The sequence below is a fragment of the Leptosomus discolor genome, chromosome 1 (assembly GCF_034619465.1).
Source record: "Leptosomus discolor isolate bLepDis1 chromosome 1, bLepDis1.hap2, whole genome shotgun sequence".
NCBI lineage: Eukaryota > Metazoa > Chordata > Aves > Leptosomiformes > Leptosomidae > Leptosomus > Leptosomus discolor.
Window position 1 is genome coordinate 15534511 of NC_141391.1, and position 71168 is coordinate 15605678.

Here is a 71168-nt window from a genome sequence, read left to right on the forward strand (position 1 = left end):
TGGCCGGAGGCCCCGGGGCTGGGGGCCGCGCAGGGGAACGCTCCTCCCGCCGGCGGCCGCCACAGGAAGGCGCTCGCGAGGCCGCGGGCCAACCGGCTGCCCCGGCCCGGCGGGAGCGGCGCAGGGAGCAGCCGGCAGCGGGCAGGAGGCACCGCCCGCCTCCTCAGGCCGCGCATGCGCCCGGCGGCCGCCGGGGCTTTCCCGGCGCGGCGGCCTCACTGGGAGTTCGGCGGGCGGGGCCGTGCTGGCCGGGGGCGCCTCTCCCCCCGCGCCCCCTTGCCGGGCACCGTATATAGGCCGGGGCGCGCAGCACGCCTGTCCGCTGCGGGGGCCCGATAGGCGGCCGTGAGTACGGGGGGTGCGGGCCGGGCTGCGGCCTGGCGGGGCCGTGCCGGGAGGGCGCTTCTGCGTGGGGCGCGGCTGAGGGGCTGGGGGCGCGTCGTGTCGGGTCGGAGGCGGCTGCGCCTGTCACCGGCGGCTGGCCTCTGCCGGCCGCAGAGGAGGCCCGGGACGGGCTGAGGGGCTTGCTCTGCCCCGGGCGGTGGTCTCCGGCGGTGGAGGGGAGCGAGGCAGCCCTCCCTGCTGGGTGGCCGCTCAGGGAGCGGGGCTTGGGCCTTGCGGGGCGCCCGGGACGGCGCTAGCAACCCGCGGGCGAGGCGGCAGCGTGAGGGTGGAGGAGCGGGAGCGAGGCCGGCCGGGCCGGGCCGTGCCGTGCCGGGGAGGGACCGCGGAGGGTGTGGGGCGAGGAGGGGGAACATGGGGCTGTCGCTGAGGGTGTGCGGCTGCACCCAGCCCTCGCTGGCTGGATTTCGGTGCTCGAGATCTGTAAACTTAGCGAAGGGTGCTTAGAAAATAAACTTGTTGTGCCTGCTTTACAGTTCAAGAGCAGAAGAATATTAAATTGAATTTTGAGGTTGCTATACTTTAAATGTCACGGCTTCGGTCTTAAGTAAGTTCTTAGTGTTACTGCAGGATAATGGAAGGAGAAACCCACGAGGTTCAGAGCAGTTGGGTGACTGGAAGTCGAGGATACTCAGGGCTATGGTGGAACATAGTATTGAAGAAGTTGGTAGAAAATGACTGGAGGATCTCAGGGTTAAGTGGTCCTAAATGTTTTAGGATTGTCACGATCTCATTTTTGTCTGATATTTCTAGCATTTGCTCTGAAATATCTGCCTTTCTCCAGTACGGAATCTGGCTTAACTTCTTGGACTAGCATTGTTGATGGCTGTTGACAGCTTAGTCCTACCATCTGTGTTAAAGGAGTGCATTGGTGTAAGGCATTTGTGACTGGTGGCCTCAGTGATTAAGAAGCTAGTAGTAGTAATAGTGTGAACGTCTTAACAGCAGATCTGCTAAGAGCTATTGAGATGAGTAGGTAAAATGCTCTGCTGTTTTCTAGTAGGTAATTTTTCTAGGGCTGTGTCATCATGACAAGTATGTCTCTTCTGAGTCTTTCCTGGAAGATGTTTTTAGGAACTGATACTGTAAAACAGACTGCTATATATGTTTATAGGCTATGCATTTATATAATAAATATAAAGTTACATATTTAAAAACTTTTGAACTTTGTCTTTGCTCTTACTTGAAATTTTTGGTAAAGTTCAGTTTTGTTGATGTCCTGTGCTTCAAGTGTCATTGGATTTACTTAAATAAGAAATTCCAGTACTCTTAATTTAAGTCAGTGTAATAAAACTGCATCTTCATTGTTTGAGAATCTGCAGGCTTAAACCAATTTAAATGGATACAACTTCTTTAGCATGAGCTCTTACCTTTAGTTATATAGCTTGTGATCAAACAGCCCGATTCATCCATCTGCCAGAACAGTTCTGCTCGTGGATTAAACAGTTTTGCATGTGTGTCAGTGACAGGGAAATGAAGTGTGTAAAATCATCTCCATATGACAGCATGTAAAGTTGATGACCTGAAGCTGGTGACCTGAAACCTCCTAGCTAACATTACAAAAAAGCTTACATTGAGATTTTAGTGTTTCAATTTGTGTAGTTTCTGTTTGTATAGACATTATATGTGCCTCATTTTTTTATATTTTGAAACACTCCTGTCTTTCTTCCTTACAGGTTTTGCTCCGTCCGAAAGAATTATATGATTGAAACTATAGATACTTACAGTTTCTTCTTGTAAGCCGTCAGTATCAGTATGGCGGCGTAGGCACCTTAGAAGGGACTTCAGTCTGAACTCTGGGAGGTAGTTCTGTGCACAAATAAAGAAACTAAGGCTTCAAAATTATTTTTTTTAATCCAAGGATTCTGTTTTCTTCTGTATGCCATAAACATGGCATACAGAAAAAACTTAATTCAACAGCATAAAGCATTAGAATGCCCCAACACAAGGCAACTCATTTATGTTAAATTTGGTAACTCTATACTTGTAACTAAGGCACCAGGATAAAACTGAAATGCTCTGCGCTGACTATGTTATAGGCAGAAAAGCCTGGGGCTATTCCAGGCTTGTTAATTAGGACAGCTCATCCTTGTCAGAGACAGTGTATAGGGTTTGTTTATCTCCTAGCAGAATATTCGATATATGTGAAGTTGAGTATAAGCAAACTTCTTTAGTCTTAACAGTGATTACAACAATATGCAGAAGTCGAGAGGTTTTTTTGGATGTCTGGTAGTAGCAAATATACTGGATCAGTTCAGTAATGTCAGTTCAGGGGCTCGTTTTTCCTATGCCTTTTGAGCTTGATAAACCATTATTTTCAGCATCCTAATAAGGTTTACAAGCTAAAGTCTTTACATGTGTATCAGCTGCATATTTTATCAGCTGTCTAGTGAACTAGTTCTTAAATCACTTATATGTTCTGGTTAAAAATGATGTCATTTTAGTTGGCCCCCATTTTAGTTTCTTTATTGAGAAAGGATTTTGGTAAACCCATTTGGGGTTTTTCCCCTCTGGATCTCACCTCCGCTAGCCTGATAAATTGATACTGCTTTCCCAGATAGACAGTACAAGGAAAGCACGTGAGGCCTGTATGATTCAAGGGAGAGTCCTTTTTGACATGCTTCCTTCCATTGTCAAAATGGGATGGGGCAGCTTTTGCACTGAAAGCAGTTGTGTGAAGTACAGGAACTTCCCAAATGTATGAAGGCTGTTAATTGTGAGGCTGATTCTATTCACATATGTGTTCAGAGTTGCACCTTAAAGTATTTCATTTTCAGGTTCGTTCTGCGCAAGCAGGGGTTATTCTGAATTGCCTTTAATGCACACAACTACCTCCCAGAGGAAGACTTGTCCCATTCTTCCAAAAATAGTCCATTATGAACTTAATGGAAAATAGCCCTTTCCTGGCTAGCATCATGAAGCAGAGTGCTTTGTGTCGTGAGCTGAAGTATGACTTATCCTGTGAACTCTACAGAATGTCAACGTTTTCTACTTTCCCCACTAACGTGCCGGTGTCGGAACGCAGTCTTGCCCGAGCTGGGTTTTATTACACTGGTGTGCAAGATAAAGTTAAGTGCTTCAGTTGTGGCTTAACATTGGACAACTGGCAACCAGGAGATAGTGCTATGGAGAAACATAAACAGCTGTATCCTAGCTGCAGTTTTGTTCAAAACATGCTTTCAGTGAACAACCTTGGACTGTCCTCTCGTTCTGCCTTTTCACCTCTGGTTGCAAACAATCTCTCACCTTCTCTACATTCCATGACACTTTCTCCAAGTTTAGAACAAGTCGGATATTTCAGTGGCTCTTTTTCCAGTTTTCCTCAAGACCCAGTAACTACTAGGGCAGTTGAAGACCTTTCATTCTTGAGACCGAAACTTCACAATCCTTCTATGAGTACAGAAGATGCTAGGCTACGCACTTTTCACTCATGGCCACTGACGTTTCTCTCGCCCACTGATCTGGCAAAGGCTGGACTTTATTACTTGGGGACAGCAGACAAAGTTGCTTGTTTCACCTGTGGCGGTCAGCTGAGTAACTGGGAACCAAAAGATAATGCTATGTCGGAGCATCGGAGACACTTTCCTCACTGCCCTTTTGTGGAAAACCTTACCCGAGACCAGCCAAGTTTCAATGTTTCAAATGTCAGCATGCAAACCCATGAAGCACGTGTTAAAACATTCATAAATTGGCCAACGAGAATTCCAGTTCAGCCTGAACAGCTTGCAGATGCTGGCTTTTACTATGTAGGTAAGAAAAACTGAAGTCTGCCGTTTTATTCATATTGCGATGTCAGCATTTGCTTTAAAGTAAATTGTGTAGATGGTTGCTAGATATTTTGCCTTGTTTTTTTTTTTTTTTTTTAAAGGCCGTAACGATGATGTCAAGTGTTTTTGCTGTGACGGTGGGTTAAGGTGCTGGGAATCTGGAGATGATCCATGGATTGAGCATGCAAAGTGGTTTCCAAGGTACCTTGCAAAATCTTCATCATAATTTGTTCACATCCTTAAATACTTCTAATATGTACTGCACTTAATAGTTTTGTTGAACTTCACCATATGATGTACAAATCCACACTTTCATTTGGATGTATTTCACGTACCTCTATTTAAAAGCTCTGAAGTAGCCTTAATTAAAGCATTTTTTCATTAAGCATGATGTGTAATGCTTTCCACTTCATAATAAAAGCTGTGTGCATCCCCAAATCACTATTGGCAAGTGAAGCTGCATTGTTAATGACTGTACTTATCGAAGAGAAGCAGTCAGAAAGCAGACTGAGGAGAGCAAAAGCTGCTGAGAAATGAAGTAGCAGGAACATGTAACCCCTTCGGTCTAGTTCTGTGCCCATGCTGAATGCTCTTGAGGCAGTTTTTCAGCTTGTGCAGTCTAGTTTCTTAGGTGTGGGAAAAATTATGAAGAAGGTTTCAGCAGCTGTTTAATATTGGAAAAATGATAGAAATAACTTTTTAATGTCCCCTATAATTAAATGGCAGTTGCATACCTAATTGATAGCTGGGCCTGTGGGAATCGCCACCTGCATTAATGACAAACAGCTGCACAATTTCAGGAAAGCTAGTAACACTTCTTCGTGCCTCCAACTAGTCAGTCTTTCATGGGCAATTTACCAGCTACTGTTGGACTACAGGATGTATGTAGAGTGAAATGACACCTTTGTTTCCTTTGGTGTTACGCCTGTCAGTAATGTACTTAAGAGTACATTAAGGCACTCTGCGTTAGTGAAGCATATCTGGCTTTGACAGTGGTGTTAAATTTTGTTAACTTTGAATGATTTGAATAGGAGGTAAGAATAGTGAGATGCGAGATAGGAGGAGTTTATCGCTGCACTTTGTAGTGACACCGACATGGTGGTGTTTGTCATGACGTGCCATTTTGAATTAAAGTGGTAGCAGAATGTAAAGCTGCTGCATTTATATATGTAAGCCTGCTGGCTGCTGAACATCGTGGAAAAGCTTTATCGAAGTGTCACCAGACACTAGGCTGCATCAAGCTTCCAATGAAGAGAACTCTTTCTTTCTAGAAGGAAGAGAAACAATATTTAAGTTACTGTAAACTGTTTCATTCTTCTGTATTTTTCTTTGGCAAATAGAAAGTACAATTTACTACGCTTTTGTTAATGTTTCAGATGTGAATATCTGCTTCGTGTAAAAGGAGGAGAGTTTGTAAGTCAAATTCAGGCCAGGTTTCCCCATCTTCTTGAACAGGTAAATTTTACTGTTCTGTAACGTTGATTTTCCCTTCTTGAAGAGTGCTGTGTTCTTTTGGGGACTTCAGGCCATCCTTCTGCCTTGTTTCTCTGTATATTTCTACTAGGTTTCTCATGTGATAAATGCTCTTCATGAGCACAAAAATGAAGCCAGTGCTGAACCATGGCTAATGGGCTTGGACTAGTAGAATTTGACCTGTACAGATTACTTATGGAAATGAGGCCATGAGCTCCTTCGTGCCAGGAGAGAGAGGGCAGTTCTGATTATGTAAGTTTCAGTGAGTAGTGCAGATTGGTAATTGTTATTTCAGAAATCAGTCATGGACACTCTGAATTATTTCTACCCGTAATTCTTCTGGCAAGAGTAAGGCAAACTTCCTTTCAAGGAATTGGTCAGCACTAACTTTATATTGATTATGTAGTCGCACAAATTTACAGACTTGTGTAACTGCATGTAAAATACTTAACAGGTACAATTCAGATAAAAAAGCTTAGCATGGCTGATGAGGGAAGAATGTGTTAGAAAGGAATGTAGGGGGAAAAGCAATACTTTGATATTAATGTAGTTCTGTTGTGTTCACAGCTCTTGTCAACCTCTGATACGCCTGTAGATGAAAGCATTGATCCCCCAAGTACGTATATTAAAGCATGTTTTTAAACTTCTCAACATTTTGCAAACTTAATGATTGACTATCTAAAGCTAACTCGCTTAAGAATTCTTAGATTTTTTGGAAACAACAATATTATAAGGATCGTCTGTTGACAAAAGTTAGATACCTTTGCTATATGGATAAACTTAAAGGAAGCACCTTTAAGAGATCTTGTCTTTTGTTTTCCTTATTTTCATACTAGCAGGTCATATTAAGATTTTTGGTTTTGAATGCTTGGAGTCTGCTGTGTTTGTGGATTTTAGTTTTGTGATTGGGTTTGAACAAGTCAATTTGGCATTTGTTACATTGACCTATGGTGTTGAACTCGAGGGAACAGTTGTTAGAGGGTCTCATAACTATGCAGTTGTGCAACTCTGTTTTTATGCAGGTAGCTAGGTAAATGCTCAGAGTTGAGCAGCAGTGGTCAAGGAGGGGGTAAGACAAGCTGATAAAGTGACATCTTTCTGAGCTAGACTTTGGTTATGGTGGAAATAAACTCCTCCCAGAGGGTGAGTGGGTTATGCTGTCATAGTTGAGGACAGTGAGTCAGAATCCCATGTGTCTGGTGCTTAGTAAGTTGAATGGAAAATTCTGATCAAGAGCTGGAGTAGAGCAATTGTTTGTATTATAAACTGAATTTTGATTCTCACCCCCATCCCCCTCCCCTGGCCGAGGCATTTTTCAAGAGTGAAGTTAGAAGTTACTAAGTATAAAAAAAGCTGCTAAGAGACAATGGAATTTTCTGTGGTTTCCCTGGATTATCCTAGATTTTAGTGATGTTTATCATGGATTCAATCCGAATCTAAGTAACTGGCTTCTATTTTTAAAACTAACTACGTAAAGTCTATTTAACCATTGCAGCTTCTTAATGCTAGGTATTCTTGTGTACATGCATCTGTGTAGGTGATGTCAATGTGTCTGACTTCTGGGTTGCATAGGGATTTTATTCGTTGTATTATACATGGTGATTTTCCTCTCTGATTAGTTATTCATTTTGAACCTGGAGAGAGTCATTCAGAAGATGCAATCATGATGAACACGCCTGTGGTTAAAGCTGCCTTGGAGATGGGATTCAGCAGAAGGCTAGTAAAGCAAACAGTGCAAAGTAAAATCTTGGCCACTGGAGAAAACTACAAGACTGTTAATGATCTTGTGTCTGATCTGCTCACTGCTGAAGATGAGAAGAGAGAAGAAGAGAAAGAGAGACAGTTTGAAGAAGTGGCGTCAGGTACGCATAAGGCATGAATAAAAGTGAAAGCACAAGTGGTTTGTATTATGTGTAGTGTTTATAATTGTTTTTATTCTCTAAGTGACTTCATTTAATTGCTATTGGGATCAGCTTCTGTAAAAGCATTGTCAGGGGATCGGTATGGAACAAGTAGTCTGGGAATTCTTTCATTCCCTTCCAGGAGGATGGTTCATACAGGTGCCAAGGGTTCAGAATCACCTGATTCTCTCTGCAGGAACAAAGCCAGATTTTTTTTTTAATTTGTGTGCTTTTATATATTGCTGTAAATGAAATAAATGGAGCCCGAATACTTGGCACACTCTACTATTTTTTTCCAAATTTGCCTGCTCTTCAGGCTACTTGAGTCGGTGAGCCACCATATCCACCTCCTAGAAGAGGCTATAAACGTGCACAAATTCAGATTCTGTAAGATGGCCAAAGGTCTGCTGTTCTGTGACTCAATCATGCAGGTCAGCTATTTAACAGTGTTTATTTGATATGTCTTTAACATTTCCTGTTGTTTTAATACCATGTAAGTTTTGAAGCCTAAAAGATTATCAATGGAATTAAGACTGCTTCTTTCCTACTTGCATGTTGTATCTAAAAAGCATAGATGGATTCAGCTGTTAAATCTTAATGGAGCTGATTTTTTTGTTGTTGTTTGTGACGGACTACTTAAAAATCTCCTGAGTCTGGTTCTGCTGTACTTCTGGCTTTCTTGCACATAATTCTGTTGGACACCTCTTAGAAAAGCCTGATTCTGTCTACATCTCGGATGTGATTTTGACTGCCACTGACTAAAGTTAGCCTGTCGGTTGTTGGTGAGTTAGCATTGGTGTTATGCAGAGGCGTTGTATTTCCTTTGCAATTCTGCAGAGAACTTTTGTCTTGATGGTGTGAAGCTACACAAGCTCCCCTCTGATAATTTAACTTAGAGATGGGAGCGGGAGGTTTCATTGGTGAAAAGGCTTCAGCTCAGAAGCTGCTTGTATGTGGTTTTAAGTCTGTTCTTCGTGTGAGTACCACTCAAACTTACCAAGGTCTTTGTGTAGTAAGCGAACATTTCAAGTAGAATTTAAAGAATGTATCAATTGTTGTTAAGCAGAAATGCAGCTTGGAGTAGCGTATTCCTAACAAACATCTAATGCTCTTTTCTTTCCAGATGATTTGTACCTAATCCGGAAGAATCGAATGGCTTTATTCCAGCGTTTAACATGTGTGCTTCCAGTCCTCGGGAGTTTACTATCAGCTAAAGTGATAACGGAACTTGAGCACGATGTTATTAAGCAAAAGACTCAAACACCATTGCAAGCAAGGGAACTGATAGATACCATTTTAGTGAAAGGAAATGAAGCAGCCAGCATATTCAGAAACTGTCTACGAGATTGTGACCCTGTACTGTACAAAGATTTATTTGGTATGTGTGTGTTTTTTTAAAGGATGTCAGTTTATAGAAGTCTAACCAGATAAACAAAAAAATGAGATGCTGTTGAATATAGATCAGACAAATGACTAGTATTTTTTTCTTCCTCTTACTTTAGTGGAGAAGAACATGAAGTATGTTCCCACAGAAGATGTTTCAGGTACCTTAAACTCTGCCTTCTTAATTTAAAGGGTATTGTGGGACAAATAGCTAACATCATAAAAAGAAAAATTACTTTGGTTAAGAAATAGGTTTTATGCTTTATCCTCTCCCTAATTCTGCTTCGGTAAGATGGACTTGCCTGAAAAAGTTAAGTGCATGCACAGACTTGCAAGCAAGTCTGCTGTAAGCTGTATCCTCTGCCTTGCACATGCTTTTGCACTGTAGAGCTTTCTGGAGCTTGACAATTAAGCACATGCTGGACTTGATCCTGGTACAAGCTCTCGTTCAGGCACTTCATAAAGACCAGACAGTGAATAAATAGTAGGTTAGCATTTCACAGCAGGTATCATCATCTCTGCTTTTCCAGAGTGGATTATAGGTGTCTTAATATCTAGCTTGTCCAACAGCTGGGTAGATAAAAACTTGTCAGACATGGGATTGAGTTTGCTTTGGTTCTTAGTCCTGTAGTTTAGTACGTTAATAGACTGCAGAAAAGTCTACAAGCCTGAATATAGCTCAGTTCCACCAGTCAGGCTGCGCTCTGTGCTTCTAATAGCCAAGCAAGGAAAGTGCAGCAGTTGCTAAAATGTAAACACTGATTGGGCTTCAGAGCTCCAGTTGGCCCACAGTCCCTGAGCTGTTGTCTCACACAAGTGGAAAATACAGGCTAGATCCTTACCTGCCACTTTCTGAGCTCCCGAAAATGTACTTGCTTCTTACTGCCACCTACACGTAGTGAATAAGGATACCCAGTAATACCGATAGGGAAACAAAGGGCCAAATGGAACATGGCTGTCTTCTAATTAGAATGCACATATATTCAGCCATCTTAAAAAGTTAAATAATTTTTTCCAGGTTTACCCATGGAAGAACAATTAAGAAGACTGCAAGAGGAAAGAACATGTAAAGTTTGCATGGACAAAGAAGTTTCTATTGTTTTTATTCCATGTGGTCACTTAGTGGTATGCAAAGAATGTGCTCCGTCCCTTAGAAAATGCCCCATTTGCAGGGGGACAATAAAGGGCACAGTTCGTACATTTCTTTCGTAAAGAGGGGAATGTGCAAAATGTCTTTGTTCCTGTTGTCCTCCAACTGTTGAAGCTTAAGCCAGCAGTGTCTTAAGAATGGAAAATTGTGGTACAGAAGGTGATTAATCAACTACCTAACACCGTTGTGTAATGGTAAACCATATCATCACTCTGACTATACTAGGTCTTCCTTGCCAAAGACTTATTTCTGTTCATAAAACTAACTCAGTGCTCAGGCAAGGTTTTTGTAGCTTCCCTTTCTGAGTAAGGAAAGTTTCACTAGTATGCCCTTGTGTCACTTTGAATAAAAATCTTTCGGGTTAAGTTCTTAAAATGGAGCTTGGCAAAACTGTTCTCATGAGTTTCCACCATGTGGATGTGTGGAATTAAGATTTCTGTTTATTAATATTAATTAACTTCAGCTAGTGTTCTGATTCTGTTTTGGCTTTCTTGAGGAGAAAAAAGGCTAACTTGCAGGAGCAGCAGGACTTTTAAAAAAGTTTTGTTCATGTCTAGATACTTGTGTAACGTGTATTAATAATAGTTTATATGAAGACTGAATTAAAATATTTCTACTTCAAGTGAGTGCTTGTTTACTCTGTTTCAATTGTTGGCTTTTCGCTGTAGACTGCAGCAACTAGAATGCTGTCCTGACAAAAGTTTGGGGTTGGTTGGTTGGTTGCCTGCAAAAGTGACAAGGCAAACCCAAACATGGATACAGGCTGGGCAACGAGTGGATTGAGAGCAGTCCTGGGGAGAAGGACTTGGGAGTGCTGATGGATGTTAGGACGAACATGAGCCAACAGCGTGCGCTTGCAGCCCGGAAAGCCAACCATGTCCTGGGCTGCATCAGAAGATGTGTGGCCAGGAGGCTGAGTGAGGTAATTCTGCCCCTCTACTCTGCTCTCATGAGATTGCACCTGGAGTACTGCATCCAGCTCTGGAGCCCCCAACACAAGAAAGACGTGGAGCTGTTGGAGCAAGTCCAGAGGAGGGCTACGGAGATGGTCAGAGGGTTGGAACACTTTTCCTACAAGGACGGGCTGAGAGCATTGGGCTTGTTCAGCCTCGAAAAGAGAAGGCTCCAGGGAGACCTTCTAGCGGCTTTCCAGTACTTAAAGGGGGCCTGCAGGAAAGATGGGGAGGGACTTTTTACAAGGGCATGGAGTGACAGGACAAGGGGTAATGGTTGGAAGCTGGGAGAGGGCAGGTTTAGACTAGATACAAGGAAGAAGTTCTTCACCCTGAGGGTGGCGAGACACTGGCACAGGTTGCCCAGAGAAGCTGTGGCTGCCCCCTCCCTGGAAGTGTTCAAGCCTGGGGCTTTGAGCAACCTGGTCTGGTGGGAGGTGTCCCTGCCATGACAGGGGGGTTGGAACCAGATGGTCTTTGAGGTCCCTTCCAACCCATTCTATGAGTCTATGAAAACTTAATTCTGTGTGCCTTTCATTCGTGTTTGAACCAGGGAAGTAAACTTTTGTGCTACTTGATGATTCCCTCTGGTGAAGTAGGGGGTTCACATTTTTATCCTTGTTTAAAAACAACAATCCCCCCCTCCCCTAACCCCTAACAGCATCTGGTACTTCCTTCTGTCTTGGGATTTCAAAGGATAGAAATCCTGGCCAGGTGTGGTCCCCATGCCCTTAGAGATGAGGCAGAGGGTAGCTGTGCAGCAATACAGCCTTTATGCTAGGGATTCAAATGTAAAAGCTACTTTTCTGTGTTTGGAAGTTTATGGTGATTGTGCAAGTAAATAGCAGGTTCTTCCAGCACCCCCTGAAGTCTTGGGTCCTGTTTTGTAAGCTAGTACTCTAGGGACTCTGCTTCCTTCGTGTTTGACTCTCTACCCTTTTCAGGTTTGTATCCCTAGGCTGGCACAGTTGATACCCACAGAGGGAAGGTGTTCATAGGTATTTCACAAGGATTTCACGTCAAACAGTGGAATAATACCGCCAGGATAACTGCATCAGATACTGCAGTGGTGGTGTCCGTTTGTCTGGCTCTAAGTCAATCATCTTCAGTCATATCTTAATGCCCGAGTGTGGACCTCTCTGCCTTCAGACCTGCCAGCAGTAAGATGTTTTCAACAGCTCTGTAGTGTGAAGTAAAAATACCATTTCTTGAAGTTTTAGGATGCCAGTGTTTGCAAGTTGTGTGCATCTCACTGGCTTTCATCACTTCATATGTGGCTTTAGCTATACACTTATCTCTTCTAAAAAGAGAGCACCTCATATCTGTGAAAGTAGTAAAGTGTACATGTTAGAACTTGTGCAGGCCATGTAGCTTGTGACTCATGACAGTGACTTGCCCAGTGTAATGGCTGCCTAGCATTGAGAGCAAGGCTTGTGTTAAGTGGGGAAATGTTTGGAAATTCATTTGCTAGTGACAGTCATACTGGCGGATGCTGTATGTTTGGCATTTGTGTGCGTCTTTCCTGTTGCACATCTGAGTAGTAATTTAATGAAAGTCCCCCTCTAAGTCTGTGATGGAAAGAAACCTCTGGGTCTCCTGCTGTAACTACCTGCTATCTTGGGAAATCTGTCCAATGAGTTTGGAATTTAGACTGTGTGTGGGGCTAACAGTATGTTTTAATTCTGGTGTGATTGCAGCCACAGCGTTGAATCAAAGTTTTGGCTGGCTGAAAAGGGCCAAACCACACACTTCTTTTTGTTATTTTTGTAATGGAGGCTGATCTGTTAGCAGATTCAGGATGTTTCCAGCAGTAGCACTGATCACTAAATTTAGAGAGAACAATTGTGCAAAGACAGATACAAATACATCCTAGTTATCACCTCTTTGTCTTTGCCCTCTGTCTCCACGTGGTACCTCCTGGGCTGGAGTCCCTTTCAAAATAATACTGGAGATACTAAATTTGAAGACGTCTTGCCTTTGAGGGCTTAGGCGAGGGGTGTAAGAGTCTGGACTAGTTTGTCTTTAAACATTTTTAGTGTGAATTCAGCAACACTGATATTTGGTTTCATCCATTCTTCCATGATTTCTGTGATCCTCGTTTAATGCTGTGCAGTAGCTGACACCATAATTGTTTTAATGCTTTGGCATAGATTCCTTGCAGTACCTAGGATTCTTTAAGTGTAGATTGGCTTGCTTTAATTCTTTTAAATGCAGACTTTTGTCCAACTTTGAGATGTACATACCTTCCCTTTAATTTTGATGTTAAAAATGTAAATGTTTCAAACCTGCCATGTCATTTTAAACAGCTTTGATTAACATACTTTTGCTTTTCTGGTTTTTAAAGGCTCTTTGGTCTTGTGTAGCAACTTAAAAACTTGACAAAGATTATGAAAGCTCGTTAAGGAATAAAGCATATGACTTGAAATTTGATGTTCAGACCTAGAAATTAGTAATATTGGAACCATGTAGACTTTCTACAGATTGAGTCTGCAGGGGGAGCTGGAGAGTTCAGGCTCACCTGAAGAGCGTGGAATTGTTCGTGTGTGAGGGAAGAGGATGAGGAAAAATGTAGTAGCAGGCAGACTTTTTAAGCAGTGCATTTTTCTTTAGAACCTTTTGGGGTTAGTTAGTGTTCTACGTATAGATTAGATGACAGGACTTCAAAAACAGAGCAATTCAGATGTTCAACAGCATTTGTGATGCCTGCGGGTATCTCAGGACCTGCAACATACCCGTCAGCCCTGGTTGGTGAGTGCTTTGAATGTCCTGGGCAACTTCAGACGGTGCTGGCTGCCTGCACCTAGGCACCCGAACTGCTTTCTGAGAAGTGGAAGAACTTGATCTAGAAACTGCTGGATAATAGTTAACCTAGTTTTGGCAGGAAGGCTGATCTAGGTTATGGCTTTCCACTGCTCCCCACTGTAATGATTGTGGCTGCCCTGATGGGTAACACTGTGCGTGTGAGCAGTTGTGTTCTTCTCAGTCCTGTTCCAAGGAAGCTATAATAAAACTAATTGTCTGTAGCACATTGCAAACGGAACCCTAGCAAAGTGTTAAACCACGGAGGAGACTCTTTGCATAGTCTTATGATTGGAGAGGAGGATCAAGTGACTTCTGTTACTTGTGAACCAGACGACCACGTTCACACTTTGTTCTGTGTCCACTTCCTCCTCTGAAAGCATTTTCCAGAGCTTTGGCTGAGTTGAGCAGCAATAAACAGCCCCCCTGCCCCCAGCTTCCCGTGCAGCTCCGCTGACGCAGCGGCTCTGGTTCTCAGATGTCAGCGTTCCGGGTCCAGAGCTCGGCCTGCGCTGGCGGAGGGTGTTTGCACGGCTTAGGGCATGTAGCGGGTGGGAACTCTGGTATCACTGGAGGTCAGTGGTCAGACTTGCTGTAAGATATTCCCAGCTTCTGTAAGTGGGCAATTTCTTCGCTTGAATGAAGCTTGTCATACCTGCAAAGGATCTAGCCTGGAGCAGCTGCAGTTTCTGATACTGATTTGGGATACTGCAAGATACAGTGGCTTCCCAAGTAGCAGCTGTGTGGTTTGTGAAGCAAGTGTCATGAAGGTTTATTGTAATTATTTAGCAGTTTCCTGCACGTTTTTTTTTTTTGTGTAGTGTGTGTTTTTTTTGTTTTGTGTTTTTTTTTTTTTTTTTTTTTTTTTAACTGAACGCATATCTTTCTCTTCTGTTTGCATTTGAGCATTGACCAGGAAGCCCAACGCTCTTCAAACTGAAGACAGCACGCAGTCCTAGTATCCACAAGTGATCTGGCTGCTACCAGTCATTATAACAGAGCACTGCTCTTAGATGCTGAAATGAATGGCTGTATAGGAAATAGCTAAGAACTCCATTAGCACAATATAAAAGAAAAATCTTTATATTGCTGCTTTTTGTGACCGAGTTAGTGGTTGTTTAGTAACTCCATAGTGCCACACTCTCAGAACTTGGTTCTTTCTTTGCTATATTCCTTGCAAGACACCAGAAGGAAGAGAGAGAAGCAAGTGAAATTGTAAACAGTTATTCACCTGCCTTTAGTTTTGCATTGTGGCAATTGTAGCGTAGGGAGGCTGGGCTGTGCAGTATCATGTTTACTGTTGCAGGCGAACTGAACTTGCAAATTCAGTTTTCTTTTGCCCTTAGTTGTTCCTAAAGCGACCCAGCTCAGGCATGTGAATTCAGGCATGTATTTTGGACATGAAAAGGTGTCCTCTGCTTTGTTGAACTACCTGACGTGCAGTTGTTGTCCCTCTTGCTCCGGAGGTTACTAGCACAGGGAGTAAACTTCCTGAGACAACACCAAATCACCAGTCCTCTGTTTCTGTTTTTATTTGAGTGTGTGATCACAATGGTTACTGATGCTGCAGCCCAGCTCCCTGACTGATGGCTGCTGGCACAGGACGCTTCAAGCCTCAGTCTGGGGTGCTGCGTACATGCTGCGTGAGGATGAGTAGAACTCCGAATGGCAGCTCCTGCTGTGCTGTTTTCAAAAAAAAACAGGTAAGTTGTTGGGGTTTTTTGGGTGGGTTTTTGTTTTGTTTTGTTTTCTCTTTGAAGAGATCAAAACATGCTGGAACATAGCAGAAAATAATAAATTTGCACAATAAGCAATGTCCTAGCAGTGGCCTTCACATTTAGTTTTGGCCTGATCACATTTTTTTGGGGGGAAAAGCTGGAGAACTTGCCAAAGGCTTCTAAGCTGACGTGTCAGAGGGTGTAGATGTGGTCAGAACAAAGATCTCTTTCTTTTGGCTCCATATAGCTTCACTTACTGATGCTCTAAACTTTTGGCAGATAGAGAAGTGGAACACTTGGTACTTACGGAGTGTAGGATTTTAGTTAGGGTTGTGATTTGCCCAGCGGCAGATAGCTTCAGTTCTGAGGGAAGAATAGTCTTTAGAAAAGAGTAAGTCATATATGCAAGAATCAAAAGAGGAAAGCACCCTGTTTGTACACATGCTGGTGGCTTTTCTCTATGAACCCTGTCAAGGAAACTTGCATGGTTTTTCTTCTAACACTTCAGAAGCACCCATCACCTCTGCGGCCAGGTGCAACACCTTGGTTTCCAAAGTGCTTTAAACTTGATGTGGAGAAGGTCAGAGCAAGCAATAGACAAACTCAAAACTTTGAGTATCGAAGTGAGAATGTGTTTCCTCTTGGTATTCTAAAAGGACACCTGGATTCCCTTTTATTTGTTCAATATTCATTATTCAAATATCTATCCTGAATTGGATGTTTTGAAGTATAGGGATGACCTGATACTGAGCGATAAAATTAATCATTGATCCAGTCTTCAAAATAATGTTTTTATAGTGAAGCAAACACTAAATGATAATGCAAGCTAAAGCTTAGACACTGCAGGATCAACACCAGGAATTGGCAGTCCCTGTGTCTGTGCTGTTTGTGAGAACTGACAAACGCAAATTCCTAAATTCACTTAACTTTCCTGGTTTTCAGTCATACACCAACCAGGACTCCTTCGGTGTTGTCTAGAGAACGTGTTTACCATTCTGCTCAGGTCCATTCTTACTCTATTTGCTTCTGTATCACAACTCGATTCTTAACCTCTTGAGCTATGTAGGCAAACTTCAGTCTCTGATGCTGTTCCACTTTGCTTTTGGCAATGTTGTCATTTTGTTGCTTATATCTTTTTCAATAAAGCATGTTAAGAATGCTAGCTATGTCTTCAGGGCAAAAGGAGAGTGGCATGAGTATATTAAAGCTTTAACAGTTTCCGAACAAAAGGGAAAAGTATGAAAGTAGATTTACAAAGGGATAAGATTCAAGTTACTGAATATTGTCAAAGTAACATGATCTTCCCTTAATAGGTTCCTTTTTTTTTTTTTTTTTAATTAACAAACCAAATCCAGCACTGCAGCATTTCTGGACTGTTTTGAAGCCTTTGCTGCAGGGCCCCATCAGAACAATTAATCTGGAAGGGCTGTGATTTGGTGCTAGAATACAGGCTAAAGGAGGGTTGCACAAAAAGAAAAGACCTGTGGGAGGAAGGCAGAATCCTGCAGTCCTGAGATGTGGTCATATGTTTGATCTTGATGTGTTCGAAGGGCAAAAGTAACATCCCTGATACCTGACCTAGGGTGGCTATGTTCTGTAGCCATTGGATGACTTCAAGCCTGTAGTAGTAAGTGCAATAAATTTTAATATGAAGCACAAACCCATGAATTTTAAGGATTAAAAATGAGTATAGGGGTGTGAAAGAAAGAGCTGTAATAATCAATTGAATGTTAGTGATGGACTTTAAACGTGATTCTGTAAATGCAGTTCTGTGATGTGTCACCAGAGGGGTTCCTAACCCAGACAGACCTATGAACCGCACTGCTCAGCCATCAGTACTAGTAAGAAAACAGATGGGCAGCCCTGTTGAGAGGATGAACTACGAACAGTTGGATCATCTTTACAATATTAATTGTCAGCTGAAAACCTGACTGTAGCATGAGTATACCTAGAGAAGGGGAGGAGCTATTTATGCAAAAAAAATGTTGCATAAAATGAATATAAACAGATCATAAACTTAGGAATTTAGAATAACTAATCACCAGAGAAGTGAGTGGGAAGAGACTTCCATGAGGAGAGGTGATTATATTTAGGATATTTTCTTTACTGAGAGGGTGGTCAAACACTAGAACTGGCTTCCTACAGAGGTGGTCAATGCCCCAAACCTGTCAGTGTTGAAGAGGCATTTGGACAATGTCCTTCCTAACATGCTTTAACTTAGTCAGCCCTGAAGTGGTCAGGCAGTTGGACTAGATGATCGTTGTAGGTCCCTTCCAACTAGTCTATATTCTATTCCCCAGTTTCCTGGGCTAGTGCTAGATTTCAGTCTATGAGACAAAAGACCTTCTGTCTTTTGCTCCTACTTCAGCTTTAGACCTCATACTGGTCTAAAATTCACTAGACTCCTGTGGCAAACCCTTTCAAATACTCTTTCCTTACAGAAACTAAGTGCCCATCTTTAGTTAACATCATCAGGATTTGTGAATGCTAAATTACTATTTCAGTTATTTAATAGTCAGCCCTCTACATGTATAGAGCAGAGCTCAATTCAGCTCCACTGCTTGTTCCAATGCTGCAGAGCGACCTGCAGGACCGAGGCCTAAATAGGTACTTTGTGGTGGTGTGATACACTGTTCATCCCACTTTATACGTATGTAACTAAAGCTGGGGGTTTCACTTACTGTTGGAAAGCAAATGCAAAGTTAAAGGTCAGATCAACTGCACCTCACTTTGTCTACTATCCAACACCTGAAAGGAGGTCAGGTTTTAAATTTGCACGGACACCTCTGAAATCTTAAGCACATAATTTTGCTTTATTGTAGTAACGAGATTACAAAATACATTACAAATGACTGAGTGGGCAAAAATGCACTGGTCTGGTATTCTAGCATTTAAAAGTATATATAGGGAATGCTTCTTACTCAATCGTTATGACTGTGGAGAGAGTTGAGGGAATTAGTCTATTAGTCTAATAAAACAAAAATCCAACTGAAATTGATATAGTAACTCCAAAGATTTCATTTTATTTATTCATCTGTACAACAGAGGTGAGACAATCCCAGTAAATGAGTTGAACTTAATTTCTACAAACTAAGGAACTGCAGTTCTAAGAAGAATTGTTCCCAAACTCTTCAAGTCAAAACTAGAAGTTTTTCACCAAACAATGCAATTAAGAAAAAAAAAAAAAAAATAATCACAAAAGTTGCTTCAAATCACTCTTCCCCTGTACCTCAATCTCAGTAAAAACCAAACCAGCCTTGCTACCCTCATTTCAGGCATATGGCTGGTGCTATTAAGACTACTCATTTGCCATGGTTGGCTGGAGTCGGCTGGGCCTCTGACACAAGGTTTTACTACTCCATGTGAAAAAGGAAAAAAAAGCATCGATACAGCCACTTTAACACTGCATGTCAGGATGAACCATTGCTCAACCAAAAATTTAACCTGTGCCAGAGCTGTAGCCTTACCTCCCCCGATGTGTTGTACCCCAGCCCTGACAGACCTACGCGCGGTTCCCCTTGCAACCTTCCTCAGCTGTTGCCACCTCCCGCCTGTGCCTGACATGACGGACTAGCGCCAGCAGTAACCAGCATGGTCAAGTCCCACCACGCCAACCCTCTTCACCAGGGAGAGGTCTACAAGCGGAGCCTGAGCAGGACTGAACGATCATTCAGCGACACAAGGAGGTGCAGACCTGTGTTTCTTGATCCTTGCTCTAGTTTTCTGTACACCAGTGTAAACCAGGAGCCCATCTACTGAAGTCAGCAGGCTTACCTCATGGTAAATGCAGAAGGGATATGGAAGTAGCATCAGCCATCTTGCACACGAACCCCAGTGTATTTGGGGCTTAATCTAAAGGCCTTCTGAGAGATGCCCCCTTGCCTTCAGTGGGCTTTTGACCAGACCTCTGTACACATGTGCAGCAGTAACAAGTTCCGAAAATAGTTGTAAAAATGCAGATTATAGTCTTCTAACACACTATCTTACAGATTTTCTCTGTGTAACTTTCAATGCTTATCAAATGCTGCTAAAACATTGCATACAGCTTCATAATAATAAAAAACAAGAGCAAAGCAATTGCTACATTCAACTTAAAAGCCAATTTTTAGATGCAATTTTTGTATTTTATGATGGCACAACTACTTTTTTCCATTTTATCTTCAATTGCACATGCTTCATTAGGACATGCTAGAAAAAAGAAGCCATGACTTGCACAGTCTGTTTTCTTATAAGGACCCATTTACAGAAAAGGGTTGTGGGCTATGTCCAGTCTGTCCACGCCTCCTGCAGCTAGTCTCACTGTATCGCCTGTTAAGGACACTCCCTGCAGGTCACTGGTGAGCTTATGACTGATGTTTGCAGTACTCATTATCACCTTCTGTACAGTTAACAAACCCTGTCCCTTTATAGCCTGAATTGTTCAAAATCCAAAATTTCTAAACTAAAGTTCGCATCAAACTTCAAAATAAATACAGTGTAATACAAAATATTAGGAAAAACCCCATTTTACTTGCAAAAGCTTATGCTCTGTCTCAAAGGTATCTTGTTTAACCTACTATATCCATTATGGAACACACTGGATTTACGCAATACGTGAGAAATAATTGAACTTGGAATTGCAATGATGCAATCTACTGTGCTAGTAATTAGCTATTACAGAGACTTGTATGTGCACCTTAAAATGACTCAGTACGTGTGTTTCTTTAAATTTGGTTACAAATACTAGAAAAAGAAAATACTGTCTCTACAAAGTGCTGAGTTCCTCTTCTTATGAAAGCCAATGCAAAAAAATCAAGATGTTTAAAGAGCTTCTCAACATTTTGCAGGATCACACCCAAGACAGGATGATGACAAGCCTGTGATCATCTTTATGAAAGGAACTCTTTCAGAAGTTACAACAGCTGTGATAGGATGGGTTCCCAACACTGTCTCCCCTGAAGTCTCTTTAAATGATGGCATCGTGTTCATCGCTGTAACAGAAACACAGTAATTAATGTTCTGCACTACAACAACAGTCAACATGAGAAACAGCCACCCAGCTGCTGCTAAAAAGGTTATTTTGTGAACAGAGGCCATCTTGCTGGGAAGGGCTAAGAGTAGATTGATCTGGGAGTTACAGTCCTCTCTGAGCCAAGGCTGAAGTTAACAGAACAATTCCATTTTGTCAACACTCCTCCAGGTCCAGCAGAAGAGTAGCTCCACAAAGAAGCAGCACACCCAAGACAAGACTGGACCTACTACCTCCTGTCCCCCAGTCTGATATCATAACGGAGAGAAACCAGTTGCCTGGAAGAAGTTGGTGGCAGAGAATCTGTTCAAATCAGTGTTTTTCAACCTGTAGTCTACAGGCTGTCTGAATCCCACAGACAACTTTAAAGGGTCTTGAAAAGATAACTAAGCAAAGCAGCTTACGCTTTCTCAATAGGCTTGTATTTGCTGTACAGGGAAAACAGCAGCAGCCTGCAGCTCCAAGAGGGTGGAAGTCACTGGTGTACACAGTGAACAAGTGACTTGAGGTGGGATCCAGCCTATATCTTTCAATATCCACAGCACAGACTTCCTTATCTAAGACTCCTAGCTGCCCTCACAGTACGTGAATACAAAACCGCAAGGATAAGCTGATTCATCTGACAGATTTACCCTACTTTAGGGTAATATGGATGATATGAAATAACTAGTTCAGATGCAGATGCCTGTATTCAGTTAAATGAGTTCTACTTCTGATTTCATGGGCTTCTGAAAAGTACTTAAAGAAAGTTCAGCACATACAATTTTATGGACAAGTTTCTGGAGTTGAGAACAAGATAACACAGAAAACTAAGTATTAGAAATTAACTAGTCGGCCTGCTTGTATTGCAAGGTAGGGCAAAAGTTTGAGTTTGTGTATCGACAACATTCAAATACTGTGCTTTTAAAAATGTGAATAATGGCCACATAGCCTGTTAATGTTTTCTGTGGCAATAAATAAATGAATCAACTCAATGGTGGTGGCTTAAGAATGGGGAATATTACATGTCTGGCTTTAAAACTAGCTGCTCAAACTAGACCTGAAGGTACATGAAAGGTGATACAAAAGAGATGGTAACAGAGTTCCAACAAAACGTCATACAAGTAATAGAAAATAGAGCTACTACAAAAAACATTAATGGCAAGGGGGAGGAAAACACCAAAGAGTGAATAGATATAGAGAATCTAGGACAAAGCATCAGGAAGAACCAGAAGTCTTGCAAATTGCAGCAAACATTTCAAGGAAACATTAATTATTCATGGAATAGCTAAAGGACAGAGATGCTTTAAAAAAACAAAATGATTTTATGTAATAGATCAGAGAAAAAACCCACACAGAAGAGAGGCATAATAATAATGAGGAATAGCTGAAGTGGTGAAAGACAAAATATCACAGTCAAATCTCTTAATGATATTAATATAATGTAAATTAAACAAATGTATGTGTTGAAGTTCATTCTTCTTGTTTTGTTTGTCCTTGTTCCCCTCAAGGAAGTAATAAATTGACAAGGGACAATCCCTTGGGAACTTACATGGTTCTGTACTGAATGCCTCTTCTAGAGTGATAGGCTTTGCATCCGATGTAGAGAATAACTAGGACTCCAAGTGTGAGCACAATGCCACCTACAAAACTGCCCACATCAAATCTGGAGGTTTTGGCTATGACAGCCTCAGATTTTGACGTGGCTAAAAAGAAGAAAAAGACACTTTTTACAGAGCTTGCAAAATAGTGTTTTGAGGGACTCCTCCATATCCTGCCCTCCCCACTGACACATCATCTACACACAATTAGACAAATTTAACACAGATCAACTGACAAGATACTGGCCAAGCACACTGAAACCTAGAGCTCTGATTTTAAGTGCCAGATTCTGGTGATACTGGAGCAGCTGATCCAACTACTTGCTGTGTCTAAAGACTGACTGCCCCTTCTCCTCGCCACCTCCCTCTTCGCCCTGCCTTTTTACCCCCTGCTCTCCCCTCCTTCCACACATGCGGCTCCCGCCCTTCTTAGGCCAGTTCTAGTGTTTCTCGTACCCTCCATGAGCCAGTTTAACTCACTAAGTTGGCCTGAAATTAACCCAAGCAGAAAAGAAGTTGCTTTTGGTCAGTGAGTCAGCCCATAGAGGGGTCTAATAACCACAAAGTAAGTCAGCACAGTTACATGGTGGGAGTAACACACTATTGGATTGCTTTACTTGTCTCATGTACCCTTACTCTCCAAGTGAGATCACTCGGCAGCCCAACACAAATATGGACACAGATAACATGACCTCAGATAAGCCATAGCAGTTTCCATATGAAAACTGGTTTTACCCGCTACAAACTCCCACCAAAAGACCCAGTCTGTGCCCATCTCTATTTATACTTGCCACAGGGAGCATTCCATGGCTAACTAAAAGTTCTGCTGATGACAGCTACCCAGTAACACTGCACTGACATGTGAGCAACCCCAATCTGTTAGAAGTGTAAGCATGAAGTGGTGTGAACAAGCAGCTAACCACAAAGAAATACCGAATACTACACCTACTGTTTTTGTATTAAAGGCTACTGTATTTGACAACTTATACATGAAGTGTGACTCATTCATAGTCATACTCTACCCTCCACTGGGGATAAAAGCCATTACATAGCTACAAATGTCGCTAACAGAACTCAGTCTTTCCACAAAGCCCACAGACATATTTTGAGCCACAGGTCAGCTGTGAAAAAATAAGTATTAGAGATGAGTTCAAGTAAGCTGTGGAAGGGAGAGCTGAACAAATACAGAAGTTATATTCAAAAGCCAGGCTCTCTCCTAACATTGCTAATCTCCTTGCTGGAGGCTGCTGGTCAGAGCACTTGCATTTCCCCCCTTCCCCAAAATATGCCATGTCTCTCAGGTTAAGTGAAGCCTTATTTAAATAAGTGGAATGCTCAGAGCAACATTATTGTAGCTAACTTAGTAATAAAACCACACTTACTCTCATTTTTCAGTGTGCAAATACCTTCTTTGCAGTTATACTACTGCAAAACTAACAATTCTACAGTTGTCCAACACATACCAACATACATGCAAGCCTTTATGAGCTTCTTGAAACATGAACTCACCTGTTACAGAAGTGAAAGACATCTTGGAAGTGGTCACCACTGTAATATTGAGTTGTGATGATGTGACTGATGAAGCTGTGGTGGATCTTCTTGTCTGGCTGGTTTTGGTAGGCTGAGTTGTCAAGGTGACAGACATAGCGGTGGTGGTGGTTTTGGTGGGCTGACTGGTACTGGTCAGATGAGTAGTATTGGTGGACATACCTGGGAAATTTTTATTTGTGATATCACACAGAAAAATACATAAAAATAATAAACTGTACACGTATTGGATAAGATAGCACTTATCATTCCCAAATAGAATGACAGAGTAACAACGAATGCCACTGCATGGATATCCAGGCTTGCATACAGACTCTCCCCCTATTCATTTCCTTTGGAAAGACTTCTGATTTCTGGGGCTCAAGGTCAGGACAGGCTGTAAAGAAAACCTGGAAAATATGTGATAACTTTTAGAAGGGTCTTTTTTTTTTTTTTTTTTTTTTTTAATAACACTATCCAATTCCATAGAATCATGCCTAACTTAGAGTATTTTAAAATGTGGTAACATTCTGGATCAAGAGTAACTTTCCATTTGAACCACCCAACTTTTCAGATAACTAATCTTTTCTGGTAAGATTGGATTTTGCATGAAAACACACACCACACACACACCCCACTCCCCCAGTTTTAGTAATGATTTAGTCTTTCATTTGCTTTTGAATGAAACACTGGCTTTACTAAGACTGCATGTTTGTTAAACGTACCAGAGAGAATTCTGTATGTATGTTAAACTTAAGGTTCAAAAGGTTTTCCACACATGACACCAGTTTGACTAAAGTAAATCTGCTGGCTTGTATCATTTAGTAGGCAGCTGTCTTGCCACGGTTAAAACAAAGACTGGAATGCTGTTTCACAAGTTTAACTGACACCTAAGTCTTTAACTTTTACTCTGCTTTTACCTAACACTTCCCCTTCCCTCCTCAGAAAGCAGTAATGAACTCTTCAGAATAAAAATACCATGAAGCAAAATTCAAGAATATAGATATTTATATTAAAATCCTTAGAACCCTAGTAGAAGGCAGCCAGCTAGAATGATCTTAAGAGTGATTAGTTATTTTTCTAAGGAACTAACAAGAAACATGAGCCTGTTATGCAACTAACATTTCTCTAAGCAGACAATATGAGGCAAATAGCTTTTATGTAAGAGGGAATTTTAAGGAGAAAAAGCTCCCTTTGCAGCTGTCTACTTCTGTATTATTTCTATAACCTCACACAAACTGGGTTCATTTTAAACACCACAAAAACTTTTCATTGTGGACATTCAAACGTCTAATTACACCAATGTTTTCTTGAAATTGTCTAAAACTAGAACAACTGAAGAATAGTTAGTTTTATCTCAATTCTACAGTAAACTTGATATTCAATTTCTGCTGCTTTTATACAGCATCTAAAATGTTTTTATAGACTAATCCTCCCGTAAGTGTGGTTGAAAATGTGAGTAGCTACACACAGAATGCTAGGACTTAAGTATCAGTGCTTCCAGTACGGACGTGAACATCAAAAACTTAAAAAAACCCCAACCCCAAACAATACAACAACGTAAGCATTCAGAAAGGAACTGGCCTACACAACACTTTTCTGAGACATTTAACATTAAAACTACTGAAACAGGCCAATACAGTCCCCAGTAAATCTTATTTATTTTACTATTCTTTGATGTTATAATTGTATTGTGCCATAACCCTAGGAAACACTTTGAAATGAGCATTCATTGAGATGGAACAGTTGGAGTACTATATTCATGTGCTTACCTTGATACAATTAGGAAATTCAGTTCCTCTATGAAGCATGTGTAAAATACATCAGATAAAATTCAGGGCACATTTTAATACTGACAGGTAAACTCCCCAAAGGCACAATGATCTATAAATATCAAATGGTTCCTCATTGTACAAAACAGGCAAGGAAATGTCTATATGGAAACCACCTACAGCTGTATGACATGAAATCACACCTGGTAACTGCATTCCTAATATAAAAGATACCAAAAGCAAGACAAATCTGAATGCAAGTGTCCACCAGTCAGTATTCTGTGGTTTGGTGTTTGGCTTTTTTGAGCCACGATTTCTGAGTGTCAAACTGGCTTCTGTTTCTGAGCAATACAATGGCTAATTGTTCCATGGGTAACATTATTAAATGATGTTACACAAAGGTGGTAGTTATTCCATGGGCTATTACCCTACAGAAAACCTGAGTCAGCACAAAAAACATCCAAGCAGCTATCACGAGGAATTTCAGCAAATTCGCATGTTACTTCCCCTCCCCCCCCCTTTCCTACTAGCAATCCTTTTTTATTACTTTATCAAGATTACAGCACTTGGTGATGTAACATTAAGAGTAAAATCTGGTTAATCTCCTACAGACTTATCTTTCATGATCCATTTAGCATCAGCCATTTCAAAACATCAGTAGGAGGCTAAGGCAGCTGGGGAATTTGGGAAGCTGACATGAATTGGGCACCAATCTGTTCTTCTGTTTCTTTGAAAAATCTTACCCATACTATTTTACCCAGAGAGTTAAGATGAAAGAACGTTTGCTAGCAACATCTGTCCTTTTACCTTTACTTCCCTAATTACTTTTCCCCTAAAAGACCAGCTGGGCTCCACTGAACATCACGCTAAACAAACCCAGACTGCCTGAGCTAATTTTTATTATTTAAAAAGGATGCATGCCAGTAACACAGTTTACATTTGTGACACTTTTTTAAGAGGCAAGTATTTTACTTGGTATGCTACCTGTGTTTAAACATTAAATAGCCATGCTATATCCATCAACCCAACTATCTATGTAGGGTAAAGATAAGAATTCTTAGCAGCACTACACCCTTAATGTTCTAACTCAACAAGAATGAACACAACAACTCAAATTGCATAAGCACCATGCTAACATACAAAATAATTATTACTGAATGTTCTTCCTAAAACAAATAAATACCCTCCTCTGCATGGAAAATGACTGAACGAAATAGACTTTTGCTTCTGCCATGAAAAGCTCCCCACCAAAAAGCAGAGCCTTTAAGCCAAATTAAGAACATATATTCAGCAGTCTTTATTCTGAAGAGGCTGAGACAGATAAGCAAAATGGATGAACATTGTCTTAAAATCTCTGAAGTTTCTAACAAAAAAAAAAAAAAAAAAAAAAAAAAAGAGAAGGATGTGAATCATAAGCCATGTGAAGCAAGGCACAGCTGTCTGTTAGGTTTGTACTGTGCCCAACAGTAAAGGGCTCAGGCGTCGCTCTGCTGTTACTACCCAGACACAGTAAAGCTCAGACCTCTGCAAGGAACCCATACTCAGGGCTGGAGCAGCGGGCGGAAGGGCTGGAGCAGAACGTGGGTGAACACCTGCGGTTTAACAATGGATCTACACACAGGGAAGGCCCTAAGGCAACAAGGGGATTACAAAAATCTCTCCAACTTTCCAAGTTGGACATGCATAAACTGGTGCACTGCAGGCAGTGGAATGAGGCACGGCACCACTTCCTTGCGATCAAAAGGAAGGTCTTCGCGGAGATACTTTTTTTCCTGGCAAGTATTTTATTCTTAAATGAGTAACAAGCAACTTTCGAGCATGGTAGCTCAGGGGTTATCTAGAGACTAGAGAGATACAGAGTGAGAGTTGTACTGGAGATGGAATGACATAGCTAAGACCTTACAATCAGCATAAAACTCCACAATACACAAAGTAACTTATGGTAGGGACAATATTTCTGCCCTGCTTTCACATGGCTCTTAGCACAAAGGGGACCCAGTTCATGCACGTGACTAGCTTCGCTTCTCTCAGATACCACCTTTCATCTGCGCATTACAAACTGAACTACTACATGACATTAATTCTTATCCAGTCTTTACCGATGAAGGTGGTGAAATATGCCTGTACAAGTTCTTCCAGAAGATAATTTTTTAATTTCCTTTTTTAATAATCTCACATTGACATAGCCAACAGGTGGAATATTGCAAATACAAGTGAATGAACTGTTTGTTTGTATCCCAGGTTAGATATCTGCTTTCAGACTCTACTAGTTGATCTAACACAGCTGTTTCTTTTTTCTACAAAGATGTGTCTTGTCAAACACATTACTTATGTTGGGAGCATCAGGACTGCAACACTGCTGCCTTGGGAAATCATTCCTACCCACAGTTCTTTTACCAAGTTGTGAAGGAAAGACAGTAGCGCTAGAACAATCCAAAAGTACCCGTGACAGATTGTCCCAGATCTGCTTCTCATGTCTTGCCTGAACTCCACTGTTTCGTGCTATGAGCTCTATAAGGACTATTTTCTATGCTTTAAGGTGCCATGAGTCTTACCTAAAATGAAATGGAGTCTTACTCTTGAAACTCAAGCCCCCAGGACTTCGTTATACCCTATATCTATTTACTGTGAAATAACACTAGACAGATATGCACTGTTTGCACAATAACCTATTCATCTTTACTCCATGAAAATGGAAGATGTTTGCTTAGAGATAAAGAATGAACATTAAAAAGACCAACTTCTTTGAAGTCTTCCTGTTTTTCAATGGCACCACAAATGTCATTGCTTCTACTGATGAAGCATGCTACCTAAATGTGACAACCAGTATTGGTCCATTTCAGAGTTGTTTTACATGTTGCCTCCCAGCCCTAAAATGATAATGACTCTCTCAAATACCCACTTTTGAGGAATATTTCTTTAGAATCTGGTATGCTCTGGGGTAGGTTTAGAGCTAGCTTCTAGGTTCACAGTAATGGACAGATGAACAGATACGTACCTACTGTAGACGTTGCTGTAGATTGTGTGGATGATGTAACAGTGAGATTGGATGAACTGCTATTGTCTTCAAGGAAAAAAGAAAACCAGAAAAGAAATGTTATTCATTTTCATTTTAACATACTATAATTAAAGTACCCACAACACATGCTTTCTTCAGGGTACCTGTGTTTGCAGGCTACAAGTGGGAATAGAGCAGCGAGTATTCCAACCCAAAGCAGATGGTTTCATCCCCCTGCAAAATGCTTCCACACCTCAGTGCAGCAAGAATATAGTTACACTGTATTCACAGCAGCGCCCTAACGTTTTGCATCTGAATTCTTTACATCTCTTTTCACTCTCTTCCACTTGTGTGTCATGCCCTATTCCAGTTGTTGCTACCAGCCATACTGTTATTGACTTTCTTGACCTACTTAAGCACGGCGGGTTTTATTTTTTCAGTTCCATTTCCTGTCCCTCAGTCTTTTCTTTCATATTGTTGCATCTCTGTTACAAACTGGGCTCATGCTAGGAACATACTGTAGTTGTCTCAAGTAGGGACAGACCAAAACATCTTTCTGTGGGCTTATGCTCTCTTGACAGAAAAAGGGTCCTAAGTACCTGTTTCCAAAGACTTGAAATATAAACCATGTTTCAATCTTAACGGTTTTGTCCTTCCCTCCTTTCTTTCACTTCTACTTTTCCAGTTCTCTTTTTATTCCCCTTCCTACTCATGTTACTTCTAGGTTCTCAGGCACCCTCCCACTCTCATTTCTGTCCTCATTGCTGCATCCCTCTTCAATGTTTCTTACAGGTTAACAATCTCTTCCTCCTGGCAAAGATCTACTGGGCTGTTTGGTAACTCTGATTCTTGCAAGTGTCACTGCCCGTACTTCCCTCCCTTCATTCTGCACTGTTGTTTACGCCCATTCTCTGATTACTCTTTTCACTGAAGTAACTGATCTTTCACAGCATCTTCCCACACTGCTAGCGCAGCAGCTCTATCGCTTTTCAGCATGGCTGGAAAATAAAGTGCATAACCTCAGAGATCACAAGAACAGCAACACAGCTATCAGAATCAAGAAGCAGGCCTATTTCCTTTGAACAGATATGCTGTTCTTACCGCTGAAAACTCTAGTCTGAAACAGTTTTGTCAACCCTCTTTGCAATTGCATACATGTTATGAGCAAGCTCAGGTTTAGGAACAAGTGCAACAAATTTACACTTTCATACAAGCTACCAAAAAGCAGAAAAAAAAAAAATTACAGAGGGAATTACTTTGCTTTTTCTTTGATATAATCACAGCCATTTAGCCCCACCATTGCGTACTGCATGCACGACCCTTACACTGACATACCTGGGATATTAAGTTGCAGATTTAATTGCCTTTGAGAAACAGTCCATGATTGTACAATTACAACACATCATTTCTTGGATATGTTGACGTTTATACCAGTCTAAGCCATGGATATGCCTGAGGCTAAACCTTTCCCAACACTGTCCCAAAACTGAAACCAGAATACAGCTTTGGGTTTCCCCAAAGTTCTGAGTGCTTGCTTCTGCAACCCTGGGAACACATCTGGATGTGGGCTGCATGCTCATACAGGTGAAAAGAAGCCACGTACACTGCCTGGAATTTGGGTGTGAGTCAGTAATGTAATTAACACAAAATAGAGTGAGTCAACGAGCAGAGTATTGGCTATCCATCCCACTTGTTGGCCAACAGCAAATGAGATGAGAGAAGCAGTACAGGGCAAAAATGACTCAAGGAATATGCCTTTTACATGGCACATGCTTAAAGGTGTACAGCCTAACGCAGTCAGAATGAGATTACACTATGAAATAAACATATACTTCAGCAATGAGTTCAAGAACAGTGGACTTAGAATCCATTTTGACGTTAAAAATCCAATGAAAAAGTGCCTTGTCTCTTTCTCAAGATCATTGAATTCTAGCCCAGCAGACTTCTTGAGCTGGTGGTTCTCTTTTTAACTGTAAATTGATGTCGGCACGCATTTCTAGTTCTATACATAAAATTTTCCCATTTTACTTCTCCTCTCTCTGTTGTTCTGGCACACCTAAGTATATGAGGATGGAGTTGTGTTCTACTGTTCCTCTTAAATATTTCTGGTTGTCCCAGAACAGATGCGACAATTGGAGTACCTCCCTCCTGCCCTACAGGTCTTCATAATTCCATAAAATAAAAGGCAAACTATTACAGGACAGTTTAAGGCACACAGTAATACATACTGCTTTTCTCGATGCTAAGGAACAGCAATAGAAATGCCAAGAGTATTACCTTGCAACTTATGGCCTGGAATCGTAGTAAAGGGTGTGGTACTGCTGGAGTTGTGAGTCTCTTCATTTCCTAAATAAAACCCAGGAAGAGTAAGATAGTTTTAGATGCTTTATTACTACGAAGTGAAAAAAAAAAAAAAAAAAAAAAAAAAAAAAGTACAACATCTGTCACTTGCTTTGGGCATATAAATGACTAAACTACCAAGGATAGGAGTTAGGTATAATGATGATATAAAAGCACGGTAGCACAACGGCGTGCTTTTAGCACATTAAAAACTACAACATTTGCAAAACCCAACCATCAAATGCACTGGAACTCCTTCCCATCCTCAGTTTTATCTTCCCCATCATCACCATCCCAAGTTCTCTTCTTCCTTGAGATAAAAGGAGACTGAAAGAAGCAGAAAGGAGAGAAAAGTAGAGAAGAAGAAAAGTAGGAGAAGTAGAAAAGCAGACTGAAAGAGGTAGAAAATCAGGCACCTTGCTTCAGTAATAACATATGATCTGCATCACCTACAGCGGAAGGAAACGAACTTCTCATGTAAATCTTTTCTTCTAAAGTCTGAAAGGCCTTTGCAGGCAGATGGGCACTTGCTCTGCCCCTACATGGACAGCATGGTAAGACAATAAGCTCCACTAAGAAGTTGCATTGCTTAGTTTGTGACTAACAGCATGTTAATGCCTGCACTGAGCATCTGGCAGGCTGGGAGTGGGATAGAGAAGGATCACATCTCTGGTTCAATATCATCATACCCTAAAGACTGATTGAGGCCTGATTACTCTGTCCTCAGGCCTGGTCTACAAACAAGTGGTAAAATTTAAAGATAAACCACACAGAATGAAAAGTCTGGCATTCACATGCATGCAAGAGGATCAGTTGTGGATTCTGCCTTTGTCAAGTAGAGTTTAGTTTTGATCACTTATAACAATACTCTGCTAAAGGTAAGCAAATAACCAGAAATAGGCCATTTTCTTAGTTACAAAACCTTAGCGAAGATTTCAGAATGGTAAAGTTTGCAAATACCAATGGCAAACCACTCATAGTAGTTTACCCCTGCAATATCAAGGTTGAGGGCAGCACTGCAAGATATGTTAGACTGTTTAATTAGGGAGCTTAGGTAAAACAAACAAACAAGAAAAGGAGGATGGGCCACAGCTAAACTAAGCTTCCCCAGGAAGGACCCAATCCTGCAGAAAGTGGTCTACCTCAGAGCTAGCTCCCCGGCCTTTAACAGTGCTCTGACTGAGGAAGCTAAGCCAACAGAAAACTGACATTACCCGCTCCTCTACCGCGCACAATGTTTTTTGCTGCCTCGATCAGTTGAATGGGCTCCCTGTAGGATTAGATGAAAGAGAGGGGCCGGAACCAGAGGTGGAAGGGAAGACAGGCCTGTATTAGTCCTAGTTCAGATCAGCTTGGACTGCACACCTTGAAAGAAGTCAAGGAACTTATCCAGCTTAAAAGATACAATTTTTTTTTCTTCCTCAAAAAAACCCCAAACATTGGTAAGTTTCTAAATTTGGATCACAAGGAGCTGCTCCAGAATACAAATACATCTTAATATGGGGTACTGCATAAGTATATGCCGCATGGGAACACGTGGCAGAGAATGGGACAGGTGAGAAAAAGAAAATCTTGAAATGACATTGTTCCCAAACGGTTCTCCATCCTCAGACTGTGGTTTTGGATTTGAAGCCGTGTCTATCACTGCATGGACAGCAGGAGACTTCAACCAGGGAGGCAGGAAGGACTCCTCGGTTAAGGCAAAGGGAAAAGCAGCACATGCTTTTAGGCAGCGACGGCTCTGATAACAACTGGAGACTCTCGTTCGAGCCCACAGCCTGCACAGCGCACCTGGCCCAAAGTGAAACAGAGTGGGTTTCTGGCCTTCTCCAGGGAGCAGAAGTGCGAGGGTTGGAAGTCTGCACTGATCCCGGTGTACACGTGCAGGCGTGGGCATGGGCAAGAAGGGGTAGAAAGCCAGCAGCCAGCTGCAGCGTGGAAGGTCCTGCACACGAGCAGAGGTAAAGCTCTTTGGGCCACAGGATTAGATGCAATATTGGGCCTACAAATCTTGAGAAGAGGAACTCTGGGCTGATGCTTGCTCCCACTGTGATCCAGAGGCAAGAGGGCGGGAAAGGATCTCTGTGTTCATTTTTCACAACGAAACAGAACCGAACCAAGGAAATACTCAACCTAAAACAATGCACCAAAGCACCACATACTGGAAAAGGACAGGGAAAGGGGATCACCAAAGTTTTTGTCAGACAACTCTTGTTTTCCTCTATTTAAGGTCAGGTGCAGATGCAGCTGAAAACATAACTGCTTGTGGCTGGCCAGGGTGTATCTGAAGGCAAGCGTGCTTCCTGTGAAATGCTACAGCACATTTAAGATAAATATATCACTAAGGACTCGCAGGCTTTATGTCTAGTCTAACTAAACCTCCTGCTGCAGAAAGATGTTGGTATATAAACTCACATTTTTACTCAGCAAAACTTTGCACATTCATTTTGGGGACATTTCAAAAGTCAAAAATAAAATTCTGTCTGGGCGTCTTCTCTTTTCAAGTTTGATGCACAGCAACTAAGGAGAGCTTTATGTCCAAGCCATTCTGCTTTTGTTGGTTTAAAAACCAAAAAGTAGAGAGGCACTGACAAAGCACAGTCCATCAGAAAGAACTCTGACTTGCACAGTAACCTCTAAGCAATCCAAATGAGTAACAGTTGAGGTGCTGGAATGGTTAAAGCAGAGACAGTAGAGTAGCAACATGAATATAACCATCCCCTAGAGAGTCTCCACCATCAGGATACTCGTTCTTTCAGTTGAAATGGATGAAACACAAATTCTGGAGATTAAACCAAAAACAAGCCCCTGACTCCAAATCTGCTGTAACATCTGCCAGGGCAATTTTGACAAATTGTAAATTCAATTCCCTGCTATCTGGAAACTGTATATTCCTCTTCCATTTGTCTCAACAAGGTCTTTTGGTACCTATTTTTGAAGTGGCATTCTTGATGTACCAAAAAGGTAGGTCACTCCAAGACAGAGGCCAGGCAGGATTAGTTTAGCAACTTTTTGGACAGGTCCTCATGCCTTAACATTGTGAAATTACCCCACCGTCTTGCAAAGGAAAGCGTAAACACCGTTGAGTAGATGCTTAAGGAAACAACACGGACCCAAGTAAGCGATTCTCAACCCTGATCAATTTGAGACTGAAAAACTACACCTTTTTGCTGTCACTCAAGAATCTAAGGGAAGTCAGGAGATGCCAAAATGCCAAGGATTTTTCCTAAACTGTAACATTTTGGTGATGTTTCTTCCACTGACTTGACTGACAGAAGTAAACTCTCCACCTGAGTAAAAGAAAAGCATTATATTGAAGTAACGAGCCTGGCCAAAAACCTTAACTGGAGTGAGAACAAATCTACTGCCGCTTTCACTTTTTGAAAATCATAGTATTTGATGGGTTTTACACTTTCTCCTGTAGTGTTCATGAGTGAATCACAAACTTTTGCTGAAACCAACACAAATCCCAGCATTAGTTTCTGGAAGTTTCTGAGTAAGTAGGCAGAAAAAAACCCCCAAACTTCAATAGGTATGTTAGATTGAGCCTTAAAGGGAACAACTTTTCTCAATGTATTAGAAATTGGGTCTAGACAACAAATTCATATATAAAGGAAGGACTACATTTGACTGTGAAAAGTTAGATGAGATCATCCCTGACCCAGGAGACAGCACTGGCCGCACGCTGAGCTAAACCAGCATATGCACTCAGGAAGCAGCGTGATAAAAGACAGATCAGGCCAATCTTACAGCTAATGAAACGACAGTCTATTGTTGTAAAATGGAGGCCACAAGATCTCAGCAAAACAGTAAACTTCTTCAAAAAAAGCTTGGTTTTGGAAGGGCAATTATAAAGCTGTTCATGTTCCTCATTTTACTTTTTTTGTATCAATTTGTATTAGAGCTTCACCAGATTAAACAACAGTGCGTTAATGCAGCTGGACTGCTTGATATTCCTCAACATTATTTATGGCAACTTATTTTTGGTACCTATCTTTCAACTTCTTTACTTTGGAAAATTGGGGGCCATCGTATTGGGGTATTTCAGTCTTCTGAAAAGGCAACTCTGGCAGCTCTGACTTCTGTATCTCTCACCGACATGCACACGAATAAAATGATTTTCCAGAATCTGGTCTTCTGCCACCTGAGCTAAGGCACAGGAGGCTGTGTACTGACTACCATCGGCCATCACAAAGAGGCACTGCTGCAAACGCCACAAAACACACCACCTGTCCCGTCAGCAAAGCCACGGTGACCCCCGAGCTGTTAAACGCCACTCGCCACGGCTACAGCACGCCTCGGGCAACAGCACCGAGCAGGGCGAGGAAAGCGTTCCCGTCGGTCTGGCCCTGCCGGGGCACCGCGGCTTCCCCGCCTTCTCCGCGACCCGCTGGCCCGGACGCGGGGAGGTCCCCGTCCCCCGCCCCTGGGACACCCGCAGGGGGCGGGATCGCCGCCCAGCCCCGGCCGCCCCCCGCGCAGCAGGTGGAAGCGCCGAGCCGGGGTGCGCGGGGTGCGCTTGGGCACCGCGGGGGGGGGGGCGGCCCCCCCCGCACACCCCGAAACGCTCCTTGGTGGTTGTTTTTTTTTAAAAAAATTACTGAATATTAAGCCTCTCCCCGCCCCCCGTGCCTGCTACCGCCGCGCTCCAGCGACCCTGGCCATGTGCAGGCGCCACCTCAGCTCCCGTTTGAGAGGGGGGGAAAAGAACGGACCCCCAGACCGCCGGAGACCCAAGCGAAGGGGCACTCGGCGGGGCACCCCCGGCCCCGCTCCCGGCCACTAGCGACACGCCGAGGCCTGTGTCCGCCCGGCGGAAGCATCGCATCAGCCACCGAGCGGAGCGGCTGCCGCCTCCGTGCCGGCGGAGAGGAGCAGCACCACGCCGCCGCCCGCCCGGCCCGCCCGGCCGTCTGTCCCCCCGCGGCCGCTACTCACCGGAGGCAGGTCCGAGGAGCAGCAGCAGCGCTGCCGCCTGCAGCGCGCCGGTGAGGAGCCGCATGGCCGCGAAGGGAGCCCCTGTCGCGGGGCCGCCGCAGCACGCCGGGCGCTGCCTGCCGGGGCCGGCGCGGCGCGGCGGGGCGGGGCCGCCGGGGGGTGGAGGGCCGGGCCGCGCCGGGGGTGGGTCCTGCTTGTGGGGTGGTCGCCGCTCGTCCCGCCCGCGGGCGGCTGGCGGTGCAGCCGTGCACGGTCTCCGCCCGGCGGGGCCGCCTCGGTGCAGGCCGGGCCCGGCGGCGCGGCCCGGTGTGGGCGCAGACGCCCGCGGCGTGGGCTCAGCCCGCTCGTCCGCGGGGGATTTCTTCTCCCGCCGGGGTGCCCTCTCTGTCTCTCCCGCCGGTTTTGCAGCGGGCCGGGCGGCAGTATTGTGGTATCCGTGAGGAGAGACTCGCGAGGGGAGAGGAGCCCCGTACTCAGCGTGGACAAGGAGGTGGTGCCCGAGTAGCGCCCTGGTGGGTCCGTGAGCACCCGTGGACACGGGGGTGGAGCACCAGGCGTGCTGCCGGCAGGCACCGCTCGCGATTGTTAGTGTCAGCCAGTCCGTTTTCTGAATGCTGTCTTGGCGTCTCCAGCAGAGCCACAACAGGCTTTATCCTCCTTGTTAGTAACGTTGATCTCAATAGAATCACAGAATGGTTTGGGTTGGAAGGGACTTGAAGACCACCTAGTTCCAACCCCCTGCCATGGGCAGGGACACCTTCCACCAGACCAGGTTGCTCAAAGCCCCAGGCTTGAACACTTCCAGGGAGGGGGCAGCCACAGCTTCTCTGGGCAACCTGTGCCAGTGTCTCACCACCCTCATGGTGAAGAACTTCTTCCTTGTATCTAGTCTAAACCTGCCCTCTCCCACCTTCCAACCATTACCCCTCATCCTATCACTACACTCCGTGATAAAAAGTCCCTCCCCACCTTTCCTGCAGGCCCCCTTTGAGTGCTGGAAATTATTTATCAAAGAAAGAAAAACTGCTACAAATTGCTTTCTAATAAGTGAAAGAAAAATACTTTTACTGTGGATAATTGCAGGATCGTCATCAAAGCTGCGGTATCACAGAATGTTAGGGGTTGAAAGGGACCTCAAAAGATCATCTATTCCAACCCCCTTGCCAGAGCAGGACCACCTAGAGCAGGTCACACAGGAACGCGTCCAGGCGGGTTTTGAATGTCTCCAGAGAAGGAGACTCCACAACCTCTCTGGGCAGCCTGTTCCAGTGCTCTGTCACCCTCACAGGGAAAAAGTTTTTCCTTATGTTAATGTGGAACCTCCTATGCTCCAGCTTGCACCCGTTGCCCCTTGTCCTGTCATTGGCCATCATCGAGAAGAGCCTGCCTAAGTTAAATATTCAGTAGAATATTTAACGTGTATACTACATTTATGTTTGCTGCAGCACAGTGATGTTTCCATGTCAAGTGACGCAGCTGAGACAGAGAGGGAAAGTGGCTGGCCTGAGGGCACACGGGCAGGCTGTGAAACTGTACTGAGGTACTGTGTGAAAACCACTTCCCTTCCCTAGCGACAGAATTACCCTTTTACATGCATTTGCTCTGTAAGTCTCAGCAAGTGAGTGGTAAACTAAAATGCTGAATAAAGATTTTATTATTTTTTTTTATTCTAGCCTAATTAGGCCCCATAGTTTGCATTCAGTGAAAACAGGTACGTGTGTTATACTTCTGGCATTTTCTTACGCCTTTGTTCTGCCTTGCTTCCTGTGTGGTTCTGATGACTAAGGTGCCTGAAGGCCAACGTGTGTCTTTTTCCTGTGAATTTTCTGAGATGATTCTCCAAAGCCTTTCTTTATGATGGCAGTAGGAGTAATATCTGCAGCTAGCCTAATGCCAGTAAAGCTTAGAAATACTAGTAATCCGTATGTTGCTAGGTATAAGAGCCTCTGTTTGGTTATAGAGGCAAAGCTTGTAATGAGAAAGAATATTTTTTTAGTAAACTAAAATATATCTAGAGGGTAAAGATATTAATTACGTAAGCCCTTCAGGTCTTGCACAACTCCAGTGAACATCAGGCTTAGAACAGACTGGAAGCAATTTATTTTGGAACAGTCTAATTAACATTGCTCAACTTGTGTATCTGCAGGAAAAGAGTAGTTAAGATACAGGGAACAAAGAGAAGTCATAGGCTGGTGGGAGATAGCTACGTAACTCCTGTAGAAGTGATGAGTTAGCAGGAACTGCGACTTGTTATAGTACAGGCTCTTTACTGGAAGGTCTTGTGTTGATTGCTTTGGTGTTAGCTTGTTTCATTTGGTGTTTGTTGTTCCGCGGGAGGCAAATTTCTGACAAGGTATCTGGAGGCGGCTGGGAGTTGTTCCTATGCTGAGAAGGAAACATTCTGGAAAAATTTAGTGGAAGTTATCATCTCCTTTTGGTATGTGGTGTAATTAACGATTTCCCATATAGATTCCCACATAAAAACAGGAGTGGTGAGAGTTTTTTTTCTTCTTTCCTAATTTTGTATGTGGTACTCCTGTCAGGGAGTGGCAAGAATGGGACTACCCCCCAGTGCAAGTGAGCTGGGTGCTGAAGGTGACCACAGGAGCTCACCAACGAGGGCGCAGTCCCACAGGACCTGAGCAGGGCGGGGTGGTGATAGCGGCAGAGTCCGCCAGCAGTCTCTGACAAGTCAAGGTGATGAGCCTGATCCAGGGAGTCCAGCTGGGAGGTAAGAGCAGGAGAGGGCTCAGAAACAAGGCTATGGCATAGGTCCAAAGTCAATCCAGGGGACAGGATATAAGGCTACCACCTTTGTCAGTCTGGAGTCCCTCCAGGAAAACAAGTCACGAAATCAGGGTAGCTGGGGACAGGCACAGCTCTGATGCAGCTCAGGCAGGGACTGAAGGCTCAGGCCAGAATTGAAACAGATCTCCTGGGTGAATGAGCAGAGGGCATGTGGATGGAGGTCCCAGGTGATGTTGGTCAGGGCTTATTATTACCAGTGAAGTAGTGTGCTCATGGCCCTGGCATTCAGGCAGTTCATTCAAAGGTACAATCTGACATCTTAGAGGAATGTCCTTGATTGGTGAAAGTTGTTCTTATGTTAGTGAGGTAGATGTATAACTGCTAGGACATTCACACAGGTATTACAAATGAAAGTCCCTATGGTGGGTTGACCCTGGCCAAAATGCCAGGTGCCCACCAAAGCCACTCTATCACTCCCCCTCCTTAACTAGACAGGAGAGAAGAGAGAAAAAAAAAATAACAACAGGCTTGTGGGGTTGAGATAAGGACAGGGAGATCACTCAGCATTTACCGTCACGGGCAAAACAGACTCCATTAAAGGAAAAATGTAATTTATTGCCAATTAACTCAGAGAGGAGTAATGAGAAATAAAACCAAATCTTAAAACACCTTCCCCCCACCCCTCCCTCCTTTCCCAGGCATAACTTTGATCCCAATTTTCCTCCCTCCTCCCCCCCAGCGGCACAGGGGGAAAACAGGGAATGGGGGTTGGGGTCAGTTCATCACACTGTTGTTTTCTGCCACTTCTTCCTCCTCAGGGGGAGGACTCCTCACACGCTTCCCCTGCTCCAATGTAGGGTCCCCCTCACAGGAGAAAGTCCTCCATGACTTCTCCAGCGTGAGTCTTCCCACGGGTTCAGTCCTTCATGAACTGCTCCAGCGTGGGTCTCCTTCATGGGGTGCAGTCCTTCAGGAACCGACTGCTCCAGCATGGGCCCCCCCCTCACAGGGTCACTAGCAGCAAACCTGCTCCAGCGTGGGCTTCTCTCTCTCCACGGGCCACAGGTCCTGCCAGGAGCCTGCTCCGGTGCAGGCTTCCCACGGGGTCACGGCTTCCTTCAGGTATCCACCTACTCCGGCGTGGGGGCCCTCCACGGGGTGTAGGCAGATATCTGCTCCACCGCCCATGGGCTGCAGGGGGACAGCCTGCCTCACCATGGTCTTCACCACAGGTTGCAGGGGAATCTCTGCCTGGAGCACCTCCTCCCCCTCCTTCTTCACTGACCTTGGTGTCTGCAGGATGTTTCTCTCACATATTCTCACTCCTCTCACTCGCAGCAATTTCTGCTGCGCAACAACTTTTTCCCTCTCTTAAATACGTTATCACAGAGGTGAAAAACGCTGTCGCTGATTGGCTTGGCCTTGGCCAGCGGCGGGTCCGTCTTAAAGCCGGCTGGCATTGGCTGTATCTGACATAAGGGAAACTTCTAGCAGCTTCGTACAGAAGCCACCCCTGTAACCCCCCCGCTACCAAAACCTTGCCATGCAGACCCATTACATTCCCAGAACAGAACCATCAAAATCCATGGATCCTAAACATAAGCATGTCAGATCTGTTTTGTCCATGAGATGTTAAAATGGCTTTGTGGAGCTGGTGCAGGTCAAACCAAACAACAGCTCCAGAGTAAATTCATGAAGATAATCAGTAAAAACCAGAAACACTCAGTTGAAACAAGGAAAACCCTTTTTATTCACACCTGAAACCAAATCCTCAGGAAAAACCTACAAAGCCAAACCTGGGGACCAGAAGTACCAGTTCCACTCAGTGTTGAAAACTCTGGACTCAGTATTTGCTCAGTAAAAGTTTTATTACCACTACAGTTTTCCATACATCTCATCAACTATTAACCTGTTGTTGCATCACAGATGTTCATTTCTACAGTCTGTCTTCTCTCCTAGTTGACATACTTGATCAGCTGTCTTCTTCTCTTAAGGTGTTTGAGGAATATTAATTTAGGTTACACCCACAACAACCATTCCCAGCCTGTACTTAGCTTGATGTCTGCTGTGTATGGATCCAAATTGTAAATGAGTTTGTATTCCTCACCCCAAAATGTCTTATTCCAAACATAACAGATGACCCCTCGCTTTAGAATCGATGTCGGTTTTTTATTCTTAGACATCAGAGTTAGAGCAACAGTGCTAGCTACCAGCAAAGTATTTCTAATCAGGAAAAGGCAGAAACATGCAACATGTTTTGCTGAAATACTGGCAAGGGTAGCTTTAATTCACGCTTCTTGGCAATGCAAAGTTAACACTTGAGCTCTGTAGAAGGAGAGATAAGAACCAAGGTTGACCAAACCTGACAAACTCCTTGATTTGGGTCGTTAGCAAATCTGCATTTGTTTGAGTTTCTTCATGCATACTTTTTAAAGAGTAAGGCATTAAGTTCTAAATTATATTTGCGCTACCAGGATTAGCTGTATTTTGTTAAGCATCAGTGTCCACATGAAGCACCAGCACCCTCTGAATATGGGCATTTCCTTGAGCTCGCTGTTGTCACTGAAGTGAACAATTATTAATGAAAATCAACCATAATTTAAATATTTCAGTCAGAAAGATCTGATTACATGGTTGTTCGAAAAGTGTTTAACTCTGAAGTTTCTATTCCTGGACAGTTTTAAATTTTCCCATCCATACACCCAATTTTTTATCACTGTATTGTACTCGGTGTAAGTGTGAACCTCCTGGTGGCTTTTCTGTTCTGCAAACTCTACGATGCTGCTCCTATAGGGAATTCTGTGCTAAAACTGCATAGTGTTGTATTTCTGTGGACGCTGTGCCAAGCGCATAGTTTTGCATGCAAGTCCCAAGACATGCAGCCTTTCAACCAGGGATGTGGTAAAGCATGGGGCCTGCTGCTGAGGGTGCTTGGGAACCTGGAGTATGTACGGTCAGGAATGTGGGAACCATACCTGCTGAGTCCTTAGCTGATTTTTCCTGTTGTCTTGTACTCTGCTGAGTAAGAAAGTGACTGCAACAACTAGCTGCTTCTCATAGAGGGTAGTGGTTTTCAGAAGGAAAAAGCTTCCAGTCGTGGTTGACCTGATTTGAATCGGTAATTTAAATGGTAAAAATAGTGGTTTCCTCTTGCACAGCAGTTTTTCCACGTGGATCAAAACGCTTTATGAAAATTAAGTGTAGGAGACTTTTTGACTGTGCAGTTTCCAGCAAAAGTGCACATATACTTTAGTGATGAGTGGGAGTTTAAGATGCTGAGCAAGATAGCTAACTTCTCTCTCATGCTGTGACAGAAGGAGGAGGTTGTTGGCTGAGTGCAATGTGGCCACTTTACAGAGGTGACACCACAAATGTTCATAATGGTGTAAACCAGGAAATAGTACAAAAACCCCAACAAACCAAACCACAAAAAAACCCCTAATTGGAACTTCAGGTGAATTTCAGTGATCCAGAAGTGAGTGGTTGATTTTGGAGCCTGGATGATTTGATGGTGTGAAGAAACAACTGTTCCTTCAAAATCCATTACAGGACCTTAATGGTGCAGCCTTGGTGCAGCCAGCTATTGGTTTCACACCATCCTGGGCAGGGAGGTTTGTGTATTTGGCATGGACAATGTTCCTTCCTTCAGCATTTGGCAAGTACCACTTGGGCATGTGATTCTATGCCTGTCCTAGTGCTGATTAAGGCTCACCCCAGCTGGCTTCTGCCATCTGATTCAGACTTGGGTATAGATGTATGTCTAAGCAGAGAGAAAGAGAGGGAGCTCGTAGCAATAGATGTGAACATGGCTGCAGACTGCTATGTTAAATCGGATCTTGATTTTCAGAAGTACTTCTCAGTGCTGGAGAAAGCTCTCCCTATTACAGAACATTCTCTGAGATGAACCTGGAAATACACTTTTTTTTAAAGGTGAAAATGCATATTTTCATGCAAATATAATTGCATCAAAGGAATTAGTTTCCCACTTACTCAAACACATCAGCCAGGCTATTTGGCTCTAGTGGTTGCTTGAGATGATATTCTGTACTGCATGGCATTACTTAATATTAAAATCTAAAAGTGTTGTCTTTTATGAAATCTTGCGTTTATGAACTCTTCTGTTAATCAAAACAGAGACTGTTAATAGTGACCTTATTTTTAAAGAAGAATAAACTGAAAAAATAAACATAGTTCTAGAAAGTCAGATACATCTTTATGCCTAATTAGCCAGAAGCAATGCAGTTTCTGAAAAACCAACCCCCTGCAGTAAGCAGGGACATCTTTAGCTAGATCAGGTTGCTCAGAGCCCCATCCAGCCTGACCTTGAACATTTCCAGGGATGGGTCATCTACCACCTCTCTGGGCAGCCTGTTCTGGTGTTTCACCACCCTTCTTGTAAAGAAGTCTTCTTTGTATCTAGTCTAAATCTACCCTGTTTTAGTTTAAAACCACTACTGCTTGTCCTATCACAACAGGCCCTGATAAAAAGATTGCCCCCATCTTTCATATAGGCCCCCTTTATTCATCTTCTCTCTGCTGCCTTGAATCAGTATCTTGTCATTTCCAAAGGGGATTCCATGCTTGTGCTAGGACATTAAATGTATAGTCTCCTCTAGTTCTTCAATAGTCGAAATGGAGTTCCAAGAAAATTGTCTGATGAAGAAGCTAAGGCTACAGGTAGATATTTTGCTGCAGTGCTACTTAGGCTGTGTTAGTCTAAACTCCTTCCTCCTTGCACCCCAAGTTCCTCCATACAGCTTCTCCTTGAAGTAGCTGATCCATAGCAAATAAATCACCCTTGTTCAGTGCATCTACCTGATGACAAAGGCATGCACATTCTGCCTAGTCACCCAGACATAAAGTGAGACTTAGTCACAGCCCGGGAGCTTACCTTTATTTGCTGTTGTGTCATATACGCTCCTAAACATGCGACAAACAAGCCTTGGATCTAAGTCCGTAACCTGCGTACATATATGGCCCTGGGAAAAATTGCATAAGAGGGGGAGTAAAAGAGACTAGAAAAAGAAGAGACACTGGGAAAGCTATCCAGAGCCAAAACCTCCAACTGATTTAAATGAACTTTCTATCAGACGTGAAAAGAAACATGCTTTACAAAGACCTTGTAAAAAAGACAGTAAACTCACATATAAAGTTATGGCAAAATTATTTGGGAGTAAAGACAATTGAGTATTTTAAAGTGGTATAGATTCAAGGCACGTATAAAAGTTGTTCAGATATGGAGCGAAAGGGGTAAAATTCAAATGTTTACTTTTATAGCATCGCAGTTGCCTTATCTGATTTAAATGAAGTGTTTGCTGAAATAAATTGAAATAAAAACTGCATCAGTTGAGGTAATAAGAATGATGAAAATTGCTGATTTTAAAGTTGTAATACAATCAAATCATTAATTTTCAAAGCAGTCTTAAATCTTTATCTATAGACATCTAAAAAGATCTGGAAATTACAGAATCACAGAATCATAGAATGGCAAGGGTTGGAAGGGACCTCTGGAGATCATCTACTCCAACCCCCCTGCTAAAGCAGGTTCACCTACAGCAGGTTACACAGGACTGCATCCAGGTGGGTTTTGAATATCTCCAGGGAAGGAGACTCCACAACCTCCCTGGGCAGCCTGTTCCAGTGCTCTGCCACCCTCAGAGTAAAGAAGTTTTACTTCATGTTCAGGTGGAACTTCCTGTGCTCCAGTTTGTGCCTGTTGCTCCTTGTCCTGTTGCTGGACACCACTGAAAAGAGCCTGGCCCTGTCCTCTTGACACCCACGCTTTAGATATTTATAAGTGTTGATAAGATCCCCTCTCAGTCTTCTCTTCTCCAGGCTAAAGAGACCCAAGTCTCTCCGCCTTTCCTCGTAGGAGAGATGCTCCAGTCCCCTCATCATCTTCATAGCCCTCCACTGGACTCTCTCCAGTAGTTCCCTGTCCCTCTTGAACTGAGGGGCCCAGAACTGGATACAGGACTCCAGATGTGGCCTCACCAGGGCAGAGTACAGGGGAAGGAGAACCTCCCTCGACCTGCTGGCCATACTCTTCTTAATGCACCCCAGGATACCATTGGCCTTCTTGGCCACAAGGGCACATTGCTGGCTCATGGTCAACTTGCTGTCCACCAGAACTCCCAAGACCTTCTCTGCAGAGCTGCTCTCCAGCAGGTTGACCCCCAGCCTGTACTGGTGCATGGGGTTATTCCTCCCCAGGTGCAGGACCCTACACTTGCTCTTACTGAACCTCATTAGGTTCCTCTCTGTCCAGCTCTCCAGCCTGTCCAGGTCTCACTGAATGGCAGCACAGCCTTCTGGTATGTTAGCCACTCCTCCCAGTTTAGTATCACCAGCAAACTTGCTGAGGGTGCAGTCTGTCCCTTCATCCAGGTTGTTGGTGAATATGTTGAATAGCCCTGGGGAACACTAGTCACAGGCCTCCAACTAGACTCAGCACCACTGATCACAACTCTCTGAGCTCTGTCCTTCAGCCAGTTCTCAATCCACCTCACTGCCTACTCAGCTATCCCACACTTCCTAAGCTCACCTATGAGGATGTGGTGGGAGACAGTGTCAAAAGCCTCACTGAAGTCAAGCTAGACAACATCCACTGTTCTCCCCTTGTCCACCCGGACAGTCATGCCATCATAGAAGGCTATCAGATTGGTTAGACATGATTTCCCCTTGGTGAATCCATGCTGACTACTCCCGATAATCTTTTCCTCCACCTGTTTAGAGATGGCAGCCAGAATGAGCTGTTCCATTGCCTTTCCAGGGTTGGAGGTAAGGCTGACTGGTCTGTAGTTCCCTGGTTCCTCCTTCTTGCCCTTTTTGAAGACTGGAGTGACATTGGCTTTCCTCCAGTCCTCAGGTACCTCTCCTGTCCTACATGACCTGTCAAAGATGATGGAGAGTGGCCTAGCAATAACATCTGCCAGCTCCCTCAGCACTCACGGGTGCATCCCATCGGGGCCCATGGATTTTCGAGTGTCCAGTCAGGCTAAGAGATCCCTAACCCAGCCCTCCTCAACCAAGGGGCAGTCTTCCTTCCTCCAGACTTCAGACTACAAATTCAATGTAACAAAGGAAAAAAAGGAAAAGGCTGAGGAGGTTTTCCCCAAAAGACCACAAAAAGCAGAAGAACCACCCAGTGGCTCATGAATCAGAAAATTTTATTTCAAGGTGAGTTTCAGACAGAGAGGGCGGGTGGTGCGGAGCTCCTCTTGTTCACGGCTGCGGGGAGCCTCCAGGTGCCTGTGGGACCATGGCGTGATGCAGACTGGGCCTGTGTGTATGTCCTTGTCCTTGGGTCAGTGGCTTTGTTGAAAGCTACAGAAATGTCTAGCTGAGTGGCTGCAGAGGGAGGGGACGGGAGTGCGCCATGGTCTGGTCCTGTCCCTGTCTGGGCCTGCAGCTGCAAAAGGCAGGGTAACAAACAAAGGGAGCAGCCATCTTGTCTCGCCACTGGCAACTGCTGCCCAGGGCTCTGCCGCAGTCTTGATTCCTTAACTTTGTGTCAGTGCCCTTGCAGAAGGTCACAAATCTGTCTGGCTGTGTGGCCAAGGCCAGGAGTGCTCCTGTTCCTGTCCTTGTGTGAGCCTCCGGCTCTGGAAGAAAAAGGAGGAGCAGGCACCGTCTGTCGTGCTACAGGCGACCCCTGCCTCCCTGCCTGGGCCCAGCAGCCCTGCCCTCCTCTCCCTGCCCTCCTCTCCCTGCCCGCTCACCTCAGCCCTCACCCACCCAGCTGCTCACCTCTTGTCTGGGCCAGCTCACCGTGCAGCCCTTTTTATACCTGCCCTGGGCGGCCGTGTCACCAACCTCATGTGACATGGCCACCATATCACTGGGAAGAGCAGGGCTGATGGAAGGCCCAGCAACTTATAACATTTCTTTTAAAAAACAGCTACATTAAAAAAAACAACACTGACAGCAGTAAAAAATTTCAATAATGGAAGTTTCCTCTGCCAAACCTGGCTTATTCCACCTTATCTCCATGGCCATCCCTTTCTCTACTGTTCAGGCTTCTCATTTCCCTCCAAACACCTCCCAAGCTTGGTATTCCTTCTGCCAACTCCTCGACTGGTCTGATCTTCCATTTCCCTGGTAGCTGCCAGGCATTACCCTCGATCAGCTGCCAGCTGATTCCAGGCTCCCCTGGACCAGTCTTCTCTGAATTTGTGTTTCCTGGCCCAGCTGCTATTATTTTGCCTTTGTCCATTGCCAGCATTCTGTATTTCATAATAGCCTACATACATCAAGCTACCTCGCAGCTCTTCACAGGCATTGCTCTTCTACCTTCTGTATTTAAATCAGGTGTCTCCATTTCTTGTGCCATGAAGAAAAAATGCTGAAAGAATGGAAAAGAAGGGTTCCTTGCTCTCATGCAGTGCAGACTCAACTCCATGAACTCTCTAAGCGCATCTGGGCCTAAGGCTTTAATGATAAAACTTGAATTGAAATTTTGATTGTCATAAGCACGGTTGATAGTTTTGCAAAAAAAAGGGGTCACGGATTGAATTCAGCATAGGTAAAATGATGAATATGCTTTCTCCTCAGGTGCCAACAATCTGTTTTGAGTTGCTCTTTTCAGCAAAGCTTAGCTTTTGTCAGGCACACCTTGTGGAACATCTCTATCCAAAGCTTTGCCCAAGTAATGGGTTTCTGCACAGGGTGTCCTTGGATAGCTGTCCTCCTCAATAAGAGCCAGGGCTGTCAGGTTCTGTATACTAAGCTTGGTGCCTTCCTTTGGCCATAAAAGGCTCAAGGAATTTCTTTCTTTTTTCCTAAGAAGTCTTTGAAATGGAACACAAATAGACTTGGGAAGAGATTATCGCTACAGTTTCATGGGAGGAGATGTGATCATCAGCCACCCCAGTGAAATGAAGGATTCTGGACCCCATCAGTGTTTAACCATTGACGTGTTTGACGATATGTTAAGCAGAGAGGCTGTTCTTGCATGTTGTTGTTCTTGCATATGCATAACAACCTTTTTTTTAATACAGATAAATGAGATCATTCCATTGCTTGATAAGGTTGTAAGTTGTAATTTGAATACGTTACACAAAAGTGACACTGTCCATTGACTTTATTGGGTTAGGATCTCAAGATGAGAAATAAAATGCTTAGTGGGAAAGAGTAGTTTTCTGTGGACTTTTGACTTTGAAAAGAATTAGAATCAGCTAATAGGGAAAGTGACTCTAGCACATGATCCCAAATGCTGTCCTTTAATGATGGGCTTGAATACTCCCCCGTCATATATTTGCTCATTACTGGTTTCCTGAAACGTATATCATTTTGCCACGCTATTTGAGCAGGAGAGCAAGAACTGCAGACTTGGGCACAGAGTGGGATAAACTGCATCTTTATCTGCAGGATGCTCTGCATCTATGAGGTGTGTGTGAGCAGAGTTTTGTGTTGTTATATATGTTTTATGCCCATGTTCATGCATATCTATCCTGCCCATGTTCATAGATGATGAGACAGATTTTTTTGGGTAGCTCTTAATGGGCAGAATAGAAACTGCAATTATCACAGCTTTTGAAATCCTTTACTACAATGTACTTTCCAGAAGCTATCAGCAGTTCATGATCCCAAGGAAACACATGCGGTCTATTGATAGCATGCTCTTTTCCAGAGATACTAAGAGGAGAGAGAGGCTCAGCATTTCAGGTATTCTACCTCCAACCCTGACATACATCCCTTCAGCACTGTGCAGGAAGGCAACCACCACCATTTTAGTGCTTTACCTAAGTAAATCCTACCATGAGGGTTTTTTAAGAGGCACAGATGCAAGAAGAACTCCACCCTAATTTCTCAGATCCTGCTGAAAATAGGACATTACCATGAAACATGAGGTAGAGAGGCAGAGCTTCCTATAAACACAATGGGAAAACAGAGGGGTCATGGACATGTTGCCTACCTTCATGTCTGCTAACACATCTGGTGGCATGGAGAACTCAGCAGAGCTGGTGTGGGGTCTGAGCTCCTCATTTATTCTACCCCTCCCTGATGAAGCCAGACCTCTCAAATCTATTGTTTTAGCCTTATCTGCTGCAGATCCTGTCAAGTTATTAGCAAGGTCATGGCACTATCCACCTACTTCTAAGCAGGGAGCAATATTGAGGTTTACCAAAATTTCCTCATCTCAGGGCAGTATGTTTAACTCTAAACATCACAACAGTGTTCTTATCGCTGAATGTTCTTGGTGGTCTGAGAAAACTATTTAGCTCTGAGAAAAAGATTTAGCTCTGAGAAAATTCTGCTACATTGTATCTTTTAGACAAGAAAAATGTAGTGAAAGAAATCACTTGGATTGAGAACCTGACAACTGATATAATGACTGAGCTGTGGCTCTGAACCTCAGACTTCTGTTCCCATTTTGGGAGCGTGGCTAACAGGTGGCCATTGGACCTCCAGCTGAAAAAAATGACAAGGGAAGTGAAAGCCTAGGGCATATCATTGGCTTTAGAGCATAATTTTCTAATAAAAACCAGTTTGTAAATGGTTCATTTAATTACAACCCTCCATACAGGAGAAAGCCCTTGTTTTCTCATGTTAGTTCCAGAAAACACAATGTAACAAAATGCTCGGTCGCATAGCCACAATATCCACATTTCTTTCTAAACCATACAAAGCTAAATGGTTTTAAATACTCTAAAAGAAAGATGAGAACAAGCTGAAGTAGGAAAAGAAATCAGAATGCAAGTAGTCATCCTTTCAGTTTTAAAAATGTCCTTGATCATTCTGTAATACAGCCTAAATTGGCCATTCCTTTGCTCGGAAAGCATCACAGGTGTTGCTGCGTTGGTCAAGAATAGCTACAGCTACAATAGTGGTTTGCACTGTAAAACTTTTGAATTGTTTTCTGCATAATTCTAAGTTACTGGAGGGCGAGTGGGAAATGCATGCTTAAGATACACCAGCAATCCAGATATGCATGCCAGGAAAAGTTAATTGTCTATATGACAGGTTGCATTTTATTTATAAATAGTTTCTGAATTGAGGAGTATCACTCAGTGAATCTGAGTTGAATATGAATTTGTGTCACATGTCACGAGTAGTTTCAGGTAAATGAAGGCTGGGGAAGGGATCTGACTTGTAGTTTGGATGTGGAGACTCTGCTTCCCATCTCGTCAGCTATGTATTTGTGCAAGGTGGGACAATTTTGCATGGAAAGCTGGTGAGATCTTTCTCAGAAAATGGGACTCAAGGTTAAGGTCCTGTCTTTAGTGAACATAAGACTTGGATCAAAGCCCCAGGCCACATAAAGTTTTCAACCACTTTACCTACTTTGCCAGTCTGCAAATCTAGCCCTTTCTTATGTTAAGCAAATCAGAAGGATTTTTAAGTGGAAAAATATGTATTTTTTTAAGTTGAAAATGGTGAAAAAGTGAAGCTTTGCATCAGATTGTAACTTCTTATTTAATTTCAGCTTTGGAGAAAGCCAAGTTCTTTGAATTTTAGCCGTAGTGGTAATTATTTTGTTGTTTATAGAAACATTCAGCAGTGATATAAGATGCTAAGAACTTTGGCCCTAGTCTAACAAAATATTTAATCTTAAAATATTTGCATGATCTTTTTAAAGTTTTGTGGGGATGATGTATGTGCTTAAAATTAAGCACATGCTTAAACTCTTTGTTGTTGTTGAACATGAGGATTTCTAAAGCAAGAATTGAAACAGTCCATGTGGATTTCTTACCATAGTGTCATCATGACAGACACATCATAGGTTTAGTTAAGCCTTCTGCCATTCATTTCTTGATCCTTCCTTTCTTAAAGTGAATAACTAGCATAGAATAATAAACTTCATGCCTAAAAAGAGCAGAACTCATTACAACTTCTTTTATCCAGCAGTTCTCAAAGAAGCTTTCCTGTTGGAAAAGATAGATCTGGTTTCACCATTGTGGCTATGATGAATCTTTGATGAAAAACTGCCTTTGACCTTGCTTTACGTAGGGTATAAGGGCTGACATAATACAATCATACCATTAATTTTCAAGGGAGTCTTATATGAGCTTCTGCTGTAACATTTATAGTTTGTCTACAGAAATTACATAGTATACAGAGAAAAATGGAGAGAGCCCTAACAGACAGATTGTTTGTTGGAGAGTACATGTGTTTTTCTATGTAATATGTTTAGAATGAGTGCCTAAAATTTCTCGTCTCATCTTTTTAGGAGATATTCTATTGGAAAAGAATAACAAATCCTCATATCAGTTTTTTGGTAAATCCGATAAATTGTTCCAGCCCTATCTAATAAACTTGCTTTGCAGTCCTTTTGCTTCCTTTAAAATGTTTGTGGATTAGTGAAATATGTAGTTGTTTCTATTTTTAAATAGCCAAGCTTTCCAGATCAGTTACTCGGTTTTCTAGTATGTTGCATATATGTTCTTGTTTATTCATATCTTCATTCATGAAAAACAGTCAAGGGAAGTGAATAAGTCACTGATGTAAAAAAAGCAAACCCAACCTTTTCTAAAAGCAAGAAGTACTGTTTGTGATTTAGCAGCTAAAAAATCTGTAAATGATGTCTGTTGTATAGCTCCATGGTTTCACTATTAATAGTCTTAAAATGCTTTCACCCACTTTAGCAGGTGCTGTTTCCAGATCATAATTATCACTGGTATTTTTTGAACACAGACGAATAATATTTCTGTAGTTGTTATGTAAAGGCATGCGAACTAGCTCAGTGCTGCAATATGCAGGAAGGTAAGTCTTCATTTTGTAAATGTTTTAGATTCCAGAGGATTCTGCTTCTGTTTCTGCTAAAATCTACCTTAATAGTAAAATGAAATATTTATATTTGAGTTAGTTCAGTCAGACAGTCATTTTGTTTGGCATATTTGGTCACCTTTTGGGGAATTAACAGTTTGTGAGCTGCAAACTCATGTGAGGTTTTCATACACTGCTCATTGAGAGCACCACGATATTGGCGCACACAGGCCAATGCTATACTAATGTCGTAACGTAACTGGAAAGCATGAGAACTTTGATTAAGACATCTAAGGTCTGTAGTGTTTGTAACCGAGATATAAGCAGAAATCTGATTACCGCTTACATAAGTGTTCCCAAATTCTAGCATGTAGTTAATTTGGGGGAGAGGATAGAATATTATTTTATGCTGCTACCTCTTCTGTAATAACAAAGAGGCTAAACAAACAGATCATTTGAGATACTGTATAAACATGATGAAGACATGTTTAACAACTGAAAGATTTACAACACAAAGCTAAGAGATAACAGGGCAATAAAAATCTCAGGAGGACTGCATGCAAAGGTTAGGATTAGTGCTTAAAGTGATAGGTATGCTGGATCTCTAAGCAAAAAGACTGTAGAGTCTTTTTGTCAAAACCCAGCATTAAGCCAAAATGTGAAGATAGACACTGTAATGGGGGCTGGAGTTTGCGTGGGCTTTTCTAATGCTTAAAGGTTGTGTGAAAGAACATGGAAAAATGGTGGAACTGACCTGGCAAGCAGCAAAGATCCTCACAGTTTGCAGAGGCTTCTAAATAGGTGGTCCCATTCCTCAGCTTACGTACACAAAGTATGTGCAAAGTGTCCCACATCCAGAGTGTTTCTGTACTGTGGAAGCAAATAGCTCAGTGGAAAGTACTGACCAGTATTTATTCATCATCATGAACATGATTTGCAATGTGTGTGAACTCTGAGCTGTTTGAACTAGCCTGATAGTGACATGATATCAGCATTTTGCTTTGTACCCATAGCAAACACAAGCAAGAGAAGTGATTTCTTCCTTGATTATTCTGGCTTCTTATACAAATGGATATATTCCTTATTATCATAAGATATTCTACTCACTGTGAAATAAAAATTGGATCTTTTTACATCAGGACTGAACAATCATCTAATGGTTTGGAGAATTATCTCAAGGAGAACTCTAAGTGGTCAAGTTTTATTTTCAAGGCTAAAGGACTTTTAAAAGAGTATGGTGCTGATATTAGTGCTGTCACAGCATTTTGACTTCTGCTCAAATTATTACCTAATTTCTCACTCTGGGGAGGTAAAAGCTTAAATCTTTTTATGCAAAGAGTCAGCCCTCATTCCTATTTCTGGCACTGAAGGTAGGAATGAAGAATGTAATATGATTAGAGAGAAAAAGTTACATCATTTCTTCACCTCATTATGATTCTTTCCTACCCCTTCTACCACTCTTTTCATTCATGTTCAGAACTACTGGAAAATATTAAAGGAAGCTTGAGGCAAAAGTGTTTGTGATAAGCCAAATTATCAACAAAAGCACAATTCTCATATATTTTTCTACTGTTATTTTTTTTAAGCAATGTCAGTTCATGCTGTATTTTCCCCCAAGTATTAAAAAAAAAGAACAGCATAGGGAGCATTAAAATAACACTAGGCAGTCTCTTAATGTATTTTGCAGTAATTTTCTCGTTCGTCCTTAACTACTATGTGTTGTTTTGTAACCCTCATGAGAAAGAAAGGTTCTGCTAGTCATAAAGACTGTGATTATAGTGAGAAAACTCTGAATGTATGTTTTCAGCAGCAGCTTATTTTCTTGTTTCTGTCTACCTGTAGGATTTCCCATCTGACACTTAGCAGGGTCAGGATTTCTGAGCTTCCTTGTCTAATACAATGAAAGAGATCTTGTATCACCAGCACTTATGAGCTTTAGGATGTGGTACAAGATTTCCTGGGGTGATGTTCTTTGTTGCTCCTTCGTGGTTCACATTACCCTGTGGGTCAGCCCCTGGTGGCAGTCTGTCTTTCCTTGGCCATGGCACTTTTCATCTAAGGGAATGACTATTTTGAATTATCCTAGGCTCCATCAATCTAGGTTCTTCTTTCCATACTGGCAGTATGAAGATTCCTGGTCTTCCTCTCTACTGTGTCACTTCTCATCCTTGCTAGATTCCAATAGTTTCTATCTTCATTTTTTTTGTCCATTAGTAGTTCTGTGGAAGTTCTGGGGAGACTGCAGTGTTCCTGCTATCGCTTCAAAAGAGAAAGATGGAAATGTTACCATTTTACCATGTCCTTATGTTACCATGCACTGATAGATCCCAGCTTGATCCAGTTGTGAATTATTTCCAGTTTACTCTATAAATGCTGGTTATTGCAAATTTTGTAAAGAATGCGAGACTGCACTTGGAGTAAGACTAAGAGTCAGCCAAGCAGACAAAGAAGAGAGCAGGGCCTCAGCAGAACAAGTCAGTGTGAGAGACACTTAGGAACAACCTAACCCCAGTATTTTTTAAGTAGAAGAAAGAGATTTTAGTGATGATCTGAAGATGACTGTGCAGAGTGTGTTCAACCCAAGAATCCACTTAAAATTCTGGGACTGTGTCGTGATTTAACCCCAGCTGGCAACTAAGCACCAAGCAGCCACTTGCTTGCTCCCCCCTGGTGGGATGGGGGAGAGGATCAGAAGAGTGAAAATGAGAAAACTTGTAGGTTGAGATAAAGACAGTTTAAAAGGTAAAGCAAAAACTGCTCATGCAAGCAAGGCAAAACAAGGAATTCATTCAGCACTTCCCATCGGCAAGCAGGTGTGCAGCCATCTCCAGGAAAGCAGGGCTCCATCACGCGCAACGGTTACTGGGAAGACATATGCCATCGCTCCAAAAGTCCCCAACATCCTTCTTCTTCCCCAGGTTTGTATGCTGAGCATGATGTCATATGGTGTGGAATATCCCTTTGGTCAGTTGGGGTCAGCTGTCCCAGCTGTGTCCCCTCCCAATTCGTTTGTGCACCCTCAGCCTACTCGCTGGTGGGGTGGTGTGAGAAGAAGACCTTGACTCTGTGTGAGCACTGCTCAGCAGTAACTAAAACATCACTGTGTTATCAACATTATTCTCATCCTAAATCCAAAACACAGCACTACACCAGCTACAATGAAGAAAGTTAACTCTATCCCAGCTGAAACCAAGACAGACTCAAAGGGTGGAATTAGTTTCAGCTATTTCTAGACATCGGTAAGAAGTGAGTATATCTACATCTAAGCTCAAGTCGAAGAGAGTTATCTTCCTAGCCAATGGAGAGAAATGGACATTTTTAGGATATTGTTTTCTGATTTCTGCTGGACCTCCGGATTAGGATGAGATTAACTGCTCCTGAAAGTACCAAACAGAGAAAGAACACATCTTTGGTTACATTTTTTAATTGCAGCCTTTATTTATTCTAATTTATTATTTTTGTGTTAAAGCCTACGTCTAGTGATTTCAAGTTTTTGTGTCATTTGGCTGATTCCCTTCAAGGGAAAACAGGACAGTCCTGTTTCATGCTCTTCCTGATCTCACATCCAATCACAAATGATAAGAAAATTGTGTTTGATTTTTTGCAAAGCTCATTTTTGTAAAGGATAAATTGGTGTTTTATCAGGGACTCATTGATTTCAGAGTAAAGGTTGAACTCTGAGTGAATTATTTGTGAGAATTAGTATGTAACCAGGAGTGCGACCATGGCACTGTCCTGTAACTGAAAATAAAAGATATTTAACATTAGACACTCCAAGTTATCTTCGGAATTTTTGCACAAACAGCAATTTGTGGAATGGACAAATGTTTTTGCTGATATACTGCGTTCTGTAATTCATACCCAAACTGGATAGACTGGTGTTGAATGCAAACTGGTTTTTTTGGCACCACCTTACTTTGCTCCTAGATATCTCTGCTTTGAGTGCAAAGCTCCACCTAGAGAAAGCCTGTAGCAGTACTACAGATCCCTATCATGCTGACATGGCCTTTAGGGCAGGATGGGGCCCCTAGATGATGGAACAGTGATTCTGAAAGGGATTTAGAAGTCATGGCAGACAACTAGTTGCACATGATCTTCCAGTGTGGGGCAGTAACTAAAATGTTTAATGCAATCCTTATGTAAATATATAAGGAAGTCTGAGAAAAGAGCAGGAGGGGTTGATGGGGGTTTTCTGGGGTTTTTTTCACCCTTTTATTTGACATCATAAATGACTACTGGAATATATCCACTTCTGGGGCCTACAGGTTAAAAAGAATGTTGATGAATGGGAGAGGACTCAGCAGACTGAGTAGAAAACTGGAATGTTTATTAAAAATGGAATTTGTTTTGTGTAGCCCCACAAAAGGTGGGCTCTAGAGTGAAGGAAGAGAAACCATCAACAACATCATTGACTCCTGGGAAGGACTCGGAATACTGGTGACTCAGCATAATACTCCCCTCAGACTGACGCCGATGGGATGCAGAGGGGCTGGGGAAGGGTGAGCGCGAAAGCAAAGGAGTAAATGGTAGGCAGTACTAATCATTATCAGTATTGAGACTTTTTCTGTATTAGTGTTCTTTTCTTTCTCTCCTCCTCCCCCTTTTTCCTATAATAATTACATCTGGAATAATAGTAATTATTTGATTAAACTTCTGAGTTAATAATTCCTGGCCTTGCAGACAAGGTGTTTCCTTTTGCCTGTAGCAAGATTTGCAGTGTTAGCAAAACTGGGTAAATTCAGATCGATCCTTCCTTTGGTATTCAGATAGTGAGCCACTGTTTGCCACCATGCCTTCGTGTTTAATAGCTGTTAGGCTACATAAGTATGTCTGAACCTTCCAGACTCCATTTATGAATTTGGGTCTCCACTGTCAGAGAATATCCTATGTTGGTGAATTTCACAGCTGAGTTGTTTGCTGTGTCAAAAAAGTACATCCTTTTAAATTTAAAATCTCCTGTAACAGTTCTTTGGGAGAAAGAACCTTTACTTTTTGAGTTACAAGAAATGATGAATGTCTCACTACACTCAGTAGTATCAGCTCTGTCAGATCCCTTCATGTGGCCAAGCTGAAGACCTCTAGTGTTTTCTGTTTTTCTGATGGGCTTCCACATTTTCCTATATCCCTGAGCAGCCTGCTGCTTTTCTCTATGCTTCTTGTTTTATTGCCTGTTAACTTTTTTAGGGCTGACAGAAAACAGTAACGATTTCCACCCCCAAATAATTTTTTTCAGTCTTTTCCAACAAACAGTGATTATCTGTAGTTCTCTGGCTTGTGGTGGTTCCTGCTGTACCAATAATCAAACCAGATAATATTTTCTCTAGTCCTTTGCTAACGTTTTTGCTCTCACAGATAAATCCAAAATAATTCCATTGATGTTAGTCGAGCTACTTCAGGTTGGCATTGCTGCAACTGAAAACATAGTTATGATACTGTTAAGAGCATCCTGTTTGAGGCATGTTTTGTTGAAGATACCATTTTATAAAAAGAGGGAAAAAAAAGTATCTTTGAATTGGATGACATTTCGAATTAACACTATCAAGGAAAAGTCAAGAGGGTGGTACTGTGACAGGCTGTACTTTTATACTTTTGCAGCTCATCATCTCTTTCCCATCACAGATCTGTGAGTTTTTACCTATGGCAGCTTTGATATATGTATTGCTGAGGCTGGAATTACTGCTGGTGTCATTAAAATTATTCTTCAGAGATCTTACTACTCTGTTAATACCAGGTATTGCTGGCCCCCATGTAGAGTATGTAGCAATTAAGCCCCATTATAGAATTAAAAGCTGAAACAACAGGAGACTTTGTGCGAAGCAAAGTTCCTGCACAGAGCTGGGGTGGGAACTCAGCTGCCTGATGGCAGGGTTTTCCCTGTATCTGAATGCATCACAGGTGACAGAGTGCCAAGGGCAGCACCCTTGTTTCTCTTAGGAACAGCAGCCAGTAAAGGCCAATATATTTTTTTATTATTCATCTGAGAAGGAAAAAGGGCCCTGGATGGAACTGTATATAATTGAGAAAGAAATTAAGAAAGAAAATGAAGAAATATTTGGAAAGCAGTGAGACAGACAGTTATTAAATAGCCAGATGAAGATGGGGTTGGCAAGATAGCCTTGTAAAAGAACCGTAAAGAGAGAGCACTTGGGCAGATTGCAGAGAGTGGAAAAGTAGGTTGGATTTAAGGATATATCCTGTAGAAAGGAAAAAAAAAAGCCAAACATAAGGAAGGGTATACTGGATCAAAACAAAGTCTGTGTAGCTCAGTGATTGATCTCCCATAAGGACCACCTAGACAAGAATATAATAATAGGACAAGCGCACAGTAGTAATTCCTGAGGAAAGCATACTAGCTTTTAGTAATTTGTAGTCAGGAAGTCCATGAGGAATCACTTAATGGATATTTTTTTTTTTCTCCTTGAATTTCTCCAGACAGTATTTGAACCATATAAACTTTAAGTACTCAGATCATAAAATAAAAGGAATTTCCTCAAGAACGATGGACCTATTGGAAGGGAAGGTTAGGCATATTACAGACCAGGAGAGGATTCTCATGTGGTGAAATCGGACAAGCCCCACTGAATGTCACTGTGTGCGGGAACACTTCACTACAAAACAAAGCAAAACAAAGCGCTGGGAGCATGTACTGTTCATGGCATGTTCTCTATTTTTTTATTTCTTTGATCTCAGACATGGAGATACAGAAAGTGAAGAGTTACAGGCTGCTGTATAAACTTTAGAGCTGGACTTACTGTCACTTCATGTGTTGGAGAACCATTTTCCTGTACCTGAGAACTTGAAATGAAGATGTATTTCTTACCTTGAGATGTTTTATCTAGTACTCTTTGTCCATCCTCACAATGTCAAAATGGCCATCTCACTTCATTCTTGATGCGGTATCTTTATATTTGTTTACTATTTTTTCTCTTTTTGGTAGGCTGTTCACTGGGGAAATGGGTAAATTAAAAGATAAACGAAAGTGTCTTGATGCCCATTATAACCTTCATCCTGGCTTTCTTTCTATAATTAAATGTTTCCATTTCCAGGATTCCAGAATAAACTGATCCCAAGGACATCATGCCACATGTTTCCGAGAAGCTCTGGATTAAATATAATTCTCCCTCGTTGGGTAGGAAAAATGGTAGACTGAAAGAAAGGGCTGAGCTCATGTCTGAATGTGCATTACCCCAGCATGGCCAAACACTGTTACAGTCACCAAGGAGAAGAGGAAACGATGCAGACACTGCAATTAAAAACAAAATCTAAAAATATCTAAAAAGAAGGAGGGATGTTATGTAAAGAGGTTAATGTGAAAGGAAAAAGCAGTGACTTAAAAGGGGGAACTGGTAAGTCCCTCCTGCTCACCTCAAAACGGTTGGTATTTAAACTGTAGAAATTGTTCGTGCTTTGAGTAAAGTGCTGTTTCTGCTGTATTTAGCAAAGGCAGATGAGAAGAGACAAGGACTCTTCCTGCAGTATTTCTGATGGCTCAGGAAATGACAAGCCAACTAACTTTTTTTTATGTCTTCAGATATACAAACTGTTTCAAAACCTCATAAAACAATAAATATTTAAAATCTAGATAATGAAAAAATGCTAGAGCGTAGCACTGGGCTTTTATTCAGATGAATAAAATAGCTAACCTGTTTCAGTTTATATTAATAGAATCCAATCTGTATGTACATCTATATGGACAGATAAATTTATGTAAGACAACTATATTTAAAAGTACTTCTTAAAAGAAAGAAAAAATTATGAATGGTACAATTAAAATTATCCAAACATGTATTTTATCTTAAACTTTTATTAGACAGCAGATGAAATTGAATCAATAGTGTAGTGTGAATTAAAACGGATAATTTCCTACAGGTCCTGTGCACCTCTTGTGCATAATTCTATCACACATGTATCTACTTTGCCCTCAGAATATCACTCTGTGTTTGATGAAGTAGGCTCAGGATACCTGAATGACTGGGTAAGTCCCAGTAATAGCTTCTCTAGGGTAGTAACCATGACTTTTTTAAAACAGGAGTAAAGCTTATTCTTTACAAGAGGATGGTCAAAGGACCTATCAGAAATGTTAATACATTTGAGAGTTTATTTGCTGCTAATTCTACTATCTGGAACAGCAAAGCTGCATTTAAAATTGGTTTTATTTAAAAGAACAGTAGTACAAGTAAACAAAAATTCAAAGCCCTACCAAAACAAAATACTATGTGATTACTCATTTCTTCTCCTGTGTGGAAGAGGAGGGAGCAGATGCTATTTAAGTGACATATTGCACTTAGATGCCCTCAGATACGTACTAGAGAGAGCATGTAAAAACTTACACAGAATGCGTAGGATAAAGTGAATAAGGAAGAGGCAGCAGCATCCTTGCTAAATTTGCTCTTGTCCCTAATTTCCCCTAATGGTGGGATGTATAGTAGTAACTGCTGTGGGCTTGTGGACAGGTAAGATGCACTTTACAACAGGGTGTAAAGCCAGTGCAGTTTGCCGAGCTGTGCCACTAGATGGAGGCAGATATCGCGTAGTTCACGTCTAGTAAGCAGGGTGAGGTGTGTCAGTAGCAGCCTTTTTCCCCAAGGGAGAGGTCCTGTATGCAAATGGAAGTGCAACAGGAGCTCCGCAAAAGATAGGGTGCTGCTGACAACTCATCAGTGGTACCTTTGCCCTCTCTGAGGACAAAAATCCTGGCTTGTCCTTTGTTTCACATGTTGTGGAGATGGTAGCTGAGTGCTGCTGCTTCTCGGAGATGCCTCCTTCAAGACACAAGGGTGCCTCACTCCCAGCTTGTGCTGGTCCTGCTGCGGGCTAGTCAGCTCGTGTGCTCACTGGAAGCTGTCTCCCAGATGTGTCACATTGTCAGGACAGTCTTCCTAGGAATACACCTCTGGAGTTTTATCCCATTCATCTCAGTTCATATGGAAATTAATTTTACACTAGAAAACAGATCTGCTTCTTTCAGTCAAGTATTTGTTCTCATGCCTTCCTCATTTGTCAGTGCAGTGCCTTCTCCAGCATGGTGCATGGATTGTCCCATGTGGCCTTAGGAACGGTTCTTTCTGCACAGTCTTTCCTCTGATGATGTCCGTCTTCTATGTCTATTTTCTCTTTAAGAAGCACTAGCAAGTGACTTGAGCTCAATAAAGAACATGGTGTGCCTTTGTTTTGTGCTATGTTCCCTGTGGGAACTTTGGCCAAGAGAACGGGCTGCTTTCTGTCAACATTGCATCTTTTCAGGACCCCTCAGGTCAATACAAATTGGTCGAGCACCCACATAGGCCATGGGGATCACTAGTCCCATTCTTCATAGTTTTAAATGCAGTCTGGGACCTGGCCCTCTATTTTTCTCATGCCTCAAGACACCTGTGCCCTCAGAATAATATCCACTTAGTACTAGCTACTTCATCTTTGAGCTTCACTTGGAAGAAATGGCTAGTAACTGATGGGAGTGTTTTCAAACTTCCGTCTTACCAGAGGTAAGAAACCTTTCTAAGGGGAAGCGCTTCAAGGAACCATGCTTTATACCCTACCCTTACATATCCTTGACACTCTGAATGTCTGTCAGTGGCTTATTTCAGCCATCCCAACATTTGTTTCTGCTTCTTGCAGCAGATATTATTAGGTTAGATGGACTGAACTAGCAGGAGTTCTTTATGGAATAAACTGCTGTCCATCTGGCCAGTCTGGAGCTCTAATTCCCTCTCCTCCCTTCTTCAGCTGGTTACTCCCTCTCCTTATGGAGGAGGTGGCTGTAGGGATGCTCCCTTGCTATTGCTGGAGGCAATTCCAAGGCAATCACAGAGCAGTAGGGATCCCATGGATGGTGAAGATCCTTTTTCTGATGCAGCTTATTCTGATGCACTTACCTTGAAGGTAAAGTGTCAGCTAGGAAGCGAGTGATTAGAAGAGGTCAGAAGGAAAGCAGAAAAAGGTACTTTCCCAATGTGACAGACAGGAATTCACCTTCATTCCTTGTAACTTGTTTCACACCCCTTCCAGCTCCAGGGAGGCAGGAGGAGCAAACCACAGAGATCAGCTGGTGCCAGAAACTTGGCTGGGAATTAGGCCTGCCTTGGGAGGTGTATTAGCGTTTAGATGCTAACCTAGGAAATGTTTATGTTTAGTGGCTGAGAGAGCAGAATGTGAGTCTTCTGAGTAGAGGTAGATTAAAATTGCCTCTCCTCCTTTCCACCTGGCCCTTGAATTGCAAAAGATGCCACCACTTTCTTGTGTCCCACGTTGCCCATGAGCAAACTTCCTTCTTTTGGGTGTCCTGCACCAAACCTGGGTCTGAGCAAAACTTTTTCCCAGTGGAAAAAGTGGACTCAGAGCCTTGCATCACCAGACAGCAGCTCTTGAAATAGAAAAGGCTTTTGAATAAAGGCTGAGAAATGCTGTCAAGCTTTTGAGACACTAGATCTTTGTGTACATTTGACAAATGCATTGAGATAGAAGAAGCCTTCTCTCCCCATCAGGGAGCATAAAAAACTCCTAATAAAGAAACCATTAGTCCCATAAGAGTTTATTCTGCTAAATATGTAAAAAAGCTCCAGTGTTTGTAGAGCAGTGCCTGTGTGCAAAGTAAGCTTTTCACATCCTTCCCAACCTCTCCAAGGCCTGAGCCCAGTGGAGGCTTTGAAGTTTCTCAGGTGACGCTTTGCTCAGGAGGCCAGGAAGGCATGGCCGTTTTCTTCTGGGATTGAGAGATGTGGATGCATTTTCCCATGTCATTTCAGCTCTTCAGTTGTGGCAGGAAGACAGGCATCCCATCCCGCAGCAGAGAGCAGCTCAGACCCCCAGGACAACTGGCCAGCTCCAGCAACCAAGAGGTTGTCCTAGTGTTTTCACAGCCTATCTGTGCTTGTTTTTCGTTTTCTGGCAATGTGGAATTAGTCTTCCAAAGGAGAGAATGAGAATTCCTGTTTGGGTTGTTGGTTTTGTTTTTTTTTTTAAATTTTGAAATACCTGAGAGGTGTTTGAATATCACAGTGGACAATGGGAATCCTGTTCCACTGCTTCTCAAACCTGCTTCTCTGGCAAGGCAGGGAGGACATGAAGTTGAAAAGCTGTTCCCTTTGGGAAAGTATCCCAGCCTATGCTGAAGGAAGCACTGTGGAGACCATCTTCTCTATGTGTGAGCCGTATGGGAAGCACACTGTGATTCTGAGGAGGTAGCAGTAGGTGCTGTGAAGGGCCAGGACATGCATGAGAACTGAAAGCAAGCCAGGAACAGGGGTTGTAACTCCAGCAGTAAATACACAGAGGCCCTTTAGGTACCTGTACCTCTATTCAGAAAGATATTTGTCTGTCTGTCTGTCACACATGCAGGAGTTATTTAATCCCCCAGTGAAATGCCAGAAGAAACAAATAATTAGACAACAAAGTATGTAAGTTTGGTTTTTTTTTTTTAATTATTAGGTGAAATTGTATAAAGTGCAAATAAATCAATATGAAAATTCAGGAGAGAAAGTGCAGTCCAGGAGTTTACCACTTTAATTAGTTGAGGATTAAAATTGTTTTGGAACACCAAAACAAACAGATGTGAATTCTTTGGTCTTTTGAAGCACTTTCTTCAAGAGTTTGATGGCTTTCTTCCTGTGGGAAAGAGGGACAAAAGATAAGAGACTGTACTGGAAATGGAAAACACAGACAGCTATGTTTTATTCCTAGTGTTCCTCTAACATGCCCTGAGGAAGGTGGTGCCTAAAGTTTAGGCACTTGGCAAAGTTTACCCCACGGTGTCAATTCTGGTTATGCTCCATTCCTACTGCTGAGTTGTTTCTGCCTTCACTGAACTGTTCCATTGACTTGGTAAGTGGTAAAGTATCCCTCTTTTCCCTGCCAGTAGCCCCACTCACTGAAACAGCTCATGTGCAGAGCAAGGTCCACAGGATTTGTTTAGCAATGTAGGTGTGCATAAGACAGTGTGCCAGGCCACTGCACTGCTGCTCCGTCACCCCTTGGTTGCAGTGGGTACACACTACAGAAGGAACATAGTAGATGGAGTATACGGGAATGTGTTTTTCCCAAGTTTGTTCCCCTTCTTTCTTTTTGGTAGTATGATGAGGCCCTAGCAATGTGGGAGAGCAGTGAAACCTGTACCCCAGTAGCTTTGAAAATCAAATCTCATAATGAATTTTACCGTATAACTTCTGAATTCCTCTCCTATCGTCCTCTGAAAGTCTGAAGGTTGCTGGGTTCACATATGAGTACGTGGGGTACATCAGAGCTCCACGGACATTTGAATGAGCAAGTCCCAAAGAATGGCCAAATTCATGTGCAGCAACAAGGAACAAATTAACTTCTGTAGCACAGAAGCATAGAAAAGTATGTTAAATGTATGGCATTTCTTTTTAGCATACAAAGAATTGAAGTAGCAGGAGAATTTATATCTTTCATTCCCTTGGAATGAAACCTCAAGGTTTTGATTGGTTATTACTGAACTCGCTTAAGTAACAACATTTTAATAAAAACATTACTGATCCCTTGCATACATATCTAGAGACCCTGAGTCTCTTTCCAACTCTGCTTTTAGTCAACCCTATTCCTACAAGCAAGTCATTTTACCTTTTCATAATTTATGTAGAAAACAGAGGCTCATAGTCAGTCCTTGTTTAGCCTGTGAAAAGTGCTTTGAAATATGGACAGAACAGACATTATGTAGCTGCTAATGATAATAAAGCACAAGTACTTAGAAAAGTAATTGAAAAGAACAGAAATGTTGGTACTCAAGCATGAAGAGTTATGGAAAGCATTTCCTATGGCTGTGTTCTTCTAACATGTACAGTATTTGCCTTTCCCCTTCATACACACATGTGGGTTTTACCTTGATTGAACTCTGACCACCTTTCATCATCGTCAAAATGAGCATCTCCACCAATCCCTTCTCCAGGTGCAAACGCATGAGCTAGTGTGTTACCTCTTCCATCAAAAGGATACCCATCACCATGCTCTGCATTTGAAAAGAAGTAAATGTCATCAGATGGCATCAGCTGTAACGTTTAAATTCAGCAAATTGAGGCATGTTTGTGCTAGTTTTGTTCATTACCAATCCTTAAAAAAAATTCCTGTGATAGCAGCAAGGTTGTAAAAATGAGGAGCAAGACTTAGGAAACACTCTCCAAATTAATGATTTGAGTTCAAAACTTGTATATGATAATTCAGGCTGCTGTGTGTTTCAGAAGAGGCTGAACATTTTTTCTGAGCCTTTGGCAGAAATGTGGTTCTGAGGCAGCAATCAGAGATTATTTCAGAATAAATAGTTAATGCTTGACAACATTATAAGCACATGAATGTTTTCAATGTTGGAAAGTTCTGGGCAACATCGGTGGTAACCATTCTCATTTGTACTGATTTTAGTGGAAGACAATGATTTGGGATAGATAACCATGTTCCTGAAGAGCTAAGTTCATTTGTCGCCAGCTTTGGGGTACAGTCTATTACCTACTTCTATCACAGTGTGTGTGGAATGTTACCATTTCCTACCTTGAGTGCAAGAGCTGTCAGGATGGTATATTTCTACCAGCTCTGAAAATTTCCCCCTACGTCTTACTGAGCCTCTGACTTGATGAGGAGTATTTGGGGACTCAAATGCTTTCTGTATTTTTTCCCCCAGACCATGTGAATGGACTTTGGGGCAGGACTAGCACAGGCAGAAGAGACCTAGTCCTAGTGCATGATGAGGGATTAAAACCTGTTCCAGCTTACAGGAACCTTTCTTGCTTTGACTGGCACATTAGTTGACTCTTCACGGCAACATAATATGCTTCCCATCAGTGAAGCATGAGCTTGGGACATTTTGGAGTCTATAAGCAGTGATCTATCTCTAAACCAGGTGTCTGATCTTCACTTACAGTCAATGGAGATCTCATAAATATTGTCAGTGGATCTAGAGTACAAGTCAGCTAACCTTAAAGTAGGCATTTAGTTTGGCTAAAATGAGTCAGTTTAGGTGCCAGGCAGAAGTTAAAGGTATGGTTACGTTCATTTATTAGTCTGGATCACAAGTGAGCTTCTGAAGTGACTCTACTGGTCATCCGTATTTACTATGCTTTGGCTTACACCTTGGTGCAATCTTGGAGTGCACCAATGGGATTCCTTCTAGAAGAAAATCAACCAGAAGATGCTCTCTATGGCCAAACATAATGCATCCCTGCTGCCAAAGACTGTTTAGTCCAGGGAACCAGACTAGACCTAGACAAAGTAAACCTGCCTGAATCCAGCATGTGGAGGACGGATCTTCAGAACCAGCTGATTTGCTCTACAGCATCTGTTCCCATTAGTTTGCACTATTTGTCAAAGCAGACAGAGCCTTGAACCTCTAAATTTAGGTGTCTCATTCTGGAGCTGAATTCTCCCCCTGTTTCACAGCTGTAACTCTGAAAGGATTGTCTAATGGTTTCCTAGGAGTAAAACTGAATCATAACATATAAATTTGGTGGCAAGATAAAGAGAAAGTAAAATTTATGCAGAATTCAGAATAATTCCAAAATCTCTGTCCTGTCTTAAAGCTATAAAAGTACATGCTTTGAGTCAAATATGGACCATTGCATTTTAAAAATGATAGGTATTCTTACCACGGCGTGCAAATGCAATCACAATGTCTGCATATCCATTGAAAACTCTTTGGAACTTCAGCGGAGTCACATCACTCCATACCATAAAAGCCCTTTTAATTGCATCATCCACTTTCTTTTGGGGTAGATCAGGTGTATAATTGACAATCCTGGCAGCAAAAGGAAACAGATTAATGTCATTTAAGGTGTGAAGGAAACCCACATAGTTAAATACAAGGCAACCCCTTTCCCCATAAAACCTGAAATATCACTAACTTGTAAGTCAAATGTGTCTTCTTCCATCTTGGATTTCCTGGAAATGTTTTGTAATCTGCTATATCAGCGACTCCACATCTGGGCTGTTTCATTATTTGTTCTGTTTCTGCATTTAATTTTCCAGTTACAGTCAGGTGGAAAAACCTCTGCATTTCTTTAATCCTCTCTTCGAAGCTTAGGCTTTTTGTTTTTTTAAGAATTGGAAAGAACTTATCAAGATATGCCTGGAATAAGAAAAAGAAAATTAAAATTCATATGTCTATCTGTGATCTTTTGGTAATTGCATTTTACAGTTGATTGAATTGTTTCATCACCCTGCAGTCATGGCTAGTTTTAGATATACTTTTTCTTCCCATTTGAATTTACCATAAGCTGTTCTCTCTGTAGTGTAGTTTAGCATATATAAAAAGAAATGCAATATTAGTGAAACACTGTAAGCAAGCACAATTTACTGAGATTTCAAATCAGCAGTCTTCCAACGTAGTCTACATAATATTTTTGAGATGTTTTAAAACTTACATGCTCCCCTTTATTTACCAGTTGGAACATGGTCTCTTTTGTAAGTTAAGACTTAGGGTGTCTAAGCTAGTCAGCAAGTTTAGATTGTTTTATGTCACCTCTGCAAAAACTGTTGTGATAATGTAAGATAATAAGATAATATAAACAGATAGGAAAGGAATGTAGACGTTGAATCAAAAATCAGGTTATTCATATTGCGGTTATGTTGTCCCTCTGGTAACATACCTTCGCATTCTCCAAGTCTGTGTTGCTCCATGATTCTGATGTAGGTTGTACTGGAAAAGCAAGACTCTCAGGTAGAAGGATGGCAGCACAAAGTAGGAGGTATTGCATCGTACCCAGCTTGCAAAGGAGCCTTGCTACAGCAAAAAGGGTTTGACCTTCTGTCTCCCAAGACGACAGCTAAAATGCTTATATAGATCCTGATAGCTCCAAGTGGCAATTATGTGACTCACTTTTGGTGGTGTTAATGTAATGTCATCACTATTCTAAGAAGTAAATGAAAGCATGTTAAACAAATCTTTTCTTTGACTTCCCTGTTGATGTCATGTCACAGCCAGTAGCCAGCTTTGGCTCTCTCTTTTTGTGTTATTCGAGTGGTGAAACCACAGGGTCATAGGGAAGTTCACTTTTTGTAACTTCATCAATACAGTTACTGTATAATCAGCTCTTACTATGCTTCCCCTGATTTCCTTATACACAGAGGTGTTTTGCAACAGCCTTTTTGGTCAGACAGCCTACTTGTACTGGTTGATGCAGAGGCAGAGATGAGATGGATGGGAGTGCTATCTCACTGAAACTACTGGCATTTCCTAGGCAGCGTGCACAATACTATCTAGGTAGTTTTTCTGATTCAGATTCTTTTGTGAGGTATCCTACGCTACATGAAATACAGTTCAGTGAAGTTAAAGAGGTTTCTGCTGTTTTTACAGAGATCAGAAGAGAGCTCTTCAAATGTGCACTCTAGAAACAGGAGGCCATGGGAAGCCTTTGTCCCTTTCCTCCCAAATGAGATGGCTTTCAGGAGAGTCTCTTTACATTGGAGAACTAGATATAAAACATAATTTACAAGAATGTGTGAAAGCCCTCAGGAAAAAAAAAGAGAGGAGCTTACCCTAACAAACACGGAGCTATCTTTTAACTCCAGCTGTAGCAGTGCAATCTGGCAGAGGTCCATGAAGCACTAGCAGAGAAAACCAAAGTTGAGCAGCGCAGCCACAACCTCCCTGGTCCCCCGCATACCAACACTGGTCTCAGCTTCTCTCCACCAAACCCCACTGGAACTGATAATTTTTGAGGACTGGAAACACCAGCCCACAGACTGGCTTGTGATTTTTTTCAGGCTGTGCAGTTTTGTGACCATTTTACCTCTAATCTGAAAGGAAAGGTGCATAAATGGGAAAAAAACATTACTGTTTCTCACAACAGGACAGCTCGTATGAGTATAGCTGAACATGTATGGAAGAGTTTGTGGGCTACTAGCTTAAGTACAATGTACTTCTGACTGATGTGATGAGAAAGACTTCAGAGAGAGATGATCTATACCAAACACTGGTGAATTATGGAGGAGAAGACTACATTTTGGTCCCTGCTATACAAAAAAGATGTGGACAAGCTGGAAAAGGTCCAGAGAAGGGCCACGAAGATGATCAGAGGACTGGAAGACCTGACATATGAAGAAAGGCTGAGAAAACTGAGTTTGTTCAGCCTTGAGAAGAGAAGGCTCAGGGGAGACCTTATTACCATGTACCAGCACATAAAGGGTGGCTACCAAGAAGATGGAGACTCCCTTTTAACGAGGAGTCACATGGAAAAGACAAGGGGTAATGGATACGAGTTAATCCTGTGCAGATTCCAGAAGAAACTTTTTCACCATGAGGACCATTAGACATTGGAATATCTCCCAAAGGAAGTGGTGGATTCCCCTACATTGGACAGTTTTAAGACTCAGCTTGACAGGGTGCTGGGCCATATCATTTAAACTATATTTTTACCTTGAAAGGTTGGACTAGATGATCCTTGAGGTCCCTTCCAACCTGATATTCTATGACTCTATGATTCTGAGAGACATTACACAGTAATGTCTGAAACAGTTATTAAAGGAACGATGCTTCCACCTGATACTGAAAACAGCCCAGATACCCACCATGTGATCATTTCTGTACATTTTGATAGGCTTACAGGAAAACTGTTGATGTCCAAATTTTAAAACTTGATGAAAAAAAGCTGGTTTGTTATTAGGAGCAGGTTCATATTTTTCTTCCTCAACAACTGACTTTGTGTCTGACTATTGTGGTAAAGTAGGATCTGGACCAGGGTCTGGGTGGCAGGAGATGAGGATGTGTTTAAAGCACTTTGAACTCCTTGACTCTAGTGTGTGGTACTGATTATTTCCCCATATACACAAAAGGAATTTGAAAGCCTCCAGAGCCCCATTACAGTTGACAGACTATTGAGCAACTCACATATATTTTTAACTGGGCCATATGCAAAGCTGCAAAGGAGAGTCTAAAGAGAAAAGCTTGCTGAGAAAGGACAGGCATCATGTTTCATTTTATTTTGTGCTGGAAATTTGTCAAGTCCCCTCCTTTTTTTTTTTTCTTCCAAAATTGAGAGAGGATTTTGATGAACATTAGGCTTGAATTGAAATAATAAAAAAAATCCATTAAATGAATTTTCATTTCTTTGGGCTCAAAATCAGCAGGAATCAATCTAATTCTAATAACATCAATATCTAAAGGAAACATGCTGATTTTTAGAGTTAATTTTGTGAATTTTGCAGACTGTCTTTCTGTCTTGATCTCGAGTGACAAAAAACTGTTGTGGGTCAGGAAAAATAATTTCCTGCCTAAACATCATAGCCATATCATTTACATTCAGCAAAGAACCTGTGCCTGTGTCAGAGAGTATGGCCCATGTAGAGAAATTTCGAAGCGGAAAGAAGAAACGCTGTTAGAGATATTTAATAATAGAAGTTACTGTAGCCATACAGTGAAAATAAAAGTGCTCCATGATGTAAAATTCTATTAAGGAGACTCACAATACTGCCACTGAAATGTTTACACTGTCACATTTTCTGAGGTGAGTAACCCTGCTTTGAACAAGGATGCTTCTTGGAACTACGTCCTATGCAGAACTAATTGCTGGGCATCAGAGCTTTTGTGGTCTAGAGAAAAATACATATAGAAAGTAAGACCTAAGCCTCCTCTGGACGTGACTGGGATGAAAAAGTGAAGTAGAACTGAATGATTCAGTGGTGAGTGATCAATGTTTCTTGGACATTTGACTTGACAGGAGGCTCGGCTGGATTCTGCCCAACCTGAATGCAGCCAACAGTGGAGTCAATGCATGTCAAGAGCTGCTCAGATGTCTTTGTGGATGTAATGGGTCTAGCTGGGATGGAGTTAGCTTTCTTCATAGCAGCCTGTGTGGTGCTGTGTTTGGATTTGTGGCCCAACCAGTGTTGATAAGACACCAGTGTTTTGGGTATTGGTGAATAGTGTTTGCACAGCATGAAGGTTTTGCACTCTGCCCCCACAGTGTAGGGAACAGGCTGGGTGGCAAAGAGACTGGGAGGGGACACAGCTGGGACAGCTAACCCAAATTCTCCAGAAGGGTATTCCGTATGATATAATGTCATGCTTAGCAATAAAACTGGGCTAGCAGAAGAAGAAGGTGGAGTGAGGGTTGTCTTCTGAGGTAGTCTTTGCCTGGAGACTGGCTGGACATCAATCTGCTTGCAGAAGGTGGTAGCCTTTGCATCACTTCCCCCCACGCCTTTCTTCTGCTTATTAAGCTGTTTGTATCTCAATCCATGAGTTTCCCCTCTTTTGCACTTCTTAATCTCTCGCTCATCCCACTGTGCATGGGGAGTGAGTGAGCAGCTATGTGGGTGATTAGCTGCTGACTGTGATCTTCTCACTATAGTGAATATCAAGCAAAAAAACCTCCTGGGAAATGTTTTGTTTGGGTCAGTTGTGAATTATGCAATACTGTATTCAAGGTCCTACCAAACTGGATAGACCTGGATTCTTATAGTCACCAGGACACCTGATTTGTTTTGTTCTGTTATATGATTATTCAATCTAACAAAAACAGAATTCAAACATGGCAAGTATTTCTGCAGGGTGGTAAAATCGTTTTTTGCATTGCAATTTCTTGAGGCTAAGTCCAGTGAGGCACAGTCTGCTTAAGAACCTTCCTGGTATTTTTCCACAAAATGAACCTTCCTCTTCCTTCTTGCCTCAGCTTCGTGTGTGTCATGGGTTGAGGTCAGCATGGCAGGCTCCCTTTGGATGCAAAATGGTCTCTGAGCAACACAATTAGAATGGCCTCATGGTTGTTACAGCCCATTTTTCTTGGCTGGGGCCTAGGCTGTAGAGGCCATGTCTTCTGCACTCCATTTCCATAGATTTTACCCCTGAGGGGGCTCCTTCAAAGGAGTCCCTTGGCACCTGGAATCCAGGGCTATGTATCCCTTTTTCAGGCTGTGTGAGGGTAAAAAACATCCCTGCCTGGGCACCGAGGTCCTGCCGGGGACCCTCAGCACTGCATCAGCCTGTCCTTGGAGGGAGGCAATCCAACTCTTCTGTCCCGTTTGGCTGGATCAAGATGCATCCTTTTTCCCAGAAGGATCTACCTCATGTC

At 42.4% G+C, this 71168-nt stretch overlaps 3 protein-coding genes across 3 annotated transcripts; 1 reads left to right on the plus strand and 2 right to left on the minus strand.

The window, feature by feature from the left end:
• The first annotated feature begins 306 nt into the window (after window positions 1-306).
• Window positions 307-10702, plus strand: BIRC2 (baculoviral IAP repeat containing 2). Its single transcript, XM_086476026.1, has 9 exons — window positions 307-345; window positions 2079-4152; window positions 4271-4370; window positions 5546-5624; window positions 6210-6258; window positions 7262-7504; window positions 8667-8921; window positions 9046-9087; window positions 9945-10702. Exons 2-9 carry the CDS (start codon window positions 3279-3281, stop codon window positions 10136-10138), a joined length of 1836 nt encoding a protein of 611 aa, XP_086332152.1. The 5' UTR covers window positions 307-345; window positions 2079-3278; the 3' UTR covers window positions 10139-10702.
• Window positions 10703-18467: 7765 nt separating this feature from the next.
• On the minus strand, window positions 18468-35773 carry TMEM123 (transmembrane protein 123). Its single transcript, XM_086474390.1, has 6 exons — window positions 35710-35773; window positions 30709-30777; window positions 28432-28497; window positions 23644-23844; window positions 22086-22239; window positions 18468-20516 (listed from the first exon to the last, which is right to left on the minus strand). Exons 1-6 carry the CDS (start codon window positions 35771-35773, stop codon window positions 20492-20494), a joined length of 579 nt encoding a protein of 192 aa, XP_086330516.1. The 3' UTR covers window positions 18468-20491.
• Window positions 35774-62743: 26970 nt separating this feature from the next.
• On the minus strand, window positions 62744-66857 carry MMP7 (matrix metallopeptidase 7). The gene is made up of 6 exons (XM_009959890.2): window positions 66747-66857; window positions 66003-66226; window positions 65748-65896; window positions 63998-64123; window positions 63314-63475; window positions 62744-62766 (listed from the first exon to the last, which is right to left on the minus strand). Exons 1-6 carry the CDS (start codon window positions 66852-66854, stop codon window positions 62744-62746), a joined length of 792 nt encoding a protein of 263 aa, XP_009958192.2. The 5' UTR covers window positions 66855-66857.
• Between the last annotated feature and the right edge of the window lie 4311 nt (window positions 66858-71168).

Bases quoted from the DNA above. Each gene is read 5' to 3' on its own strand.
- TMEM123 (XM_086474390.1), bottom strand. From the start codon at position 35,773: ATGCGGCTCCTCACCGGCGCGCTGCAGGCGGCAGCGCTGCTGCTGCTC. The intron at 23,845-28,431 runs GTACGTATCTGT...AAAATTTCCCAG, and splicing joins TACAGCAACGTCTACAGTAG to GTATGTCCACCAATACTACT. The intron at 22,240-23,643 runs GTGAGTTCATGT...TCTTCTTTTTAG, and splicing joins GTCTTTCACTTCTGTAACAG to CCACGTCAAAATCTGAGGCT.
- MMP7 (XM_009959890.2), bottom strand. From the start codon at position 66,854: ATGCAATACCTCCTACTTTGTGCTGCCATCCTTCTACCTGAGAGTCTT. The intron at 66,227-66,746 runs GTATGTTACCAG...TTCTTATTCCAG, and splicing joins CAGACTTGGAGAATGCGAAG to GCATATCTTGATAAGTTCTT. The intron at 62,767-63,313 runs GTAAAATTCATT...TCTTTCCCACAG, and splicing joins AGGAATTCAGAAGTTATACG to GAAGAAAGCCATCAAACTCT.
- BIRC2 (XM_086476026.1), top strand. From the start codon at position 3,279: ATGAACTTAATGGAAAATAGCCCTTTCCTGGCTAGCATCATGAAGCAG. The intron at 6,259-7,261 runs GTACGTATATTA...CTCTCTGATTAG, and splicing joins TGAAAGCATTGATCCCCCAA to TTATTCATTTTGAACCTGGA. The intron at 7,505-8,666 runs GTACGCATAAGG...TTTTCTTTCCAG, and splicing joins GTTTGAAGAAGTGGCGTCAG to ATGATTTGTACCTAATCCGG.